Source organism: Pinus tabuliformis, chromosome 3_2 (assembly GCF_031772625.1).
Source record: "Pinus tabuliformis cultivar Carrire ecotype Pingquan chromosome 3_2, CPIR1, whole genome shotgun sequence".
Lineage (NCBI taxonomy): Eukaryota > Viridiplantae > Streptophyta > Pinopsida > Pinales > Pinaceae > Pinus > Pinus tabuliformis.
This window is the reverse complement of record NC_142302.1, coordinates 674882681-674954769: the sequence shown is the minus strand read 5'-3', so window position 1 is coordinate 674954769 and position 72089 is coordinate 674882681.

Below are 72089 nucleotides of genomic sequence, written 5' to 3'. Positions count from 1 at the left end.
TGATCCATAAAATGATTCAAGAATTCTGCAACATGGTCCTTAACATCAATTCTTCATCTAGTGAGCTAGACAAAAATGGTTCCAACAGCCTTTTATTCCAAAAGTTCAGAGTTACAACAAAGTTTGAGAATGCATCCCAATCAACCAACCCCAAATACTTCGTCTGGAGGGGTATTTATACAAAATGTCAAGATATTATGCAAAATACCTGATAGAAAATAATATCTGCTGACAATTAATGTTTCTTTTACATACATAGAGACAGACAGTCTCGAAAACAGGGAGACAATAAATGGATGCAATAAATTCATGTTGTGCTGGTTGATCTGTCTTTATGAGAAGTACTGGAGGTAGGTGTTGCAAGTCGGTTTCCCAGCTGTTTTCCGTTGATCCTCTGTGTTGATTTTTCTACTTTGGCTGGACTTTCTTTAACTTTGATGTGATGCGTTTTGACCTGCAGGACCGTAATTCACTTCTTTTCTGCGCATTATAACAGATGGTGCACAATTTTGTATTGACCAATGACAAGTTTACACGATCTCTAGCATGCTCTACCACCACTCTGGTCCTATTATTTTATGTCTCTGTAGCTTCCTTAATGTCTCGTCAGTCTCTGTGTACCTGAAGAAATTAGGTGGGATGGTGAACAGATGCTTCACCTCATGCTCTATGTAGAATATATTTTCCAGGCTGTCATAAAGGGATTGGCCAGATGGAAGTGTTGTTTCTCCTGAAGTACTTGAAGATGCATTAGCTTGATTGACAGCATATGTATTGAATTTATGTACATAGTCCTTGTGCTTCATCAGATGATCATTATCTCCCAAAGGACTTGGGAAACCTTTTTGCTACAGGACTGTAAATTTGTCTGTGAAAGAATCAATTTCTACCTACATGTCCTGGCATCTTCTGTCCAAGTTTTGCATTAGAGTTCTCATGGTTAGAACTCTCTTGATGTCCAAAATTGTATCTGTTCTATCTCTAATATCCAGTGCTTCCAGTTCTTCACTGGTCGTGGTATTCAAGAAATGTATTACCCTGTTAGCTTGCTCGGGCATCTGTCCCAATAAGGCTCTTGTTTTATGAATTTCTACTTGGGCTACTCTTATCAAATCAATCTATTCATAAATGGTCTGAATAGACTTCCATACATCACTAAGGGATTGAATGATGTTGGTCCATAAAATTCCTCTGATTTCTGCCAGAGGCTTATGCAGAGAGAGATCATTTTATAAGGCTCTTACCTTGTTTTCCAATGCTTTGACCTCCCTTGATTTTTTTGCCACATTCATCTTAGATTTATCATAGCTTTGCTCAACCTTTGCCAATCTTTATTTGACTTGCTTCAACTCAGATACTTGGAGTTTCAACTCCTCCATGGCTTTTATTAATTGCTCTGTGGTCATAGTAGTGTTGTTGTTGCTGAGGTACCTGTAGTGATTTCTGTTGTAGGTGCCGGGACAGTGGAAGGCACTACTGTTATAACTGTGGAAGGGGCAGTTGTGACTGTTGGAGCTACTTGAGGTGGCTGGGAGGTCGACTCTCCCTACTTTTCTTGTAGTTCTTTCTCCAATGCCTGCTCTGTCTCACTCAATCTCTCATTCAACCTCATGAGCAGGTCCATCATGTCCTCTTCTGATTTTTGTTGCACAACATCTGTTGTTTGTGGATGCCTAGAAGGAGGCAATTTGAGCTGTTTTCTGACGGCGGCAATGTCCTCTTCCTTTTTCCTTATTAGTGCTTTTATGCCTTTGGCATCTTTGGGATCATGTCCCAATTCAATGATAATATCCTCCAAAGATTTGATCCTGTTGTCCTTTGCTAGGGAAGAAGCTTTCTCTGAATCTAGCTGAGCAGAGGTATTCTCTAATGAGTTTTGCAATTTATGAGCCAACATTGCTTTATCAGCCAATGTGGAATACACCATCTCTCCCGTCTATTTATACAGCTCGATTTGGTCTATTGGATGAATGTCTTTGGCCAAGACTTCCAAATTCGTTCTAATATAATCAGCTGCCGATTGTGGTTGCTGCACCTTGGGCTTGAAATATCTCATGATCATTTTGCCCTCCTTTATGTCATATGCTGACATTAATCTTTGCTTTTTTGTGGGGGCCATCTTTAGATATTGGTTATAAATTTGCAGCCTCAATGGATCATTTCTAGCCTTTATCTCTGTGAATGTTCTTTTGATATCAGAGGTCTACTTGCTTGGTGGCCTTGTGGATGAAACTTCCACACTATGCTGCCTTTCTAGCTCCTGCCTGTGTGAGCTGATTGATGTGTCTATCATTGGGGAGGTCTGTGGGCTGGTTGCCCTCTCACCTCTTAGGCTTTCTATTGTCTCTTCAATGATTTCCTCTTCAGATAGAGGATTTAGTCTTTTCCTTTTTGCACCTGGCTGTTCAGCAGGTCCACTGATGGGTGTGGCCTCTTCTCTGTCCCTTTTCTTGCCTTTTTCCTCATTTAGAGGAGTTTGTAGTGCAGGAATCTCTGCTGCTTTGGTCTGTACTAGAGGAATTTTCCCCTGCTGATCAGTCATTGCTTGCTGCTCTGTGCCTACTATTTCCTTGCCCTTTGAAGAACCTGAAACTGGTGTGTTGGTCTCTTGTATAGGTTGCTGTGAAGTTCCAGCAGAAGATGTACCCACTCCAGTTTGCTGAGGCAGCTTGAAAGATACATGTCCAAAAGAGTCCAGGTCAAGGGTCTTTTCTAAATCTTTCATAGCTTGTTCCATCTTTTCTTGCCGAGTAAGTTCTTCTATTAATGTACCTTCTACCCACTCATCCTGATTGGCATATTGTTCTACTTCAGGGATCCTATGATGTGTGTAAGATGACAGCCGGTTTTTTACTTTTCTGTCACTTATAAAACTATTTGGGTCATATGGTACCCACCAGAAGCTTTTCCTCAATTTAAGGTCTTCCCCTAATATCTTATCAGCATCTTCCCATGCTTCCCTCTTGTTAATGATAAAAGGGCCTAATTGGTTTCTTATCCTCAGCTGAGATTTTTTCTTTACATTGAAAAAGTGAGTTAAATATTCATTGATAAGTTGCCTGAAATACCCCAGTGCAATACTCTCATGGGCACATATTTTGGAAACTTATAAGGGCACAACTCGCAGCCATATATCCTGATTTCATTGTGATCCTGGTAGAAGTACTAGTCACCTATCCTGTAGTTTTTGGAGAGCTGCAAAATCTTCTTTATGTCACCAGAGAGCCTAGGAGGAGGAGCTCCTATCAATAGAGTGGAGGCTGGATGTATAAACAAGTCAATGAATTCACAGTAGGTATAAGGGGATTCAACACTTATGTGGAAGACAGAGGTCCAAAAGATCACAGACCTCCTCTCTCCTTTGGAATCTAATTTCCTGATGGGAAATATAAAACTGTCTAGGTGATAATACAATAGCAGATGGTATATAAAAGTTGTGTATTTAAACACTCCTTCTCTTTCCCGATTCATAAATTGAGCATGGATTTTGTCAGCAATGAAAGTGGCATAGTCATACTTAATAGCAGGGGGCTGTCTTGGAGTAAGGTGGATAACAGAACTAGGACCATCTCATCCACATATTCACTAGACCTAAATCCCAAGATCATTGATATCATGCCAAGAATAATTCTTCCAATCTCATTGAACGAGACATACAAATAAGGAGGTGGGCCTTGGGGCTGGCAATCTAGTCTCATGAATATCTTAGCAATCCGGGCTATTTCTGCATTAGACAGTTGAGAGCCTTGCTCAAGCAAAAATCCCATGGAAAGAGGAGCAAGAGGCTGAGCTGGAAGGAAGTGCAACATTTCATTGATAGACTCACCAGTTATGTAGAAAAGAACATTTTGGGATGGAGTCATAACTGCTTTACTGACAAGGTCATAATTGGCACAGCAGTGGCGAATAATATCTGGGAACACATTGACTAAGGGAAGGTAATACCTGGGGAGATTGGATTCCCATATTCCATAGATATCAGAGCTGTTCAGATGACTATTTCTGATTAGGAAGAAAGTATGAAGATGATTTTGGCAACCAAGCAGGTCTTTTATTTGGAAATCTCTGTCGGCCAAGGGTAAATGATGCTAGTCTGTATGAGGTGCATTGAGGGGTTCTACATTGAGGGCCACAAGGGCTTCCATCTTCAATTCTCTATGTTTTTAACTGGAGGTTGAATTTCTGTGAAAAAACGAGCAAAAGAGCAATTCTGGATGGGTTGGTATGGCAATTATGGACTATTTCGGCTTGAATTTGGCTCCTATAGGTATAATTTGCAGAGAAAAATTTAAAATACAGGTTCGGGAGGTAGGACGGGGTAAATACCTATGTTTTGGAAGCGAACCAATGACGAGTTGAGGAGCAGTATGCTGGTCTTTTCTTGGTCGGGTGGCGGACTGGAGCTTATGCAGTTGCTTGGACATAATTTGCATGCAATAGTCTCGCGAAAGCAAGTAAAATTGGTGAAAATGACAGTTTTTACGAGGTTTTTAACAAAAAATTGGCTTCGCGGGGCTTTTTGGCGGTTTTGGGTCGGCTAACGTCATTGGGACGTGACGTTTTGTCGTGATGTAGGAGTACGGATGCTAATGTGGAGGTGACGTGGTGATGACATCAGTGGGCGGGGTCAGCGGGAGGGTGGTAAGCGGTATCGACCCGCACCGCTTATGAGCCAGGGTGGTTCTGGGAGGAGGGGCCGTGAGCATGGCGGGAGGGCGTCGCGTGTCCCAGGTACAGTAGCAATACCGCCGGCTCCCTGGGCGGTAAACTATGGATGAAGGGGAGTGCGCGATATGATTTGGAGCTGTACGATGGGAGGGTGTCGATCGAACAGTTGGCACTCTTTAGAGACGACGAAGGGTTACGGCATGGGGCCCATACAACATATTTAAAGTTTTATATTGCATCAGGGTTATTTATCATAGGTTTGCAAGGTTGCGGGATTGTGATTAGGTTTGTTAATTAACATGAGGTTAATTAACTCCTTATGAGCGCAAGGGAGGGTTCTTAATTTATTTCAGATAAATCATTAATTGCCGATGAGCAGCGTTATGATTTATAATAAAATCGGGGCAGGATATTTTGGGGGTTATTATTTATTTATATAATATGGGGGAAGGGGAAGGGATATAGGGATTTATATATTAATGTTAATGGTCAAAATGGATCTATGAAAGGTAGGCACCAAGTTATAAAGTTCAACAACTTAGGCCTAGGAGAAAACGAAGGTTTTACACAAGGAATGTGGCTTCTTTGCCTAAAGCAAGAATGTTATTTTACTCAGGCTTTTTCATGAAATGGAGTAATTTAAGAGTATTGAGCAAATCTCAGTATCCTTGGGGGGAATTAGTGAATGTTTTTTGGGAGAAGTGTGAAGGGAAGTTAGACATGCATCACTTGATTTGTAGCCAAACAATTTCCATTGTACTTATGATAACAATAAGATGAACCTCTTGAGAAACAAAGATTAATCATAAGCATGCTTCTGCAACACCAAAACTTCCTACCCAGCCTATTATACCTAACTTTTTTATTTTTCTTCCATGGATGCACTTGGACTAGCAAACCCCTTACAAATCTTCTTTTCCTTTCATGGAAATCCTATCTAAGTCTGCCCTTATTTCTTCCAAGGGCTTAGATTTAACTGTTGAGCTCCTTTGCTTCTCTACCTATCTATTTATCTGCCAAGATTGAACAGTTTGGACAGATTTTATTCTCTATCTCTAAAACAAGAAATTCAAATAGGAACTGGCCAAGATTAAGTTGTTTGGCCATCCATCAACTGTGGCCAGAGTCAGCCAACTGCACACAATGAGATTCTTTGCAAAAATAGTATAGTAGTGGCCTTTTGGACTGGCACACTTTCCTGATCTTCTTTATTTGGGGTTCATTTCTTTTCTTTTTTGACCATTTCATTCTTTTTTCCCTTTGATCTTTCTTTTAGGGCATACCCTCTTTACATTTTTTAATATTTGATCTTTACAAAATATGGAAACCTTTGCAGCATGGAAAGGATGAACATATTTGGGATTTTTGCCAATCAATCATGAAATATGACACCTATTGGTATAGGAGCATAACACATACAATTCTTTATCATATGTGGGATAGTTAACTACTGCAGAATTAAATGTCTCAGAATGATAACATATGGGTTTACCGTGCTACATCAACGCTGCTCCTATGGCATAGTCGCTGGCATCCATTTGAATCTCAAATGGTCTTTGAAGATCAGGCAGTGCTAGTATTGGTGTTGTACTAATCTTTTCTTTCAAGGTGTCGATGGCTTTATGTTGTTTGCCTCCCCATTGAAACAGCTTGTTTAACCCTGTCAAAGCATGTAAAGGTGCTAAAATTAAGGAAAAGTTAACAATAAAATTTCACCAATATTGTGCTGCCCCTAAAAAGCTTCTAAATTCAGTATCAGATTTGGTTTAGGCCAGTTTACAATGATTGCAACCTCAGATGGATCTATCTTCAATTCACCACCCCCTACTATATGACCTAAATAATTTAAAGATGTTTTACAAAATTCACATTTTGAGAGTTTAACATAAAGTTTTTCTCTTTTTAAAACATCTAGAGTTTGCTTGACATGCTTTAAATGTTCTTCCCACATTTTTCTGAATATAAGAATGTCATCCAGGTATACAATAACAAAATCATCAAGAAAAGGTCTGAGTACGTCATTCATTACTCTCATGAAAGTAGGAGGAGCATTAGTTAAGCCAAAAGGTATAACCAGCCACTCATACAATCCCTGCTTTGTTTTGAAAGAAGTCTTCCATGCATCTTGCTCTACAACTCTGACCTGATGATATCCACTATGCAAGTCTAACTTGGAAAAATAAACAGCTTCTTTCAATTGGTCTAATAGATCATCTATGCGAGGAAGGGGATAACGATTTTTGATCGTTATCTTATTCAGTGCTCAGTAATCAATGCACATTCTCCACGAGCCATCTGTCTTTCTCACCAAGACAATTGGAGACCCACATGGTGATGTGCTAGGTCTAATGAACCCCTTCTCAAGTAGCTACTGTACCTACTTCTAGATTTTTGCATTCTCTAAATTGGACAACCTTTTATACCGGTGGCTACAATGGTTGTTTCATCTCCTGAGTCTGACCCCAAATCTCTTTGAATCGCTGCAGCAATCTTCTTCTTCTTGCCCTCAATCTTCTTAGGTTTCAGCTTGGGATGCAAAATCCAGCAGTGTTCATCATCATGCCCATCCTTTTTACAGTGAGTTCTTGAAGACTTTGTCTTTTGTACAACATTAGCCTTCCTCTATTTCCATTTCTGTTTTCTTTTTTCCTTATTATTGCTTGCAATGGGTTGGGGTGATCCCCCAACTTCTGGGTTCCCATTCTTACCTCTAGCTTCTAGATGTGTAGCCTGAACGGATACCTCATCTATGCTAGTGGGATTAAACATGAGGATAGTGTGCCTCATGTAGCTGTGCAGACCACCTATATACTTCAGCAGAGTCTTAGGTGAGTCTAAAGAAATGCCTAGAATCAATGCTTTTTTCCTAAATTCTTAAGTATACTCTTGTACACTTTCCCCTTTCAATTGTCAAAGAGTTTGCCAGCTCATCATGGCTTGTTGCATATAAGCCAGTGGATAGAATTGTTTTTTAATTGTGGAAACAAATTCACTCCAAACAGATAGAATTTTACCATGTTTCTTCATGTCAGCTTGTGTTCAACCTTACCACCATACCAAGGCAGTTCCTCCAAGGAGCAGGCTGGCCAGCTGAATCTTACTTTTGTCTGAGTCAATATTTTGCACCCTACAATACATATCAATCTATCTAATCCAATTGTCCAGCTTCCCTACATTTAATTCTCCATCATATATAGGCAAATCAAATTTAACATCTAATTTAATAAAACATGTCCTCTTCTTGTTTTCAGGGCTATTAGGAAGTGTGTGGAAGTTTTCTTCTTTCCCTTTTCCTTTAGAGCGGTCATGGAGGAGAGATTCTTCCTCTCCTTTATCTTTGGAGTGTGATGAATCTGCATCTCTACCTTTCTTAAACTCCCTATACATTTCCTCTACCATGGACCTCATGGCCAGGAAACTATCTATGAACTGGGGGTCTAATCCCAAGGGACTTTCTTCTGACATTTTCTTCTTAGGATAGACTCTTCCAATTTCTGGGTTAGCTTCAACCAACTCTTCTTCTCCTAATTGAAGCTTTGATCCAGTTAGCATTCAACAACAAAATCTAGCACAAGCTTGTCTAACCTTAGTAACCCTAAGCTTTGATACCACTTGATCTGGAATTTATCCAGGGTAAAGGATTAAAGGTATTACAGACTCATGTGCATGGATGTGCCTATGTTACTTATGCAACAGATCGATAAGATTGCTAGAATATATAGACACTGAGGCAATTAGAGAAAACAGAATAGTCAAACATGTAAACAGAACAAGATTAATAAGGAGTTCACCCAATGCTCTTGGGCTACGTCTCCTGGTCCAACCTTCAGTGGTGGCCTCTCTATTATGTTTTCAAGCAGAGTTTTTACAATAGTGAGCTCGACTCGAGTCTCACTAAACAGATAGTAACCAATAGGAATGGAGTGCACAGACTCTCCTTACTGAAACTAAACCTCTGAAGGTCACAGTAGTATGACAGGCCTATGTTGAAGAGTTTGCTTGAACCTCTCAAGCCTTCAATGGAGTACACAGACTCTTTGACTCTCTCTGGCTCTGTCTAGCTCGATGCTGCCTTCAGGTTAGCTCGGCTTCTACTCTCTGTTCTTTGCTATTAGCGTTCGCCTCTCTTCACTGTCCTCTGCTCCTGTCAGTTCATGGCTTTAAAGCCAGCTTTTTCCTTGATTGTTCGTTTTCTCTTCCCGTTTTCCCTATCCTCTATCCCTTCGACTTCCTCTGCGCTGCGTCATCATCACAGGGTAACACCTAGCATGGAGGTGGCCACCTATTTCCTAATGAACCAGGTGTCAGAATCCCTGAATCATATTCGAATGGCTGTTAATTTTGTTTGTTTCAAGATCGCCCACGAACATGAATCATTTGCCAACTCGTCGTCCATGTCGAACTCCAAATCCCCTTTAATCTTGCTTCTTAACTTGTCAAATCCGGTCAATCATTGGGACACATCTCAGTCGTTGATCTAGGCCCCCCAGATCCTACGGTCATCGCTCATATCAGGCGGGAAAGTTTCCTGACATTTACCCATCTGATGCAGGCGGTCTTCTCTCTCATTCACCAGACGCGTGTCGCTTGATGTGTGGCATTGGGTGGGACTCAGTCAAAACTGCTTACCACCTCAAAGCCTTCGGATATCCTTCCGGTTTGTGAAATCTCACGCTATGGAACTGAAAGCATTCCTCTTTCGTACTTTATAGCATTTTCGGGTCCAAGCACTTCGGGGCTTTCCTTCACTGAGGGGGATGCCCTGCGATACACAATTATCACTTAGCGCTAATCGTGTATTAGAAACCACCCCCGTTTCTTGATTTGACCTCCGGGTTTGCCAGTTTGTGCCATCACGCATTACCATGGGCCAATAGTCTACGCCCTTGACCGAGGGTCCTCGTTGCTCCGCTCTAGCCACAACTGCAATTGTCACGAGGATTCCTTCTGATTTCTTGATTTTTTCTAGGACTTGAATCTTTTTGGCACAATTTAAAACAGTCATGAAAACTTAGAGAGTTTTTAGGATCCAATTCGGATCACTGCCAAGAGTTGAGTGCTTCTAGATCCTTAAGAAAAAATCAACTATCTAATTTGTAGCCTAGCTCAAGTGCTAAAATTCCATTTGAATGAGGTATGAGGGTACATTTATAGAAGTGATTGGGTGACCTTTAACCTCCCAGCATAACCTTTCAGTTCCCAAATGAATTTTCAGTTCCCTCACGACCTATTTGATGAGGCTCATAAAAGGGTAATTATATGGGCTCATTTTACCTCCTAACCTAGTCAAATCAACCATTCCCTTAGCTTATTGTATGATTTTCTGATTATATTTATGCTTATAGAGTGAGTTGAGTTAGTTATTGTGCCATGTGGTGTAACATGTATTTAATGCAGATTATTGATGATTTTCAAGGTCAAAGTCAAGGATCCAATGGACAAATGGAAAAAATAACTCGAAGTGGACAAAGGAGAGGACTTATAGGAGGGAATCCTCTTCATTTATTACTCCTCACTTTCAATTCCCCTTCATTCAGCTCAGAGTACAAGCGGCCGAATCATGCACTAGAAGGCAGCTGAGCAAGTGGAGGACGACTGATGATTATCTTGAGTTTTGGGAGCCAAGCCTCCCGGAAGATGTTGGTAGCTTCATTTGTATAAGCAGAGAGGCCTAGGGCCTCACTAGGGTCAGATTTTTCTTGGATTTTTGCTTATGTAAACTCTGCTCAAACTTCAAGCTTATTTTTGTGACAGTTTCATGTAATCTTGCTATTGTTTTGATAATAAAGATGGAATCCTTTTTGAGCTAGCACTGAGTTACTCAGAGGGCTAAAGCTCTTGGGTTAGGGCCCAATCCAAGCATCCAAGCTTCTCTTTACTTGTATTTGTATGTTTTATTTCAGTTTGTAGATTAGTTTGCCGTTAGAAGTATTTCTTTTATGGTTAAAAATAGGTTGCTTTTGATGATTCAGTAGTTTGCTTCCATTTGTGATTTCTATAGCAAGTTAAATAGTGATCAAAAAAGATTCGAAAGGATAGAAATAGTTCCTTGGCCTCTCTTCCTCCCTTTGGGACCATGATTTGAGGCAAAGACCCTCTTGCTGCCCCAAAAACACAGATTTTCCTCCTTCATAGGACTTCTAGTGTTTGCAGCTTTTCAGTTGGTTAATAGTCCAGCATTGCTTTGCTTTAGATCTTCTTCATCATGCTCATTTCCTGATTTTCAATAGTCTTATTTCATGATTTCCTTTCCTACAACATTTCTCAGCATTTCCTTTCATAGATCATAGTTTAGACCATTTTTATGTAAAACTCTGTTTTTTCCTAAATGCATTAATCTCTCTTGTCGCTTGATTTCCTTAGTTGACTGTCAGTTTCTATGCAGCAGATCTCCTCCAGTAGTAGGCCAGCTTATCATCAATCACACCCTCCATCTGATCCATGCCCTATAGTTCTCCCAAACCTCACCTCAATTCTGCCTTAGTTTCCTGCATTTTCCATAGAACTTCTTCCTCTCTCCTTGAGAAAACCCAATCATCTTCCTCTCTCTTGTTGATTCATGGTAGACCATAGGCACCCTAACACCTCATTCCAACCTTCATCCACCTTTTTCACCCACTCTCACACCCTCAAAATAGTGAAAACTGCTCTCGGCCTCCTCCTGTAGGCCTCCTGTAGTTGACCTGTTTTCCTCCTATAGATTGTCCTGTAGGCTTTCTTTTGAAGGCTGAGTGTGGGAAAAGCCTCCAGAAGGCCACCTGAGACCTCCTAGGACCCATCCACACCATCCTACATCCTCCCAAGCTCCGAAACCACATCTAATGCCACCTGTTCACTACACAATAAATTCAATGCATGTCAAATTCACATAAAAATACATAAAAATAAAAAAATTATGTTTTTTGCTTATTTGCTTCCAGAAATAGCATGGTTAGATGTTGTTTACTTCCTTGAGTAGGTAATGGCATTCCTTTCATGGTTTTCATAGTGTTTTCTGCAAAAGTAGAATTAGTTGGTTAAATTAGGGTTTACTAGGTTTGCTTTACATTTCAGTCTTTCTCCTTTCTACAATTAGAATAGCCTCGGTAGAGTAATATTTCCTTCCTTTCATCACATATAGAGCTTCTTCTAGAATCCATAGAAGTTGGCTTGAGCTCCTAGTAATCTTGCGTCGGCTGACCAAGTGACAACTTGCAGTGAGAACTAGTACTTGTGCATACAACACCGACGCTTCCAAGTTTGTTACGTACTACCGAGTTGATAAGAGTAAAGTAGGCAGCCCAGGAGTTGCAGTATTATTGCTACAATACTAGTGCTCACCACTATTCATTCTTTATGACTTTATATGAATTTTCATTTATAATAAAGTAACATTTACAACATTCGAAAATAAATACAATTGATTATAATGTTGCAACTCATATGGAAGGTGTTGCATTTGGAAATAGATCCTTCAGTATCTTTTCTCCCTTAAGTAGGATACCAAGCATATAACCAATCCAGGCTGAATTGTACATGTACAACTTCAATTCTACATTTTGGGACAACAAAAATCTTGGCATACTTTTGTTACCATGCAATACTCTGGACATATAAGCTCTCCAACATATTTTAGGCAATTTTTTTTTTTAAGTCATATTTGGTCCATCACCACTTTTGCTAGTGCCTATATGGATGTCATGGTGTCTCCCAAGGGTTTTTACAACTTATCCATACATGAATCTAATGCTATAAAGGTTTCATAGAAGCAATCTAACTTTATTTTCTCCAAGTCCACTGTATCCATAAGATGACTATTTGTATCTCGTCAAATAAGTTCAAGGTTGTTAGGGAAACCCACATCTCCCTAATTCCCTTTAGATATGACACCATGGATGGAGGTTGGCATGAAAATATGGCTGAACTATATATATGTAGGATGGGGACTACCTTCTCCTCCCACATAAACTCCTATCCCAAAATCAGCTCATATTGATCCAGTGACACAATGGTGCTTGGAATATAGTTTCGACCTGCAAATTACTATCTACTGTTGAGTAATGGGATGTATCTTTAACCTGAGCAAAGATTTCACTGTTCCAGCCAATATCAAATGATTGTCAACACATTATCTTAATGGTGAATTATAATGTCCGAACTTAGAACAATATCCTTTTGAATGCCACATGCCATTACATTAGTCACAGATCCATATTATAATGTAATCATAGGTCTAGGTGCTAGCGTAGGTTGCAGATTGGGATTACAGTCTCACTGAGAGTTAAAATTGCAATCTGCGACTTAAGGGAGAGAGAATCCTCATGCTACAGTGCAAGTCATAGTTCAAAGCTCCAATGTAAGTCACACTTTCAAGTGGCAGTCACATTGCAAACTAAAAGGGTGATTTGCGATTTGATAAAGAAGGTGCAAGATTGGTCGAAAATTGAGTTCCTAGAGACACTGGAGGTTGCAAATGCGACCTGCGACTTAAGTAGAACAACTCCCCTTTGTAGTCGCAAATTTGATCTGCATTGTCACTATACATTGCATGTGTGATTTTCCACTTGAAAGGGAGAGTGCCTAATTGATTTGCTAATCGCATTCGTCAATCAAAGTGACTCTAATTAACACTCAGAATCCAAATTTGCTATGGGGAAGAGGGATTCTTTATTAGAAAATCGTAAGTTCAAAAGGAAAGCTTAGGGCTTGGAGAGCGTTATCATAATGGAGTTGGAATTTCAACAATGTTTTTGACCAAGGACTTCAACTGACAAACAAATACGACTTTATCCAAAGGGAGTTATGTGAATTTACCCAACAAATTTGTGTAAATTCCAGTAAAGGATGCATGCAATTGTATTAATATGATTTATACAAATTGGAAATCGAAATGAAACACTGTGGGTTAAATTCAAGGAAGGAGTTGTTGCAAAAGGAGATAAAGGACGAATGATTGAAGAAAAAGAGGTTGGGCCTGACAATTGAGAAAATATTTAGGCACTTCTACAAGGGCACATTTCAGATAGGGCATATGTCAATGTTGTGCACAAAGAGGGATAGGATAAATGCGTCCTTAATGGTATAAGTACTCAAGCAAAAGGGTAGATGGAATGGTTATATGCCTGGTGGATAATACAAGAGGTAATGATGGTGTGTGGGGATTGCAATGAAAATGTAACTTGGTGAAGTCGTGTACGATGGAGGCAATATTAGTCCTAGGTTAGGAGTATAATATGGGTCAAAATATGAGATTATAATCTCATTGAAAACTGCAAATGCGATTTGCGAGAGGTTTCCTATGTTTGTCACATATTTAGTCCCTAGCTCCATTGGGGCCTAATGATGTGATTGCAACCTGTAGGATGGAGTTCTCAAGACTAGTTGCTAACCGCATTTGTAGACTGTAGAGGTTCTATGAGTTTTCCATATGTAATTCCATCATTTATCTACTAATTTTGGGATTGGAAATCACGTGGTAGCTCATTTCTTTCCCACATTTCAATACTATCATTCCAAAACCAGCGAATCCTTTTCCTATTTACATCTGCCCTTGAATCCTTCTTGTCGTTTTGGTTCTTGAAGGGGTCATAATATGTGGTGCCATATTCCCATTCACAATACCTTTTATATGACCCAAGCAGGGACATTTCAAATTCTTTCTGCATTACCAAAGCAAAGTTTTGACATGTGCCAATTATTCAAATAAAAGATCAAAACCACACAAATATACTTCTCTTCAAATCTTGAGATCTTGACCCATCAATAGAACTTATCCTTCATCAAGCGCTCAGGTTCATCTAGCTATGCACCACAACCCAATAATCTGTATATCAGATCTTGCTCTTCATTAGATATGCATTACTTGAGTGACCTTGCCTAATGATCTTCTCCTCCTTTTATAGTCTTAGGCCTTACTCAATACCATGGTCCAAAACCACTTAGAATCAATACCTTGGACCAAATACCTGGGGTCAACACTTCGGACAAGATATCTTGGACCAATACCATGGGTTGAAATACCATGGACCAAATGCCATAGACCAAAATCAAGTTTTCCAAAATGTACGCACCTTTCCTTTCGTGAAAATGCATGTATACACATACGCACCTTTTGTTCTGCGAAACCACATGTATACATGGCTTGAGCAATGGGGAACCTGCATATACCTCCTTTTCTTCAATCTAAGAGCCTGAAATATGATCTGTCATCTGAGTGAGTTTCCATGAAGGACAACACCTGTGACATAGTTCCAAATCTGTGTCATAATGCCAAGAATCTCCCCCTTTGGACTTGATGGCAACCCCAAGTTACTCTCCCCCTTTGTCATCAAGGGCAAAGGATGATCCTCCCCCTGAGTACATGCTAAATTCTCTGATATGCTGAAGTGTGTTGTCCATGCTCCCGCTCAGTGTAGGAAAGGTCTGCAAAAATATGTTCTATAAGAAGAACATGAATCTATACTTCATAAATGACCTTCCTATCACCAAAGGCTCATACATACATCCATTTCCCAACAAAGTGGGGATATACCAAAAATTTAAACAAGAACATTACATCATCCATCCCATGCATAGTGGGGAAACAAAGTAGGTCATTACATGACCTTGATAACAAAAGATATACATGACATAGAGACAACATATTTAAAACAAGACTATGATAGTTGTCAGCAACTATCATCAGCAGCATTTTTCAATCACCATCTAGACCAGCAACCATGATCTCCCTCTTCACCTTTTCCACATGAATCAAAAACAATTGTGAAATTGTACCAAGCTTTTCTAAGATAATGCCAACAATGCACTATTAGAAGTACATGCTCCCCCTGAGCCTGTGCCAAATGATCACTATCAGACCCATATCAGACCCTTTTCATCCTGAGTCTGGCCCATAGTTTTTCTTCAAACCAACATATATGTGATTGTATCCACAACAACCAGCGTATGTACATGGATATGCTTCATGAAACTCGTGTACAACCATTACTCTCTGAAACAGATAAGTTTCAACAGTAAGATGATGCATCAACTACTCCTAGCTTCTGTCTGAGATATTCAAATGTCTCTGTAGGCAATGGTTTGGTGAATATATCAGCAACTTGTTCTTTGGAGGGAACATACTCCAATTTGACCTTTTGTTCAAGCACTTGTTCATAAGAAAATGATATTTGATGGGTATGTGCTTGGTCTTGGAATGCATGACTGGATTCTTTGAAATACTGATTACACTTGTATTATCACATAGAATGGAGATGGGTGGAGTACATGTGATCTAAATGTCTTGCAATGTTTGCATCATCCAAAGGATTTGTGTGCAGCAAGATGCAACAGCCACATATTCTGCTTCAGCTGTAGATAATGCAATTGAACTTTGTTTCTTGCTGAACCAAGATACTAATCTGGAACCCATATAGAATGCACCACCGCTAGTGCTTTTTCTGTCATCCACGCTTCTTGCCCAATCTGCATCTGTATATGCATGAAGTGTAAGATCTGTATCCCTAGGATACCATAAACCAAATTTCTGTGTTCCTTGAAGATATTTGAAAATCCTCTTGATTGCCTGAAGGTGTGATTCCTTTGGATTTTCTTGAAATCTTCCAACTATTCCCACTGCATGCATGATGTCTGGTCGGGTACCTGTTAGATAAAGTAGACTGCCAATCATAGATTTGTAGGTTGGTTGATGTACTACTGCTGATTCATCATTTGAACTGAGACTGCATCCTGTTACCATAGGTGTACATACTGGTTTAGAATCTCCCATGCCATATTTTTTCAAAATTTGCTTGAGATACTTGGTTTTTGATAGAAAAATACCATCTTTATTTTGTTGAACTTGTAAACCAAGAAAATATGTGAGTTCTCCATGCAGGGACATTTCAAATTCTTTCTGAATTACCAAAGCAAAGTTTGACTCATGGCTTCTTCATTGCTACCAAAAATGATATCATCAACATACACAACAAGTATTAGCAATTTATCATTGTCAATTTTTATATATAGATTGCTATCAGCTGATCCTTTAAAAAAACCTTGTTGATGAAGGTATTTGTCAAGACAATAATATCGGGCCCTTGGAGCTTGTTTTAGACCATAAAGAACTTTTCTGAGTCTGCAAACAAGTTTTGGATCATTTCCAACAATGAATCCATCTGGTCACTCAATATATACTTCTTCTTCTAAATCTCCATTAAGAAAGGAAGATTTTACATCCATTTGGTATACTTTGAAGCTCTGAAAGCTAGAAAGAGCAAGAAACATTCTTATGGCTTAAAGTCTAGCAACAAGTGCAAAAGTTTCTTCAAAATCTATACATTCTTGTTGAGCATATCCTTTACAAACAAGTCTAGCCTTGTTTCTAATAACTTCTCCATTTTCATTCAGCTTGTTTTTGAATATCCATTTGGTTCCAATGATATTCTTATCATGAGGTCTAGGAACTAATTCCCAAGTATTATTCTTTTCAATTTTCTCAAGCTCTTCATTCATGGGCTTGACCCAACATTCATCTTTGCATGCTTCATGAACATTTTGCGGTTCGATGGATTTAAGGAAAGCTAGATAGTTTGAAGCTTCTGTAATAGTTCTTCTTGTCTGCACACCTGCCTCTTTCTTCCCCAAAATTTGAGTCTTTGGATGATTCTTCTGAACATACCTGGATGGAGTCTTTTCTTCTACCGTTATCTGTTCTTCTGGTGCTTCGTTGGTTTCTTCTTCAGAATTAGACTAATTTGATGTTGAAGCATAGTCCTCATCTTCTTCATAATCTTCGGCTTTTACCTGCTTTGGATTTTTGTCTGCTTCATCAACCACAACATCAATACTTTCAACAATTTTTCCAAGTCTTTTATTATAACACTTATATCCTTTACTTCGGGAAGAGTAACCAAGGAGATGTCCTTCATTTGCTCTAGGTTCAAACTTGCCAAGTCTTTCATCAGTCCTTTTGATGTAACATTTGCTTCCAAAAACTTTGAAGTATTTTACTGTAGGGGTCTTACCATACCAAAGTTCATGTGGAGTTTGAGTGCTGTTTACCCAAACGTTTTTTTGTTGAGAATAGTGACGGCAACAGATGCAGCTTCACCCCAGAAGGTTGAAGGAGTTCCATTCATCTAGTATGGCACGAGCCATTTGTTGAATGGTTATGTTCATCCTTTCTACCACTCCATTTTGCTGAGGAGTCATTGCAGTAGAGAATTCCCTTTTTATTCCATGTTCTTCACAAAAGTAGAAGAATTCATCCGAGGTAAATTCCCCTCCTTGATCAGACCCGAGGCATTTGATTTTGCGATCTGATTCATTTTCAACTAAAGCTTTGAAGGCTTTGAACTTTTCAAATGCTTCATCTTTGTGCTTTAGAAGTCCTATCCAACACATTCTGGAAAAATCGTCAATGAACAATATAAAGTATTCTTCTCCATAAGGTGACTTTTTCCTTGAGGGACCACATAAATCAGTATGAACAAGTTCAAAGGCTTACTAGCTAATCCTTCCTTTTCTGGGAAATGTGCTCTAGTTTTCTTACCAAAATGGCATGATTTTCATATTGTATTTTCTAGAATTCTGATGTCAAGAAGATCGTGAACAACCTAGTATTTGCATGCTTTCCTTATTTGAGGGAAGCTTAAATGCCCCAATCTTTGGTGCCATAGCCAATGTTCATCATTTTTTCTTAGATAGGACTGCTGTTGTCCTCCCTTGAGTATGTACAAGTTGTTTGGAGTTCTTATGCCTTTGATCACGGTTTCTCTTGTATCAAGCTCATGAAAAACACACCCATTTGATAGAAATACTACTTCATTTCCTTGATCACACATTTGACTGACACTCAATAGATTATGCTTTAGACCACAACATACATAACATTCCCAGCTTTAACCTTTTCTTTTAAGAGAACAGAGCCTTTACCTTTTATGACTGCAGGAGTGTCATTTCGAAATGAGACCTTCTTTTCCTTTTCTAAGGCATTATATGATTGAAGTTTTTCTTTATCACCTGTCATGTGTTTCGAGCATCCATTGTCGATGTACCATTGATTTTCTTGTACTTCTGCATACATGGCTATACCACATATTTCTGTTTGTGGTTCTTTCTTTCTCCATGTTTTGGGACCCAATGAAGTTTGCTCCTTTTGAGATGTTTGCCGAAATTTACTCATGCATTCAGAATCTTCATGATCGAAGTTGTTACAGATAGAGCATTCTATTTCATTTTCAAGAGCATAAAATTTAATGTAGGTCCTTTTCATGATCCCAGTCGCATTCCTTTGATTTCATGCTTCTCTAGTCATGATGGTCTTGTAAGAAACACATTGAGCAGCTTTGTGTCCAAAGCTATGACATGAGAAACATTGGCAATTAAAGAAATTCCTGTGATTATCTAACCTACTGACCTGGTGATTGTAGTTTCCATTGACATTCGTTCTTGAAGAAAATTGAGTATGATTTACCCGAGGTTGGTTGTAGCTTCTGTTCATCCTTGAAGTAGGTTGAACCCGATTTACTTGGTGATCTGCTTTATGCCTTTGCTGACGATTGTCAAACTGTTCACTTTTCCTTACTGCATCACGGTAGATTTTGGAGGTTGATGACATCTGTGCTTGGGATGCTTCTTCAATATATCCAAGACCTGTATTTATCTGAGGAGAACGTTGCACTTTGATAATTTCATATAAAGTTTCTGATCCTTTAACAAATCTGAGATTGAGAGCTTTTGTTTTCTCAATGTCTTTTCTTAGACCCACAATTTCACATTCTAATTTTTCATTGTGTTTTTCCCTTTCAACAAGTTGGAATGTTAGAGTATCTATAATCATATTCTTTTCTTCTAAACAAACCTTAAGTTTAAAAATTTCTTCATAAAGACCATCTTCATCTAAAGCATCCAATAAATCATCATCTTCAAAAGCCATCAGAAGTCTATAGTCATTACGATGTTCATCTTCAACACTATTTGATAAACCATCACTATCTTCATGCTTATGATAGCTTTTCTTATTTACATTCTATTTTCTATTCCATTTTGTTGATTCCTTACCTTTATCAATTTTATATTTATGAGGACATTTGGCCGCATAATGACCGACTCTTCCACAAGCAAAACATTTGAAAGGTAGCTTACCTCTGAATCTTCTAAAACCCCGTTGAAGGTTCTTGACAAAGTTTGCTTCATCCTCTCCTTCTGAATTATGTCCTGATTCATTGAGTTCTTCTCTTCCCGAAGCTTTGAATTCAACTTCTCTCATATCTGATGGACCCCCTTTTCTCATTTCGAAAGCAGTTAGGATTCCGTGTAGCTGTGTCATAGTAATACTTTGAAGATTCTGATTTTCTTCTATGGCAGAAACTTTTGATTCAAACTTAGAAGACAGGGATCTTAAAACCTTTTCAACTATAGTAACTTATTTTATCTCTTCACCCAAGTTTTTCATGCGATTAACAATCTCATCTATACATAAGAAGTAATTAGCTATACTTTCATCATTGTGCATTTTGAGAGTTTCATATTGAATTCTGAGAGATTGTAGTTTTGCACGTCTTACTTGATCGTCTCCTTCGTAGCTTAGAACGATCTTGTCCCATATTTCTTTGGTGGTTTTGAGCTGCATAACCTTGGAAAATTCTAATTGTGATAGACTCCCCAATAATGTATTGACAGCCTTGGCATTTGTTTCACATTGATTTTTACCTGCCGTATCTATAGGAATTGTTGATGCAAATGTGTATCCTCCTTCCACGATTTCCCAAAAATTTGTTCCAAGAGATTGAAGATAGGTTGTGGTTCTTACCTTCCAATAGACGAAGCTACTTCCATCAAAGATTGGTGGTCTAATGGATCCCTCTCTTTTGTAGGTACTCATGATGATAGATCTTCCTTCAAGCGATCAAGCTTCTTCTGAAGGACTTGCTTTGATACCAATTTTTGGAAATAATACTGAGAGGGGGGCTGAATTGGTATTAGCAAGTCAATAATTTTTCATTTCTCAATCAGATTTGTATACACTACTTTAGTTAGTGAAACCTGATTATATACGCAATTGTAGTTAAGTAAACTACCGTATACCCTGCAGACTTATAATTTAGTTAATTCATCAGATGTTCATCTTTAATACCTGCATAAAAACCATCTAAACAGTAACCAGGTATAGTAAAACAGAGCAGACAATCACACACAAGAACACAAGATATAAGGTGGAAACCCAATGTGGGTGAAAACCACCTGCTGCAATTCGTCTCTATATTTCTTTAATAAGACACTTCTTTTTACAATATTTCTGTATTGGTGCAGTCTTATACCAGTACGCAGACTTCTACTTGCAGAAAGCTACAGCCTTCTCTCATTTTCCAGTTTCTCCTGGAACTTCAACCGCCTTAGCTCTTGTACTAGTTGATGTGTTTACTAGTACATAGGTGCTAACCTACAGAAAGATACAACCTTCTCTTTTCTTCCAAGGACCACGTTTCATAAATTTTTGGACTGGATCCATCAATAACATCAATCAAACATCTGCATCAACCAATCTCCTTTGCACCAACCAAAACTGAATCAAACAATCACTTCTCTAAAAACTGTAACCAGAATACTCTAACTGTAACCAGAACCCAAGCTAGAACCCAAAACATTATAGTAGCAATCAGAAGTAGCTAAACCATATTTTGTGAGATGTACGCTACTTCAAAGTGACGACACTGCATGCATACGCATTCTTCCCAAGGAAAACTTGCTTATACGCTATTTTGAAATGTCGAACTAGCGTGTATATGCGCCTTTGCTATAATGAACCTGCGTACAAATCCGTAAAAGATGATTTAACCTTAACAAATATTCAGACATCAGTTATACCTAGATCATCAAATTTACAGATTACGACATGTGGCAATTATTCAGATAAAAGATCAAAACCACACAAAGATACTTCTCTTCAAATCTTGAGATCTTGACCCATCAATAGAACTTATCCTTCATCAAGTGCTCAGGTTCATCCAGCTATGAACCACAACCCAATAATCTGTATATCAAATCTTTCTCTTCATTAGATATGCATTACTTGAGTGACCTTGCCTAATGATCTTCTCCTCCTTTTATAGTCTTAGGCCTTACTCGACACCATGGTCCAAAACCACTTAGAATCAATAACTTGGACCAAATACCTGGGGTCAACACTTCATACAAGATATCTTGGACCAATACCATGGGTTGAAATACCATGGAGAAAATACCACAGACCAAAATCAAGTTTTCCAAAATGTACGCGCCTTTCCTTTCATGAAAATGCATGTATATGCATATGCGTCTTTTGTTCTACAAACCCGCGTGTATACACAGCTTGAGCAATGGGGAACCTGCATATACCTCCTTTTCTTCAATCTGAGAGCCTGAACTGTGAACTGTCATCTGAGTGAGTCACCATCAAGGACAACACCTATGACATAGTGTTAAATTTGTTTCATAATGCCAACATGGATGCCTACCTTGATTTATTTGGAGGAATAGTAAATAAAAGGAAAATTCAAATATATGGTTGAAATTGCATTGAATCTACTCTAAATGAATTTTTAATAATCTTAGAGTTTCCTATTGCAAAGTAATGGAGATCATTCAGATATTTAGGAATTTCAATTTCACTAGGGGTATCCAATGTAGATGAGTGGGAGGCAGTATTGCAAAAAATTAGGAAAATAATCTAATCTTGGGGCACACAATGGTTAAATGTGGTAGGAAAGGTAATATTAATTAAATCAACATTGTCATATCCTCCAGTTTATATAGGCATAGGTATGCTCCTAAAGGAACAATCCATCAAATTGGTGGGTTCTTGAGAAATTTTCTATGGCAAGGTGGGAAAAACAATGAAAATAGATTTCATCTAGTGAATTGGAGCACTGTGTGTTTGCCCAAAATATTTAGTGGATTAGCGATAAAAGATCATAAGCTCATGAATCTGGCCCTAGGAAAAACAATATTATGGTGCCTTCTCTCAGATTCTCAAGAATGGTGGAACCATGCCTTCTTTCGCAAATATTTCCACAAGAGTAGGCTCATTAGACCTGAAAGAGAAACTTGGCCAGAATAGGGATAAAAAATTTGGAAATTATGTAAATTAGTGGCCCCTATCATCATTTACCACTTTGGAAGGAAAATAGGAAATGGAGCACGCATCAGTCTCTGGAGCAATCAAATTCTACTAGAATCTCTAATGATTGAGAATGAAGGCACTAAGGAATTGGAAACTTGGATGAAATCAAAGGGATGCACAAAGGTCTTTGATATATCATAGTGGGATTCAAATGGTTATTCGGATGGTTGGAACTACACTGACGTCCCCTCTCACCTTTTGACCCACTGGTTGACATTGATCAAACCATTAAAGGTCTTTGCTCTAATAGTCACCTCAAGGTTGGATCAATGAATATGGCTAGGAAGAAAGAAGAATGTTAATTCAGTTAGAGAAAGATACAAAATGTTAATTAAAAAAATCCCACATCCTCCTCTAAAAAATATTTGGGGTTGAATTTGGAATAAGGATGGTCTTCCAAATTATTCTTTTATGTTAGGAATTGGTACATGGGAAATTATTGACTGTAGAAAATTAGAAAACAAAAGGAATATACAAGGTCCATCATGGTGCATTCTTTGTGAGAAGGTGGAAGAATACATCCCTCACGTTTTTCAACAATGCTCCTTTACTTTGGAGTTCTAGAAAATTGCCTTGCACAATGTTAGTGATATATCAAGCATCCCAGAGAGTTGGCAAGAAATGTTTGATCAATGGAAACTAAAAATTCCTTGGCTGAGAAATTCAACTTTTGTACCCATGAGATGTTGGATGGATTTACCAAAGTATTTGTGTTGGGTGGCTTGGATAACTTGCAACCAAGCCATCTTTAACAACGTTCAACCAAATCTGACTATCTCAACCTCCAAAAAAATTTGGTTGATATTTAAGCCAATCACAACTAGGGGCTATGACTCGAAAGAACTGGATGAACTATTTCCAAGTGAGAAAGAATGACTGAACTTTGGTTATAATCCAAATAAGACTACAAACTTCAATATTAAGAAATCTGGTAAGAAATATTATATTCTTTGAATCTATCTTGACTTTCAAGCAATGGATGATAACCAAGGGAAGATTTTCCTCTCTCCTTTTATGGAGCATCAAAAGGTAGCCTCGAGGAGGCAGGAGCGAGAGGGGTTATTTTTTCCCCGATGAAGAAATAGTGACACAATATGTTTGGGGATTGGGGAGTGCAACTAATAACTAGGTAGAATTCTTAGCTCTTTTTTTTTTGTAAAGGTTAAGTGGGAATTTATATTAATAGAATACAATAAAATACAAAATGTAGAGTGGGAGTCGAGGGGACCTCCCTGTGTCTGCCTTTACAAAACTACTTGGGCCTGGTCTAAGAATCCAGTGAATACTCTGTGTATGTTTTCTAACAGTTCACTTACATCTGGTATAACAGTGACAGTCATGCACTGCATGTTTACATGGCTCGAAGGTTTGAGTTGTTAATGGTATTGCATGTAGCTTTGATTTCCCCATCCTCCAAATCTTTCCAAAGGATGTGATAGTCTTCAAGATTGGACTAAATGCTAGCATTGGCCAAGGCGTCAGCCAACTTGTTGGCTGTTTTTCGAACCATTTGAAAGGTGAAACCTTGAATATTTTTTGAATCAATGTCCGGAGAATCCACAGTTTTAACATTTTTGTACCAACGTTTCAAATCCCAAATGGGATCCATCATCAGGATATGAGAATGATGATGACAGAAGAGCAACAAAGAAATAATAAATAGTGATGAGGATAAAAGTTTTATCCTCATCACTATTTATTATTTCTTTGCTGCTCTTCTGTCATCATCATTCTCATATCCTGATGATGGATCCCATTTGGGATTTGAAACGTTGGTACAAAAATGTTAAAACTGTGGATTCTCCGGACATTGATTCAAAAGATTCAAGCCACAGATCTCAGAAATCCATAACCTTGAATATTGCTGAGGTGGCCTTGTAGGTCCCTCAGAATTGCCGAGAGTCTCCAACTTGGGGTTAACTTGTCCACCTGGGTGCCAGTCTGGAGTTTTCACAACAATCTGATGACAATCTCTGAATCTCCTTCCACCACCAGAGGTAGAAGTCTGTAGCGATCAGCCAGGGTGATGCCTTGGATGAGATCGATTAGCTCTGTAGCGTTATTGGTGTTCACGCCAAGATTGCCATGATAGATGAGATGGATGGTGGTGAACTCTAGTATTGCAGCAATAATGTTGCAACTCCTGGGGCTCCCTACTTTACTTTTATCAACCCGGTAGTTCGTAACAAACTTGGAAGTGACGGAGCTATATGCACAAGTACTAGCTCTTATTGCAGGCTGTCACTTGATCAACTAGCACATGTTTGCTAGGAGATTAAGCCAACTTCTATGAATTCTCAGAAGAAGATTTTAACTATGATGGAAGAAATCTAACTCGAAAGAGGCTATTCTACTTGCAGAAAGAGAATGAAAACTGAAATGAAATGCAAACCCTAGCAAACCCTAGTCTACCTACTAACCCTACTATTGCAGGAAAAGAGATCAAAACTGATGAAATGAGTGCCATTGACTACTGAAAAGGTAAATTTCATTTATTCAAGCTACTTCTGAAGAGAAATGAGAAGAAATCATCTTTTTGTACTTTTGAGCATTTTTATGTGGAATTATTATGCTTGTGTTTTAACTAGTTGTGACTGTGCAGAGGTTTGGTGGCGAAGGGAGATGGAGTTGGCTTTTGTAGGAGGTGGGGAAGGTGTGGAGAGGTCCTAAGAAGTCCCTAGCACCCTTCTGGAGACTTCCATTGCAATTATACTTTGAAAAATCACTCGCATGAACTTCTACAGGAGGCTGCAGGGGATCTACAGGATGTTCTACAGGAGGATCTACAAGAGGAGGCCGAAAGTGGTTTTTGGAGGTTTGAAGGTGGAAAAATGGTGGGAGAAGGGAAATGAAGGCTGGATGGAGATGTTAAGGGGTCTAGGACTTTGTAAATGAAGATCAGGAATGAAAGAGATGGTTGGATTTGTTCAAAGGTCAAGAAAGAAATTTTGCACAAAAACGCAAAAATTAGGGCAGTTTGGGAAAGTATGGCGAATGAGTGGGGGAAAGCTTGAGAGATGGACTGGAGCAGGTTGTGTGATGGGAGAATGATAAGCTGGAGTGTTCTACAAGTGAGCTTCACACTTACTTTTCAAAACTATCCCGAGAAAGAACTAAAAAACAAAGTTTTACCTATTTTAACCTAATTCTAACCTAAAAACTAGAAAAGTGTTGAACAGAACTTTATGGGCAGAAAAATATGCAAGAAAGCCATGGAAAATGAACAAGAAAGGATCTAAGCATGTGAGTCCAACTCATATCAACTTCTCCAACTCGAAATCTCACACTAGCAATTGCATTGGAAAGCAGAAACAATGTTTTTGGTGGTAGCAATAGTGCCTTGATCTCAAATCTTGGTCCCAAGGAGGGAGAAAGGAGATCAGGGCCTGCTTGGTAGCCCTTTTGGATCTCTTTCTGTTATTTCAGCAAACCATCTAATCAACCTGAAGCAAGAACAATTATTCTAACCATCAAAAGCAACCTAAGTAACAAAGCAAGATTTAACCTAAACCACAAAAAATATTTCATGAATGCAAGAAAAAGCATAAAAGTACACAAAGGAGGTTTTGGGTACTTGGGTTGGGCCCAAACCCAAGAGCTAAAGCCCCCTAGGAAAGATCAGTGCTGGATCAAAGCTGGATTCATCTTCATTGTTAAAAAAAATAATAGTTACATCACAAAATTGTCTGCAAAAAAAGCTCGAAAATGCTCTGAGTACAAGGATGCACTAAAGTGCGAAAATAGATTATCAAATGGCTAACCTACTGAGGCTTGAAGCCTTCTTATTTAGACAAGTGAGAACTCCCAACAGTCCTCCTAAAATTTAGGAACTCGGCTGCCTAAAACTGCAGATAACAGCAACTTCACTAGACCTGCTCGGCTACCCCTTGGAATCATCATTTGTGGGATTTTGTACTCCGAGCTGTTGATGGAGAACTCGAGGAAGGGGTCATTAATGAAGGAGACACCCCTCCTATAAGTCCTCAGCCCTATTTCCTTGAGTTTGGCTGCCAATCTACTCATAAATGCCTGGTCTTTGTCCAAAAATGTCCAAAAATCTGCAATAAACACTCATTAGACTATGTGGCAAAGTGACTATCCCCATTCACTCTATTGACATAAATATATTCAAAAACATGCACAAAACTATGGAGAATGGTGGATTAAATGAAAATAATAGGCAGAATGAGCCCATATAGTTACCCATTTCTGGGGCTCATCATCACCCCCCTGCTGAATGTGTTGCTCATCCTTTGAGCAACTAATCCAGTTCTTCATATTTGATAGCTTTAACATCTTCCCTAACATCCCAAGCTTTTGAGGTGATGTCCTCTTCTTTGTTATGAAAACCTGATTTTCTATCCACTTCCTACCATTGTTTTTGTTCTTCCTCCTCCTTAATTCCTTCCAATAGTCATAGCAACAGTGGAGGACTGTACTTTAGACCAATCCAGTTGGCTTTCAAGTTTTGCATTGATTGTTTATATAAGGGGGAAATATGGAAGACTGAGTTTTCTAGCTGGAGGTAGGCCCATCCCATATCTCAATTCATGCAACAACCTGAAGTGATAACAATAAATTATGCTGAACCTCCCTTCACAGGTGATATATTTCATTATCTGGTAGCTGACTTCACTCCATGGAGGAGGTAAGCTTGTCCTTCTGACCCCATTTTTATCCTCTACAGGATGCTCCTTAGGCTTAAAAAATGTCTTCTTAGCAACCTGTTCCAATTTTTTTCCTCCTTGCTCCAAGGGAGCCCAAGTGGAAGAACTGTGATTCCGCTGATAAAATCAGGTGTAAGTTCTAGGGTCAGAACCTTAAAACTGACTATAGCATGTGTTTTCGAATGGGGTCTTAAGGACATAAAAAATTCTTCAGTCACCTCCTCATCATGTCCATGAATTCTCTCAAAGAAGGGCATCCAATTTGCCCTGGTGAAGAGGGCCACCACCTCAGGGTGCTCATGCAATTTTTTGGAGTTCAAAGCTTCTTTTCTCATGAAACCTCCTAGCATGGTGTTTAGTGACCTCTGAAAATGCTCAGGTGAGAAAGAAGGCAAAACCAAAAATAGAGGGATAGCTGAATTTTGTCTTTTTCTGAAACTAGAGAGGGAATTTCCTATTTGTTTTCTCCTTACAACATCAAATGGCAATATTTCCCTTGTTTGAAACTACTTTTATCCTGAATTTGATTCTCAGCTTTTGGAAAGAAAAAAAATAAATAAAAAATTACAGGACAGAGAATAGATAACACTGGGTTTTTTCAGAGAGTACACAAACTTGCAAATTTGGTCTTTTTCTTCACATGCTGGTTTCTATGGTTGCATGTGTTTTCTTTAGAGTAGAATGGGAGAAAGAAGAAGACATACTTTGAATGTAGAGAAGAAAACAGAGAACTATGTAGAACTCAAAGAAAATATGCAGGAAGACTTTTAAGCTTCAGTTTCCTTTCTTTCAACCCAATGGTGTGTTTTTAATCCACCACCTTATACAAATAGGTCATATGCAGAGAGGTTTCCTGAGCCTACCTCATTTCAAGCTTGAATTTTGACAAAAATCTCAGGTTTTCCTTCTGCAGAGCTGCTCTCTGCCCTTCTTGTAGAAATCTTCCGGCTCCTGTAGAATGCAGCAGTGCTCCTGTAGAGCCCAATAGGTGGAGGGTTTTTTAAAACTGGCAGAAAACTGGCGAAAAACGACTGGTTCGCTACTCTGAAGGTGGTAGGTGAGTACTGCAGTCGAGAACGTCGTGAATGAAGAATGAAACAAAGGGTGGCGGAGGCTTAGACCGCACTGTCCTTTAACTGTTGGCGTAATCTGTGGTGAGGAGGTGAGGTGGCCGGATGGGTATGTTATCCCCATCCGGATCGTTGGTCCTACATCATGGTCATAATGGTTCTGCATGCCACCTGACCGCCTTCACCTCCCTTACTCCCGTTACACGCCACCACCACTATCAGTTCCGAATGTTTTCTCCCCGAATTGACATGCCACACGTGGTGACTGCGTATCTGATCAGCAGTTTAAACTTGATGAGGCTCATTTGAATTCCACGAAGGGGTGTGAACTAAATGAGGGTGGCCAATTAGCTAGCCATCGATTCCATTTGATCATGACCATCCCATAGTTCATGCAGTTTTGAAATAATGTTCATGCAATCGAGGAATAGGTTTAGGCATTTACTTGTGTAGTCACTAATGTGTTATGCGTGCTTCGGACTTTGGCACTTCATTTCCTTGTTGCTATTGTTGCTGGTGCTCTACATGCTCGGCCTTTGGATTATGCTGATGATAGTTCACTCAGGCTCTGCTCCTTGTATGTTGCATGCATCCTCGCTGCTGACCCTGTCTCTGGAGTATGTTTTTCAAAGGGATCAGCTACTACAGGAATCCTATAGGTTTTCCTGTAGCTGCTTCTCCTTTTGAAATTTAGGCTAATACTTGAGTAGGACAGAAAAACTACTGAATAAGGTCTTGAATGAAAAGAAATAGTAGCTGGAAGGTATCAGGTAGGAATGAGTAAGAGAGCTGCTACTTTTATTTGTCATTATTTTTTTGGGTTTACAAAATGAAAGAAACAAAATTTCTGTATGTGGTTGTGGAGGGACAAAAAAACAAATGGAAATGTGGGTGTATAGGGATGGAATGGTGAAATAGGAAGATGGATGGTGACAGGGAGGTTCAAAGGCCTCATAGACAAATTTCCAACGCTCGGGTCTTTCTCTTAGATTTATTTTGGCCTTTCTGTAGTTTCTACAAGATCCTCCTGTAGAATACATAGAGTTTCCTGTAGGATGCGAAATTTTCAGAACAAATGAGACCAAGACTTGGGAAAGGATAACGATGATGGAGGGTTGGACTATGAAGGGTGCATGCAGCCTGGCCATGTCTTTTTCCTCTTGTGCGACCCTCCTGCAACCTGCAATTTATTCAAAAGAAGTTAGGTTTTTCTTTTTTCTCTTTTTTTTTTTGAGACAACTAGGGTGCCTCTACGAGGTTTTCACCCTAACTGCCTGCCTTGGGAACCTCCAAGAGATTTTCACCCAGAGATCTTTTATTCCAATTTTTTTTTTTTTTGCTCAGGGTGTGGGTGGAGTGGAGACAGGGACCTGCTCCACTACCAACACTGATTTACCCAGATTCTCAATGAAATCCTGCTTAGAAAGGGGCTTCCTGTAGATCTTCAATCTATGCCCATTAACGACCATGGGTATGGCTTCTTCATCAATGGTCTGGATAAGGACTGAACCATTGTCATTTCATTTTTCTACTGCATATGGTCCCAACCATCTTGTCCTCAGTCTTCCCTTGAAATCTTTGTATCCCAAATCATACAACAACGCCCAATCTCCTTGCTGGAATTGTTTTTCTTTGAGGCGTCTGTCATGTCATATTTTTCTTTGAAGTTGGACTACCTCTGAGTGGAGAAGGGCCTGCATTCTTTGTTCATCCAATCCATTGAGCTGAAGCCATTTTTCCTTTTGTGCATGGCTGAGATCTAGGTCCAGCTGAGCTGCCATCCTTAATGTGTTATATTCAAATTCTATGGATAGCAAAGTCTTCTTCCCATAGACCAGCTCATAGGGTGCGAAACCTGTGGTGGTTTTCCAAGTAGTGTTATAGGCCTAGGTGGCCCCAACCAATCAATCTGCCCAATCTTTTCTACTGCTGCTCACCACCTTAGTCAAAACCCCTTCCAAAGCTCTGTTAGTGACTTCTACCTATGCATTTTCTTATGGATGATAAGGGGTGGAAGTTTTGTGCTTAATCTTGTGATGGGTGAGCAGGTCTTCAAATCAGATTGGAGGTAAAATGACTTCCTTAATCTGTGACTAATTCTCTTGGATAGCCAAACTTGTAGAAGATATTTTCCCTCAAAAACTCAACTACTTTTTCTTCTGTTGCTGCTTTGATTGCCTTTGTTTCTGCCCACTTTGTCAGGTAATTCATGCACACAATAATGTAAGACCTCTGTTTTGAAAGAGAGTTGATAGGACCCACCAAGTCCATGCCCCACTTCTCAAATGGCTCGAAAGTCACTTGAGGCTGTAGGGGCATCTCATCCTTTGGAGTAGGTTTCCCCATCCTTTAACATTGGTCACATTGGCTGATGTATCTTCTGAAATCTTGATGAAGAGTGGGCCAATAGTAACCTACCTCTAGAATTTTGAAGGCAGTTCTCTTTACTGCAAAGTGGCCCCCACAAGGCCCATCATGATAGGTTAGGAGGATGTCAAAAACTTCCTCCTCCCCGACACATCACCTCAAAATCTGATCTGGGCCAAGTTTAAAAAGATTGCTCCCAATCCAAGTGAATGGGGCACTTTTCCTCGTGATCTTGCTCTTTTCTTTTGAGGACAGGTGTGGTGGAAACTGTGCTGAAACTAAATAATTTACTATATCAGCAAACCATGGAGAGAGTATTGAAATAGAAAATACGTTTTCATCTGGCATTTGATCATCCACCATTCCTTCTTCACCTATAGGCAGATCTAGTCTAGATAGAAAATCAGCAACAACATTTTCCTTACCTGGCTTATCAACAATGGTCAAATCAAATTGCTGCAATAAAAGTAACCATCTAATGATACAAGCATTTACATTCAGTTTATTCATCAAATACCTAATTGCAGCATGATCAGTGTGTATGAATTTTTGATAGCCAGTGACGTAGTGTCTGAACTTGTTTAGGGAATCGACTATAGCCAGGAGCTCTTTTTCGGTTACAGTGTAGTTTAATTTTGCCTTGGACAGGTTTTTACTGACAAAATATATGGCATACGGTAGCTTCTCTTCAACTTGTCCTCAGGTTGCTCCTATAGCTTTGTTCGAGGCATCTGTGTGAATGTGGAAAGGTAGGGCCCAGTTTCGACCTCTCAAGATTGGGGCAGTTATTAGCTTACCTTTCAAGGCATCTAGAGCCTCTTGATAATTGTCAGTCCATATGAACTCAACATCTTTTCCCAAAAGACCAAACAATGGAGAGGCTAGCCTACTAAAATCCTTAATGAATATTATATAATACCCTGCTAAGCCTAGAAAACTCCGAACATCTCTTACCTTTTAGGGAGGTGGAACCCTTTGGATGATAGCAATCTTGTTGGGATCCACCTGCAATCCTTGCCGAGAAATTGTATGACCTAGCACGGTCCCTTCATTCATCAGGAATTCACATTTATCAGGACTGAGGGATAGGTTAATTTCAATACACTTGGCTAAAACTTTCCTCAGGTTAGTCAAAGCTTCCTGGAAGTTAGAACCATAAGGGGTAAAGTTGTCCATATAGATTTCCACTGAATCATGAACCAGTTCAACAAATATGCTCGATACTACTCTTTGGAAAGTGGCAGGATCATTGCACAACCCAAAGCGAAGGACCTGGTAGGAAAAGGTACCCCATGGACAAGTGAAAGTGGTCTTATCTTGGTCTTCCGGGCTAATTTGGATCTCATTGTACCCGCTAAACCCATTTAGGAAGGAAAAGAACTTCTTTTTTGCCAGGCAATCTAACACTTGATCTATGAAAGGCAAAGGGAAATGGTCCTTCTTGGTGGCCTTATTGAGTTCTCGATAATCTACATAGATTCTCCACTTCCCATTTTTCTTTTGCACTAGCACCAAAGGAGAAACCCATTCACTATCAGAGATGGGGTAGATGAATCCTGCATCCAACAACTTTTGCAGTTCTTCTTTGACAATGTCCTTAAGGGCTGGATTCATCCTCCTTTGAGGTTGCCTGACTGGTTTACAATCTTCTTTAATGTAAATGTGATGAGTACAGACTGAAGGGTGGACTCCCTTCATCTCCTTATAGCTCCAAGCAAAAGCATCCAAATGGTTGTTCAATAAGCTACACAGTTCTTTCTCCTGAGAGGTGGATAGGGATGAGTTGATCTTCAAGGTTCTTTCTGGGTCAAATTCCACATTCTTAACTTGGAGAGAGGTCGAATCATCCACACAGAGATCAACTAAATCATTGGCTTGGGTTTCTTCCACCAACTCTTCTAATGGCAACACACTGGGGGTGGATTTTGAATCAAATTCTCAATAAGATCATCCTCAGTTTGAGGACCCCCCTTGGTAGCTTCCACTGTGCACAATGGTGCGGAGTAGACTTCATCCTCATCTTCCTCCTCCAACCAGAGAGGTAAGTCATGTTCTAGCAGAGGTTGGGTAGGAGGATATAGGACTAGCTGTTTGGACATATGCCCATTCTTGATGGTCATGCTCCCAACTCGACAAATGATGTAAGCATCTGCAGTAGCGAACCAAGGTCTTCCCAGGATGATAGGATACCTAGTGAGCTTTTCCTTTGGTTGAAGAACCAATAAGTCACCAGGGTACTCCCAGGACTCAATGGAGACCATGACATCTTCCACAATCCCCTCAGGGGTCACGGTGGAGCGGTCTGCCAACTGCAGTACTGTTGAGGTCTTTCTTAGGGAACCCTGAAGGTTGAGTTTGAGCATAGTGTCCCTGGTCATTACATTAATGGCAACCCCTAGATCAACCAATGTGTGGGGGATTATGGTGCCATTGATGTGGACATCGACTACAAGACTCCTAGGGTCCAGATATTTCAGACAGATTACCTACCCCAACATCAGGTCAGACAATTTTCCTATGACATTAATAGTTGGGGCATCCCTCTTGCGCCTACCTAGGTGCCTGAAGCACTTCTCCTTGATCAACTTGTTGTAGATTGGTACATCTTTTATGGCTTGGAGAAGTGGTATTTTTACACATAACTGTTTTAGTTCTCCTAGAAGTTTAGTTTCTTCTGGGGTCGGTTGTGTGGTTCTAGTTAGTCTCTCAGGAAAGGGTGGAATGGTTTTTGGTTCACTTTCCTATTTCTCTTCCTCATCCTCCTTAGGAGGAGGTTGGCTATCTGGGAGCACCTTCCCAGATCGTAGGTTGATCTCCTGAATCTCCACAACATAGGTAGGACATGTTGTTTCTCCAGTATATACCTGCTGGGCCTATCTATTATTGGGGTTCGGGTTCGGTTGAGCAGGTATTTGGGGTTGTCTTGGAGGAGCAGGAGGTAATGGTTGTGGTTGAGTAGGTGGTGGAGGCAAAAGAGCAAGAGGAGAGTTGTATTAGGGCCTCCACCCCTGATGAGGTGCATTCCACTGAGGTTGTGGCTGAGTGTGAGAATGAAAAGAATGAGAAGCTGGTTGAGTATGGTATTGAGATGGATAAAACCAAGGAGGGGGTGTGGATCAGGAAGGATGAGAAGGGGGACCCCAAGAAGGCATGGGAGTGGCTTGATTGGGGTTGTAATAAGTCTGGGATGTCCCTTCCGTTCCCTGCTGGTAAGGTCTGGGTCCATGTGGCCTCCTTTGGTTCATGAAGTAGAGTGGTTCAGTGGATCCTTCAGCCCCTTGGTACATAGCTTTAAATCTGGGTAAGGAAGCGCACTGATTTGTAGGATGGTCTTCTTCACAGACAAAACACACTTCTATGGAGTGCAATGGACATTCGTTCCTAGGATGCTTTCTAGTGCACCTGGGACAAAATATGGCCAAAGCCCTCTCAGCTTTCTCTTGCTTCTTTTGGATTCGCAAGGTATCCATTTGCATGGCAATAGTCTGTCTCATCTCAATTTTGAAATCTTCCATCTGATTTGCAAATTCATTTTTAAGGAATGAATTGGATAAGGGTTACTGGCTAAAGGTTGACTTCCCCTACCTCTCTTTTTGGCTGCATTAGAATGGTTTCTGAACACAGTCTTTATGTCATCATAAGGTAGCTGGTAGATGTCTCCCCCAACCAAAAAATGGAGGGTATCTAGAAGGTATTCAGGGACTCCTCGGAGCATAATCAACTTCAGAGATTCGGGGTCAAGTGTGCACCTGGCCCTTTTATAACTGAGTTGAAACCTCTTTTCATAGTCTTCTAAAGATTCATCACTTCCAATGGTCATTCAGAAGATTTCTTCCTTGGTGTCCTTTGACCTACAGTAGTCCCGGTACTTGTTGTTAAAGGTTTGTTGCATCTAAGCCCAAGTTGTGATACTGTTTCCAGGTAACCCCATGAACCAGCGTAATGCTGCATCCTTGAGGGTAGATGGAAAGAGTTTCAACTTCTGCTCGTCTTCTGCATAGTCATAGGTTCGACAGAGAACAACAAACTCAAACAAGCAGGTATCAGGGTCTTCGGTAGTCAATCCATGAAAGTGAGGTAAGGTTGAGGGACTTATGTTTTTCATCTTTATGTCTCCATTGGTCTCTCGGATAGGAAAGTCACCTTCTATTCTTTCCCTATTTCCTCTAACGTTTCTGTTTTCAGCCATGGTCTTAGGAGGAATGGTTTCTTGCTCTTATTCTATTATAGGATCTTCGTATATCTCTGGAGGTTCACCTATAGGTTCTTCTGGATCACTACCACCAAAGAAGAGAGAAGTGTGACTTAGTGATATGGTGGGGGTGTTGGGTAGGAATTTTCCTGAATTGTCTCTATTCCTATGAGGCATGAAAGGAAATCTCTCCTTTTTTTTTTGGGTGATTTTTTGTTTCTTTTTTTGCTTGTACAGGCAAAAACTGAAATGGATTAAACAACAAATTGCAACTAACTAAAATAAACCTTGCTGAAATGAAAATTGCAGAATTGAAATGAAAGAAGGAAATGACTAAGCTATTTTGCTGAAATGAAATTGCAGAATTAAAATGAAAGAAGGAAATATCTAATTTGCGTTTGCTGAAATGAAATTGCAGAATGGAAATGAAAGCAGGAAATGTCTAATTTACGCTTGCTGAAATGAAGTTGCAGAATTTGAAATGAAAGCAGGAAATGTCTAACCTACTTTTGTTGAAATGAAAATTGCAAAATTTGAAATGAAAATAGGAAATGTCTAATGTACTTTTGCAGAAATGAAATTGCGGAATTGAAATTGCAGAATTGAAATGGAACAACTACTCTACTCTTGTTGAAATAAACTACTTAGCAGAAGGTTGCAGTAGAAAATAGAATAAAAGCAGTAATCACAAAGTACTCTGATGCTTCCTCGATAGCGGCACCAGAATTATGGTGAACTCCAATATTGCAACAATAATGCTACAACTCCTAGGGCTTCCTACTTTACTTTTATCAACCCGGTAGTTTGTAATAAACTTGGAAGCGACGGTGCTGTATGCACAAGTACTAGCTCTTACTGTAGGTTGTCACTTGATCAGCTGGTGCAAGTTCGCTAGGAGCTTAAGCCAACTTCTATGAATTCTCAGAAGAAGCTTCTAACTATGATAGAAGAAAGCTAACTTGAAAGAGGATATTATACTTGCATAAAGAGAATGAAAACTGAAATGAAACGCAAACCCTAACAAAGCCTAGCAAACCTTAGTTTACCTACTAACCCTACTGTTACAAGAAAAGAGATCAAAACTGATGAAATGAGTGCCATTGACTACTGAAAAGGTAAATTGAATTTATTCAAACTACTTCTGAAGAGAAATGAGAAGAAATCATCTTTTTGTACTTTTGAGCATTTTTATGTGGAATTATTATGCTTGTGTTTTAATTAGTTGTGACTGTGCAGAGGTTTGGTGGCGAAGGGAGATGGAGTTGGCTTTTGTAGGAGGTGGGGAAGGTGTGGAGAGTTTCTAAGAAGTCCCTAGTACCATTCTGGATATTTCTATTGCGATTAGACTTCAAAAAATCACTCGCAGGAATTTCTAAAAGAGGTTGCAGGGGATCTACAGGATGTTCTACAGGGGGATCTACAGGAGGAGGCAGAAAGTGATTTTTGGATGTTTGAAGGTGGAAAAATGTTGGGATAAGGGAAATGAAGGTTGGATGGAGATGTTAAGGGGTCTAGGACTTTGTAAATGAAGATCAGGAATGAAGGAGATGGTTGGAATTGTTCAAAGGTCAAGAAAGAAATTTTGCACAAAAACGCATAAATTAGGGCAGTTTGGGAAAGTATGGCAAATGAGTGGGGGAAAGCTTGAGAGATGGACTAGAGAAGGTTATGTGATGGGAGAATGATAAGCTGGAGTGTTCTACAAGTGAGCTGCACACTTACTTTTCAAAACTGTCCCAAGCAAGAACTAAAAAACAAAGTTTTACCTATTTAAACCTAATTCTGACCTAAAAACCAGAAAAGTGCTGAAAAAAACTTTATGGATAGAAAACTATGAGAGAAAGCCATGGAAAATGAGGAAGAAAAGATCTAAGCATGTGAGTCCAATTGATATCAACTTCTCCAACATGAAATCTCACACTATCAATTGCATTGGAAAGCAAAAACAGTGTTTTTGGTGGCAGCAATAGTGCCTGGATCTCAAATCCTGGTCCCAAGGAGGGAGAAAGGAGATCAGGGCCTTCTTGGTAACCTTTTTGGATCTTTTTCTATTATTGCAACAAACTATGTAATCAACCTGAAGCAAGAAAAATTATTATAACCATCAAAAGCAACCTAAGTAACAAAGCAAGATTTAACCAAAACCACAGAAATTATTTCATGAATGCAAGAAAAAGCATATAAATATAGAAAGGAGGTGTTGGGCACTTGGGTTGGGCCCAAACGGAAGAGCTACAACCCCCTAGGAAAGATCAATGTTGGTTCAAAGCTGGATTCATCTTCATTGATCAAAAAAATAATAGTTACATCACAAAACTGTCTGCAAAAAGAGCTCGAAAATATGCAAAGTACAGGGCTGCACTGAAGTGCGAAAATAGGTTATCAAATGGCTAACCTACTGAGTCTTGAAGCCTTCTTATTTATACAAGTGAGGACTCCCAACAGTCCTCCTAAAATTTAGGAACTCGGCTGCCTAAAACTGCAGATAACAGCAACTTCACTAGACCTGCTCGGCTGCCCCTTGGAATCATCATTTGTGGGCTTTTGTACTCCAAGCTATTGATGGAGAACTCGAGGAAGGGGTCATTAATGAAGGAGACACCCCTCATATAATTCCTCAACCCTGTTTCCTCGAGTTTGGCTGCCAATATTCTCATAAATGCCTAGTCTTTGTCCAAAAATGTCCAAAAATCTGCAATAAACACTCATTAGACTATGTGGCAAAGTGACTATCCCCATTCACTCTATTGACACAAATATATTCAAAAACATGCACAAAACTATGGAGAATGGTGGATTAAATGAAAATATTAGGCAAAATGAGCCCATATAGTTACACATTTCTGAGGCTCATCAGATGGTACCGACATGATCCCTGACTGCTCCACCGTAACCAACATTTCCCGGGTTTTTCTTTGATGCCCCATCAAAATTCAGCTTGAATGTTTGAAATGGAGGCAGACACAACTTATCCTGCAACATAGCAACTGAAGCTTGGTTCCTTCTAGTAGGAATGGTCATGGCTTTGAAATTTAGGATCTGGATTATTCTTTGGTCACTTGGAGATGTGCTTCCCTCTGGTTGCAATATACCCATGACATTGATCAACTCCGTGATGAGCTGTCATGTCTTTTCTTGTAACATGTCCACTACCATCGCCAAATTCTTGAAGATTCTTGCATTTCGCTCTTTCCAAAGGATCCATGCTATGGCTCCCAGAATGAGATTCCAAGCTCTATTGACCAGAGGGTTGGAGGATATGGAGGATCTCCAGTTGCTTAGTGAATGACAGATAGAGTTCCTACTTCTGTCGGATTGTCTAAAGACGATGGCCATGTCATCCCAAAGAGAGCGAGCAGTGGGGTAAGTGTTGAGAATATGATTGAGAGTTTCCTGATCATTCTCACTGAGGACGTAGTAGGAAGGCCCTATGAAACCCCGTTTTTGAAGATTGTCCCATGTGAGTGCTCTGTTATGCAAGACCAGCTAGGAGAAAAGGGTGATCTTGGGCCATGTTACTTTGTTCCAAAGAGCGTGCCATTTGGGGTCCGGTTGCGAGTCAGGAGAGGTAGCCATGATTTTGTAGGCTTCTTTGAGGTTGAAGGTTCCTTTAGGATTACTTCCCCATCGAAGGATATCCTCTTTATTTGATGTGAGGATTCTTCGCTGATCTAGGTCTTGTAAAAGAGGGTTTATATTCACATGGCGGTCTTGGGTGAGCCATTTCTCTCTTGATAGCCATTTTTTCCATGTAGTAGCTACATTCATAGGTTGCCAGTAGTCTGCTACAGTTACCAACCTTGCTTCTTGCATGGCCCTTTTAAGAGTTGTCCAATCTGGGTGGTCCACGGGGGGGAGTCGCTGCCAAGCATCCTCCCAGAAGAGGGTGGTGTTGCCGTGGTGCACTTCCCAAAAGCTGTGCCTTTGAAAAATATGTCGATTTTCCCATGCTTTGTTCCAGAGGGGGGATCCTTGAGTGTTCCCAGTGAGCCTGATGATGTCTTTGTCCTTGACTTGATTCGTGTACTTCGCTTTCCACAAGGTGCCCCTGAGGGAATTAGGATTTTCCACCCATCTCCACTAGATTTTTGCTGCTACATCCTTGCTTAGGATTTCAGGATCTCTTAGGCCCAGTCCTCCCACCAATTTTGGTTTACAAATGTCTGTCCACTCGAGGAGAGCTCGCTTTGATTTCTTATAAGCTCCATTCCAGAGGAAGGACCGCTATATGTTTCGAATGGATTTATAAAAAGCTTTAGGAGCCGCTAGGGTCGAGAACAGATAGGCTGGCATATTTTGAAGAACTTAATTGACCAAAACCAGTTTGCTAGCCATGTTTAGGGCTCTATGAGTCCAACTAATTAACCTGGCCTTCATTTTGTTAAGGAGGGCTTCCTAATTTTCAGATTTGGGGGCATATTCTGAGAGTGGAATGCCAAGGTATTTGGTTGGAAGGGAGTTCTTCTGAATATTAAGAATTCTGCTAAGATTTCTCTGCACACGAACGGAAGTATTGAAGAAAAATAGTTTGGATTTTGTGAGATTGATTTCCATACTCGAGGCCTCCGAGAAGGTCTTTATCACCTTGTTGATGGTTTGAGCTTCCTGCACTGTGGGGGAGCCCATGAGCATTGTGTCATCTACAAATTCCTGATGTGTTACTGTGGGGTCGTGACGTGCAATTTTGATGCCTTTGAGCTGATTCTTTTGGTTTGCTTTGGATAGAAATCTTCCCAGACCCTCTGCCATGATAACAAAGAGAAAAGGAGACAGGGTATCTCCTTGTCTTATACCTCTAGATGGAAGGAAGGGTTGTACGGGCCCTCCATTCAGCATAATTGAAAAGAATGCTCCCGAGACCAATTCCATTATCCAATTTATCCAAATCTGACTGAAGCCGAAAGCTTGGAGGATTGCTCTTATGTAGATCCAACTAATTTTATCAAAGGCCTTTGAAAGGTCAAGCTGGATGAGCATACCTGGAATCCTCTATGTTTTGATAGAATGCAGAACCTCCTGAGTGAGGATTATGTTGTCGGTGATCTGCCTGCCTTCAACATATCCTGATTGCTCTAGTGGAGGATGGGTTTAAGTCTGTTAGCCATCAGTTTGTATAGGATTTTATATATGACATTGCAAAGGGCTATGGGCCGGAACTTGTCGAGTGAGTCAGCTTGATTAGATTTTGGAATTAGGGTGAGGAAGGTGGCATTGATTGTAGGCAACACTCTCTTGGTTCTGTGAAAGTTCTTTATAAGGTTGAAAAGGTCGGTCTTGATAATGGGTCAGCAAGCTTTAAAGAATTCAATTGTAAATCCGTCTGGTCTGGGAGCTTTGTCAGTAGCCATGGTGAAGACGACTGCTTCAATCCCCTGCTCAATGAGCTCTCTTAAAAGAAGGTAGTTTTTCTCCTCTATAACTAAGGGGGGGATAGCACCGATGACTTCATTGATGGCTTGGGTTCTATCATGAATGGGTTCTTTGAGAAGTGAATTGAAGTATGAGTTAAGTTTAGTTCCTATTTGCTCCCTGGTATAAACTTTAGCATCATCAGCCTTTTTGAGGGATAAAATACAATTGTTGGCTCTGTGCTAAATGGTTGAGTTATGAAAGAAACTTGTGTTGTGTTCTCCATGTTTTAACAATTGCACCCTTGATTTTTGTTTCCAAAGAAGCTCTTCTTGTCTTAGCCTTTCTTCCCATTGCCTTTGTAGGTTTGATTCGTGACCCAACCTTTCATCAGTGGGTCCTTCCTTGATCATTGTTTGCTGGAGGCCCGCCATTTTTTCCTTGATCTCTTTTTTGGCTTGAAAAATGATGCCAAAGGTGTTCTTGTTCCAGCATTTGAGATTGGCTTTGATGATCTTGAGCAATTTTTCTATTTCCCCCTTGCTTATTGTTCCATGTATGTAGAACATTGACTGTGGGGACATCAATGAGTTTAGATGCAGCTATGAAGGTGTTGAATGCTTCTGTGTCTTCATCCAATCTTCTTAAGCCTGCCTTCTTTTCCTCTAGGGTGATGATCATGTTGAAGTCACCACCTAAGATCTAGTGATTTGCCCCATGGTGTTGTTAGACCTCGTCTAGGTCTTCCAGCATCTTGAACTTTTCCTAGATCCGCTGAGGTCCATACACATTGGTGATGAAAATCGTATGCCTTGATTCTGGCATGTTGAAGATGACTAATAACGAGTGCTTAGTGGACAAAGAATTCTGCATAAAGAACTTGCTTTTATTCTAAAACTTGAGTAGCCCTCCTGCTTGCCCAATGGCTTCTGTGCTTATGCAGTGATAACCTTTTGAGAAGAGTTTTTTAAGCATCTCTATGCCATGGGATGAGGATTTGGATTCTTGAAGAAGAATAAGGTCTGGGGATTGCAAGAAAAGACAGTTTTTTAGGATTCGTCTTTTGGAGGTACCATTTAGCCCCCTGATGTTCCAGGTTGTGATCTTCATTGAGTAATCTTTGGAGTGGATAGGACCAAGGCCCTGATTTTCCCTTCATTAATTAGGCACTTGCCAAGTTCTTGTATTTGTTGTTTTGTGGATTTTCTCCCCCTCTTTCTTCTCGCACCTTTTGGCTTGTATTGGTCTAGATCTAGCTTGGCTTGAATGCTTGATTGGCTATTATTTCCCCATTGCTTTTTGGCTGCATTCTGGTTGAGATATTCCAACTGCGGGTATGCCATTTCTATTTTCTCCAAATGGTCTTGGGGAATGGCATCCACCCCCAATTTGGACCATTTCTCATTGACCTTTTGGAGATCTAGGTCGCCTATTATCTCCTTCAGAGGATTAGTGGGAGTGGTTGAGGATGGCTAGTCTGAATGGGTTTCTGTGCATGGAGGCATTTGCAATAAGGTAGTGCTTGTATTATTCTGGATAGGAAAGGGCTGTGGGTTTTGTTGATGTGGCTAGGCTTGGTGTGAATCAGGGTTCGGGATGGAAGTGTTTGATGGGTTTGATAACTGAACATTCATGGATAGATCTTGAACAATGTGGGCAGGGTATTCCAGACGGTTTTGATTTGGATCAAGGTTGCCAAGTGCTTCAATGTTGTTCTGCTGGGTGGGGGTCAGGTTAGTGGGGGGTTTCCGAGGATTTTTTCCCTTCTGCCCTTTGTTCTTCCTCGATACTGGGATGAATCTTGGGGGTGTATTATCCACCCTTTCCGCTTGGGGTTGTGGTGGGGGTTGATTAAGGGGGCAACCATGACTAAGAGGTCCATGCTATCGACATGTCTGACATTTGAATGGGATGTTTTCATAGTCAATGGATTGCTTCCAATGAACTCCCCTGTGGACCAGATTAATATGGCCTGGGAGGGGTCCTGATACATCCGTGTAAACATAGATTCTAGCGTAAGCACTGTACTTACCTTGAGATGTGAGATCTGAGGTTTTGACGAAGACTCCCAGTTGATTTCCGATGGCTTCCAGGATGCGCTTATTCCAGTAGTCAATAGGAAGAGAGTGGAGTTTGGTCCATACTGGAACTTTTTTGAAATCTTCCTATTCTGGAGCAAAGTTGGGTCTCTAGTACATCATGTAGAGTCCTACAGAGTTGTAAAAGTATAGGCCTCCTTCGAAAATGCGATCTTTATCATCCCTGTGAGCGAAGATGACAGTGAAAAAGCTCCTTGACCCCAGCTGAAGTTCATAGTCCCCTGTTTACTCATGTGATCTCTATATTCATTGATCCAAGGATCTTCGATGATCAATGTTGGTATTTTATTTGAGAGTGGTTTGCTGGGGGATGAGCCTGTCGCACTGTTCTGACTGGGAATGTTTCCCACAGACAGAGAGCCATTGGCTCTAGGGTTATGGTTTGCAGCCAAGGCTTTGTTGTTGACTCTGGATCGGGAGCTGGGTGGGGTGTTGGCTGGATTAGAAGGAAGGCTATCAAAGATAAAAGGGTCGAAGGATGCGGGGCCAAATCCCCCCCTGAGGTGGTCATAAAGCAATCCAGATGGGGTTTGCTCAAGGTTTGGGAGTGCTTCAGGTCCAATATTATGGATAGAAATTTCGGTGAAAATAAAAATCAGGTCACTATAAAACCTTATTTTATGAATTATTATAGCAAAAAAAAGCGTAGAATTCTTAGCTCTTTGGAAAGGTCTCTAATTGGTAATATTAAAAAAAATGACATTTATTGATGTTTGGAGATTCATTGCTAGTTATTCAGTAGGTGTGTAAGATTAAAAAGAACTCATTGCAATCTCAATCCTCCATTTTGCATAGAATAAGTTTGAAACTAGAAAAGTTTGAGGTTGTTGAATTCTTTCATGTCAATAGACATCACAATTCATTAGCAGATTCATTAGCTAATAAAGGTGTCTCTCTAGAACAAGGAATGATGGTTCAAGATGATGGAAGTCCAATTTTCAAAACTTTACCATGAAGTTGCCAAAATCAAATCAGTTTTTCAGGGTAATGAAAGTCCTAATTTGCATTAAAGGAAGAATAAATAGGTTGGTTTCTTGGTTTCCTGTTGTCAAACTCCAACATGGTTTGCTGACTATGATTTTTCTCTCCCTTCTGGTTCAACATATCCTCATACTTGTTGATATTTGGGATCATGTGTATGCCTAGATCACCCACGAGAATTTAGTCACAACAAAATATAGGTGGATGCTGGTTTATCTTGTTAATAAATTCAAAGGGACATTGTAAGTCATTATTTCTATAATCAAGTTGCTACAAACATGCTTGAGGATCTTGGCCTTAATGGGGTGGGATGAAAGTTGTAGAGGAATTATTCCTATGATTGATTGCATGAGTTAGAGAATGCGTGAGGAGGACTGTCATAATAAAGATGGTGAACAAAGCAATGATTTGGCAAAGGCAGGCTTGCATGATTATAAAGAGAGCTTGTGTATCTCTGTTTCCCTAGGAATCGTAGTCTGGTTTTTCCATAGTTTTTCTAAGAGGATGGACTACGATATGGATATCCAAATGGAACATTTATCAAGAGCCGAAAATGACTAAGTCAGGCGACAATTGGATTACTTGATGGCATCCATAGAGTACATAATGACTTTTCTAACCAAGCAAGGGGAAATGGGGAATGCTGAAACTCATGCTCAAATTGTGCTCTTAAATAACCAAATTGGTTTGCTGTAGACTAAGCTAGACAAATTGCAAGTAGCATATGATACTCTAAACTTCAAGCTCGAGAGGTTGGTTCCTTCTTTGGATGTAGTGAAAAGCGAGACAAATAGGGAAATGTTTGCAGATCTTCTTGTGCAATTGGATGTGGCATATGAACGATAGGAAACAACATCTGTGGAGGCGTTGGTGGAGTTCGTTTATACTTCTAGTCAGTCCAGGATGGAAAATGAGGCCACTGAAGACAATTCGGTTCTAGGGGAGAATAATGAAGGGTAGCTTCCTTTTTAAGTTTTAACAAATGTTATGCAAATATGTACTTAACTTAGGAATTTTTTGGAGACTTTATAAGAAAAACCATACTAGAATAGCAATTGGTAGACAAATTGCTATAAGCTCGAATTTTCTTTGGTCCTTTTCGAACAATGTGGAAGAAGATTTTGTAACAGATGTAAAAGGTTTTTGCCTTCAAACCAGATTGAATCAATAGAAAAATCCTTACTCGTTTTGTTAAAAAAACACTGTGATTATTGGTAGTAATAATAATTTTATATTTTAATTATTAATTTTAAAATAAAAATAAAATAATACTAATAACCTAAATTAATTATAATATATCTTTGTCATTATCATTAGTGAAAAGCTAATTTTGTTATAAATATCTTATTTATTTTGGATTTAAATAAGTTTCACATTGCATAATACTACAAAGAAAAACCATAGTTTTGAAGAACATGTTTATCACACTTTTGTTATGTGTTAGTTTGTTGAGTTATAATGATATATGTTAGTAAAACCATAATATGTATGTAATATTTTAATATGGGTTGTAAATGTTTTTAATGGGAAATTTCTCGAGAAAATGTTTGAGTTTAGGTAGTGGGTTAGGATTATGGTATGGATATTTTGATCTTATGATTTTAGGATTTGAGGAATTATGATTTTAGGATTTTAGGAATTATTATGTAGAAAATATTATGGTTGGTTTATGATAAGAGAAAAAATATATAAAAAAGGAATATATTAATGTTTTTTAGAAATGCAATATACAAAGAAATAAATGGCATAGCTATTTTGGAAATAAATCTTCTCTTTTATCTCAATTAGTACTAACACTAGCACAACCATATAAATTAAATGACTGAGAAATGATTATAAGCATCAATTTATAATAAACATCAAAATACTTATTTCATTATACATCTCAAGTTGCTAAAATTAGAAAAACCATAAGAACTAACTAAATTATAACTTTATTTAAAAATATTATTATTAATAAAAAGAGAATATATAAGTTAAACATATATATACATTTAAAAAAAAACATGTAACAAGATTCTTAACCTTGGAGATTTACCCCCTATTTATGGTGGGGATTCTTAATATGAAAATAGGCTTTGCTACAAGATCATGGATCAACACCATGGCTTATCAATACCATATGTCCAAAAAATCATAACTCATTTCATATGACATTTTTTTAATTAATGAATTTAATTAAAAGGGCAAAAAAATGCATAACTACTTTAGAAATAAATCTCAGTCTTTGATTTGTTTATACAATTCATAATATTCTAGAATACCTTATGGAGGTTAAATCCTACCATCCAACTAATAGTTATTGCTCCGGCCTAGTATGGAAGAGATATTATAATGTCATGTTTTGTAAACATTTTGACTTGGTAAAATTACATAAAAATAGAAATAGAAATAAAATAAAATAAAAAATAACAAGCACACATCTCTACATAATTAAAATTAAAATTATATATATATATATATATATATATATATATATATATATATATATATATATAATTTTAACTATAAAATTATAAAGTTAAATTAAATTATTGAAGTCGAGTTTTGACAACCCATGATTTTTTCCACTATATTGTTAACCCATGATTTTTCCTATGATATAGGCTTCTCTAATGTAGCTCATATTTAAAGGCATAAAATCCCAAATATTTTTCCAATAAGAATAATTAGAGCCTTGGAGATTCCTCCAACCTCAATGATTTTCTTTAAAAAACTATATACAATTTGGTATACATCATGAAATTATTATAATAATGAGAATAATTGGACTCTTTGAGATTTTGTCCTTAGGTGAGATGTAATGTAAGAAAGCTTTTCAACATCTTTAAATATGGGGAAAACAATTTATATAAAAAATAGAATTATTATGTTTGAATTAATAGTCAAATTAAAACATCTATAAATATGATATGTAAAATGTAAAGGAAAGTGAAATAATTTCACGTGAGAATGATGTATCTAGATCATCTTAATTAAAAAAAAAAAAATTAAACGAAATTTTTTTTTAATAAATTGGATAAATATAAATTACAAAATCATGGGCTCACAAAACCATGGACAAAGTCTAATAGATTAAATAAATATAAAGCACAAAACCATCCACTATAAAAAAAACCATTGGGGATAACACTTTTCTAAAAAGATACTTTAACACAATCAAATACAACCACTAAAAATTAATGGTTTAGTAAAGGATAGACTCAAGCGATATTTATATAAAGTATTTAATTTAATAGAAATTAAAAATTATAATTTAATAATATTTTTAAAATCAATTATGACTAATATAAAATAACTAATATTAATGTAGGTAGTTAAATTTGACCATTAAAATTTAGTTTAGTAATAAATTTATTATACAAATTATGTGTATGGTTCATTAAAATAAAATATAATTTTAAATATTAATGATTTAATAAACGTAGATTAAATAAAAATTAAACTTCTTAACAATAATTAGAGTAAATAATATATATATATATATATATATATATATATATATATATATATATATATATATATATATATATATATATATATAGATATATATGAAAATTGCCATCTTAATTTATAAGTGAAATTCAAAATTTATAAATAAATAAATCAAGTCCTCTTGGATCTTCTAGGGTGCAGAATCCATTTATGCGTTCAAAAATATATTTTAAACAACAAGAAATCACAATTTTTCTAGAAATTGTATTGCCATATTCCATCCAGAAAAAACATTTCATCTATTAGTTGGACTATGCCAAATTAAGTTTAAGATAATAACTATTTTTATTAATTAACAAGTTTAAATTTCAACAATTAAAAATTAATAATTTAAAGAAATAATAAATGAATATTTATTTAATTTTTTTCAAAATTTTCAACATAAATTACTATTGATAGATTATAATTTATATTAATTTAAAAAAATAATATTTAACAAATAAAACACTACTAATTAATACTTAAATATATTTGAGACATGAAATAAAAATTATAAATTATATTATTTTTAAAACCATCCTAGATCTCTCTTAAATGTGAATCTACCAAGTGCCAAGAAGGATCAAATCCATTGAGATATAAACCCTTTTTTAATTGAAAAGGTATTTGATCCTTGTGGGCTATTGATAGATATGAAGTCTATATTATCCATATCATATTAAAAGTTTAAATTAAATATAATAATAACCAGCCTAGATCCATCTTAACTCTAGATCCACTAAGGGATCAAATATCTTGAGGTTCAAACTTCTTTTAGAGTGACGAGATTCCATCTATGCTTGGTGGATCTGAAGTTAAATGGATCTAGGCTGGATGCAAATTTTTAGTGTGGTATGCATAACATAACTATATTATAATAGACCTAGATCCATCTTAACTCTGGATCTACCAAGTCCTAAGAGGGATCAAATATATTTTCATTCTAAAATATGTTTTCATATCAAGAGATTTGATCCCTCTCAACACTTGGTAGATCAAGAGTTAATATGGATCTAGGTTGGTTTAATTCCCCCTTTAAATAGGCTGCATTCCACATGAATACCATGAGTCAATATCATGCGCCATTTTTATTTTTATTTTTATTATTATTTTTATAGGGTTATTTTTTGTTTTTATTTTTTATTTTATTTTAACTAGTTAAAATATTTACATCACATTACATTAATCATTCTGTTTAATTTTATATTTTATTTTTATATAATTTGACTTTGTCAAAATGTTAAATATTACATTACAACATGTCTACCATATTGGGTTGGAGAGCGTCTCTCCAATAATAATAACCAACCTAGATCCATCTTAATTCCAGATCTACCAAGCGCCAAGAGGGATCAAATATCTTGAGGTGAAAACCTGTTTTAGAGTGAAGAAATCTCCACAAAGCAATTTGTTTTCCTGTGTTGAACTTTGAATGTATTTTATTTGTATTTTACACTTCTAAATACTATAATACTCAATATCAATCTAATTGTTTCCTCTTATTTCATTTACATTATATTTTAACAAACAAAATCTTCATAATTATCATATCTTTGATTTTTTAATACAAATGATTAAAATCACATCGATTATACATATATATTCCATAAATTATAAAATTAAATTAATTATTAGGTCGCTGATCTATCTTGGACTAGGATTTCGAGTAAGAGATGGATGGTAAGTACTTAATGGTATTTGACATTTACATAATATCCAAAAAAATATGTATATGGATAGGCATATCTGTTTTGGAATAAGGCTTCTAGATTTTTAATTTAACTAGCTTAGATCCATCTTAACTCTAGATCTATCAAGGGTTGAGAGGGATCAAATATATTGAGATGTAAACCTCTTTTAGAGTGAAAAGAGATTTGATCTCTCTCGGCTTTTCGTAGATCTAGAGTTGAGATAAATTTAGGCTCGTTTAATTTCTTCCTTTAAAAAGTCTATATTCCACATGAATACCATGGGTTCCCATAAACCTAAGCATAAACCACTTGCAACTTGACCAAGTCAATTTTATCCAAACAAAAATTAATAAAAATAATTGTAACAATGTTTGAATATTTACTTTTATTATTTTAGTTTAAAGTTATTTTTGTTATTTTAGTTTAAAGTTATTATTATTATTTTTGTTTAAAGATATTTTTATTTTAACATAGTATTATTTTCATTTTTGTTTGTATTTTTACTTTTATTTTTGACAAAGTCAAAATATTCAGGATATTACATTACATTACAACATCTCTACCATATTGGGCTAGAGAGCATCTCTTGGCACAATTATCACCCAACCTAAATCCATCTTAACTTCGAATCCACCAAGCTTTCAGAGGGATGAAATATCTTCACTCTAAAAGAGTTTTTCACCTCAAGATATTTGATCCCTCTTGACCCTTGATAATATAGAGTTAAGATAAATCTAAGCTAGTTAAATTAAAACTCTAGAAGTCATATTCCAAAATAGACATACCTATCCATGTACATATTTTTTTGGATATTATGTAAATGTCAAATACCATTAAATACATACCATCCATCTCTTACTCGAAATGCTACTAAAAGCTAAACATGCGACCTAATAATTGATTTAATTTTATAATTTATGGCATATATATGTATATATCGATTTGATTTTAATCATTTGTATTAGGAAATCTAAGATATGATAATTATGAAGATTTTGTTTGTTAAAATATAATGTAAGTGAAACAAGAGGAAACAATTAGATTGATATTGAGTATTATAAGTATTTGTAAGTGTAAAATACAAATAATAGACATTCAAAGTTCAACACGGGAAAACAAATTGCTTTGGAATACATTTGGCAGGTAAACAAGTTTGCAATACATTTGATGTATTATACTGCATATAGTTTACCTTTCCAAACATACATTGTTATTGGTTTGGATAATTATTTAAATTATAAATATCAATGCTTTAAGAAAAACAATGAAGTTTGATTTAGAGTTATATCTACTGTGGATATTTGCTCAAATCCATATTTCATATTTGATAGCATGACTACATTTTGTCACACAACAAACATTGGATTTATTAGTCCCTGCAAATGCAGGACTATAACAATTTATTTTCCCAATGAACACTATTAGTTTAACATTGACCAATTCAATTTATAACATTTAACTTTGAAAATTAACTATTGTTTTCATTATTATTAAAAAAAATATTTTTGCGCACAACTTGTAGAATAGTCAATGATGGGGTGTATTATTAAGGAACCCCGTAATGTGAAGGTCACTGGTTTGAAACTCTATGGGAAAAAATCCATCCATGTTAAGAGTTGGTGTGACCCAAACCAAGTGCAATTATTGGGTGATTTTGATGGCTTAGATGCCCCTAGGTCGCAGTTTCTCAAGCCAAAGGTTAACCAAGATTGTTGGAAAAATATTAAGCATTGGGGTGGCGGGGTGAATCAGTGTTTTAAACACACTTCAACTTTTCAATTTCATATTTTGATTTATGTACACTACTATCATTCAGGAAACCAACGTATGTACGCGACTGTGATTAATGCAAACTGTGTATATCTAGATAAATAACTTTTCATATATTTAATTAATTTTTCATCTTTAACTGGTGCATACTTACTTCATTATTCATTCATTAAGCAACAATAAAGAGAAGATAGATCATTAACACATAGTCAACACATATGAACACCAAGATTTTAGGTGGAAACCCTATGTGGGAGAAAATTACCATTGTCGTTGTCTTTGTCATCTTCTTTTATTATAAAGGAAGAATTATTACAATCTTGTATTGATGTAGAATCTTACTAGTATGCAGGCAACCACCTACAGAAGGACACAACCTTCTCTCGTTATCCAACACCCACTGGAAGAGAGCTCCAACCCCCTGATCTCATTTACCAACTACTATTAGAAGGGAGATCCTACCCCTTGCACAAATCTACTAGCTACCACTAGAAGGAAGCTCTGACTCCCTCACTGAAGGCTCCAATCCTCAACACGTCTTGTGGACCATGTTTCATAATATTTCATACTAGATCCACCTGACTCAAAACATCAAAACCTGTAGGCCACCTTTCATCATATTTTTAGACTGGACCCACTTCCAACATTAAGCCCAATATCAAGTAATAATTCTGAAACCAAACATTGAACCAACTGAATCACTATAACATCAACAAACCAATCACTGAATCTTATCCAACCATTGCAACAAGATCAAACTATTCCATATCAGATATAAACCATTAGATCATACCAATGCACAACCATTCATCAATATACCAATCCATACACTGTTCATCATCACAAAAACACAATGTTGTTCCTGCAAACCTTGATCAGACATACATCAAAATGTATATGCTACTGTTCTGAAGAACATCCGAATATGTACTCATTTCCTTTGTACAAAACCTATGTACAGATCTCAGAATACTGAACACTGAATCATCAATCACTATACCATACTTAGATCACTTCATCAGTCATATATTACTTGAACCAAACACAAATTACTGAACCAAACATAGATCACCACACTGTAGCATCATTACCAATCAATATACCATTCCAAATTTAACCCAATCAACACTATCAAATATAGATCATCATAATAGAGACATCATCAACAAACAGGAAAAATCAGAACATGAATGATCAAATGTCATCAAAAATCCATATTGCAAAACCCTAACATATTTACATGACTTCCACAAAACATATTAGTGCATGTATGCACTTACCATTCACAACACCAGTGTACAAATCTACAAAAACTAAAAACACTTCACAAAATATATATGCGACTATCCAGAAGTATATCCATGTATGTACGCAACCAACCAGAGACAAACCTATATAAAAATCTAAAAACTTTCGTTGTAAACATACTTCACATTCCACAACCCTTATTGTCAGAATTACATCCTTTAGAATACTTCGTTCAGATCACAACATTACAAACACATATCTATCATTGTCAGACATTTTCAATAAGTAAATCAAACAAGCACATAAACAATTTGAGTCTTCTCCTTGCTCCTTTGTGTACACCTATTTTAGATCAAATCATTCATAAACAATCCATCACTTGCACAATTAACATCTTGATCTCCATCTCCTTATATAACATTTTCCTTAGCTAATACCTTAGGTTGATCCTTTGGTAATGCCCTTAGTATTCTTTGACGGGATCAAATAACCTTTATTGCACTCATTACTATGGGCCAATACCATTGTAAATACCCATGGTATTCAAATTACCATGGTGCAGATTATAAATGTGACTTTTCTTCATAACACTTGCGAATGTATGTGATCCTTCTGAATAGGCTTTGCGTATACTTTCCTAAACTTCACCTTTATCATTCATCTATCTCTGAATTGACATTCCTTTGTACATCACCTTTGTAGCATTTGTTCCATCCTGCATAGTCATCCTGTTACCATAATGTTGACATCTTTATCAAGTAGGTTTCCATCAAGGAAAACACATTAGTCATAATTCCAACAATCTCCCCCTTTGGACTTGATGGCAACCACTTTGGTGTTTGGTCACCATTTGTAGACACTTGCAAACACATCTGCAAATAACAAGTATTCTCACCAAGCATTCCTCTCCAAACACCAAGCTTCTCTACCCCTTTGACATCAAGGGAAAATGGCTAATCAATGTTGAACGAAGGCTTATTTCCCCCTTTGTAGAAAGAATCATTGTAGGGTTGATTTGTTGAATATGAGAACTAAATGCTAACCTCACCCCCCTGAGCATATCCTAAACCTTTTGAAGATAAAAGCACAATACTTTATGACTCAACCAAATAATACCTTTCCTATCACCAATGAATCATGATTACATCAATCACCCAACACAATGGGGTTACATATTTGACCCAACATTACATCAATTTCCCAAAATAATGGGATTACATACAAAGCATGACTTGATCCCAATATCCCATACATGAATTTTATAATGATTTACAACATGGGTATTTACATGACCTTTACATCAAGAGACATATATGACATTTATAACCAGACAAGGACCTCAACAATGAGGTAGCAAGATCATGATAGTCATCAACAACCATCATACACCATATAAGAACCTACAACATGAACATCTGATCACAACAATATAGACAATAACATGATCATCCTCATCATTAATATGTAAGATATGACAATGTAGCTCCAATATCATCAACCTTTGACCAAATATGCAATGCTTCCAAGCATCACCAAGCAACTATAATAGAAGCATAAGATAGTGCAATAAATCTTTGTCAACAACTCATCCCCTTGACCTCATATCATCAAGGTCAACATGCTCTTTCCATTTGTAGGAAGAGCCACAATCCACGAATATCAAAGACATATTAATCTATTTTCCATGCATCAACAACATATGTGAGAACCAAGAATATCACATAGAACTGAGCATCATAACAACTTTTCACATGTAGACTAAGAAAAATATAGGCATTATCCATAACTTCGCCATAAGCAACCTATGCATCATTGAATACATAATGACAACATCATATAAATGTCAACAAATAGTGAGTGAATCATAAAGTCATCATCATCAACCATTGTCAATAACAACCATATCATGCACATCCGTTTCATCAAGTGTATCACATAGGATCAAATTCACTAAGTGAAACTTAAGAAATATATAGTCATCATCCAAGACTTCATCATTGCTAATGACAGAATGAAAAAAACATATGTGTCTTCAACAACAATAACTATTCTGTCACCAATGATATGTACATATTGTTGGTGTTCATATACGAATCATGCATTTCACCCAATTCCACATTAATTGTCAATCCAAGTCTCTATGAGTTATTTCAAGGTTATCATGCAAACTATATGTAGGCCACAGTTTCCCTACCCAACATTGAACATTCAATTATAAACTTAACAATGTGTAACGACAAGCAATAATTGTAAAAAAAATAACAGTAATAACAAGTAATCAATGTAACAGTAAGTAAGACTCACATCAACACACTGATAATCATTCACAACAATTAATAACTCAATCGAAATTATTACAACACCTCCTTTATGGAGTCCCAAGGGAGTAGTATGGGTAACCGGGCACCCGCAACCTCACCGAACAAGGAGCATGGTTAGGGTTAGGGTTTCTCTGTCTGCAGCTACGAGCACCTTATCACATGTTGAACCTTTGATGTCATCCTCATCGTTATAGTTGTTTGCTTTCCGGTTTCACTGTCACCTGCTACCCCTTACTGTCACCAGATTTGCTGCTGGATGCCATACATGGAGCTTGAGGAGGTGGACTAATTCACCAACCCTGACCCCTATGCTACCATCTAGTCGAAACCTAAACCTATGCCAAAATATACATCTGTTGGGTCACAAGGTCTGTCCTATTCGTGCATACCCGTTGATCCACCCTCTGTTTCTTTACCCTGTCCATCTACATCTGGCCTCCCTTTCACTGCTCTCTCCATCGACTCCCCAGATCTCGACTGCCCGCCTCTCTCGTAGGCAACCCTCCACCTGCTCACCTCCTGCACTCCAAAATCTCCCCCTTTTGACCCTTCACCTTCTGGAAATTTTGATCTTCCACCTTCCTTTGAGTTTCCCTCCTCTACAAGATTTGACTCAGAGACCAGAATAAATCCCCCACCAGCCACTCCACTTGCCCCTTCAGTTACAGCTCCGGGTTCCACATCTTCCCCCTCAGGCTGCTTTGAAACGTTGGTTATCAAAATCTGGCACTCCACTCCAATTTCACATCAGGAGCACCAAGGCTCTCAGGATCCTTTGTAGGACCATCCCACAACACCTCACACTAGGAAACAAAAGCTCAAGTGTGTGAAGGCCACGAGAAAGGACCTGCTTCTGAAATTTAGGGAAGGGGTAACCATGGGAAAAGTGGTATACCTAGCGGGCAAGGTTCTTCTTGGAAGAGTTTGAGGCTGTGCCTATTTGGCCAAGAGACTCAGGCTTTGGGTCAAAGAGATTTTGGGGAACATATTCAAGGAACTCCCTAAAGTGCAAACGCTGGCTCGAGGTTGGTTCGCACTCTAATTTCAGTAGGAGGAATATAAAAACTGGGCACTTACTAGATATTGGCATATTGAGATGGCTCCGGTCATGCTTAAGTGCTGGAGTCCACTGTTTGATCCAGAACAGGAACAAATTGGAGCCAGACCACTTTGGGTTAGGTTGCTTGGTCTCCCCTGCATTTTTGGGATGAAGATATTTTCATTCGCATTGGAAATTCTCTCGACACCTATTTGGACTATAACAAGACATACATCCATTGGGAAATCGGCCATTGGCCCGTATATTGGTTTACTTGGATACTAGAGAAGGGTTAGAGTAAAAAATCACCCTGCAGTGGAATAATTTCACCACGATTCAAATCTTGGACTATGAAGGAGTTCCATTTAGATGTCATAGGTGCCATAAGGTTAGGCACCTCTACAAGGAATGTTCGTTGGTTTACAAGACTGCTTCACCATCCAAAGAATAAGCACAAGGAATGGCAAGGGATGCCACATCAGCTCCTGGTTTGAATCCTCAGGCAAATACTTCCCAGATAAAGAAAGGTGCTGTGACTCAGGTGCCTTCCTTGAGTGCGCCTTGCCCTCCTTCCTCACTAATGACCAAATCAAGGGCTGCAGCGATGGCAACTCGATCATTGGGTACTCCTCCTATCCCTTGCTCTGCAACTATATTTTTCTCAATTAAGTTTTGCACTGCATTTGCACATTGCATCTACATCTCTTCTCAATTATATCCCTACCATACCCTGCTCCCCGGATCCCCATCTTCTGGTTATCTCCGCTACGCCTCCCACCGTCCCGAACTTGGATTGTTCTCCCTCTCATTCTGTCCCATAAACCATCTTTGATCACTCTCATCCTTATAATCTTCTCCCCTGCACTTCTCAACCATTTGAGACCTTTGGGAACTCCAATTTGGGCCTGATATCCCCTTCTTGCTCCTCCATGGTCCCCAGAGGGAGAAAATCCCTCATATCAAAGGCCATTAAGCAAGTTGGGGTGGACGTAGCTTTTAGTAGACAATCTACTCTCGACTGGGTACTTAGATCATAGCCTACCCACCGTTAGTCTCTCCCATGAAGTGGCTCTCCTTCAACTACAGAGGTCTGGCTAGCCCTCCTAAAAAGCTAGCCCTCAGATGCTTATTTGAATCTGAGTCGGTGGATATTATCTTTCTGCAAGAAATACATAGGTTAGTTGATCATATTATACTTGTGCTACATTCTATTAAACTGGGATGGAACTTCTAGTATCTTGATGTCATGGGGCGATCGGGCGGGGTGGCCCTGGGTATAAATCCCTACATAATACATCTTAAGGCCTCCTGGGGTGGGGCTATCTTTGTTGGTATGGACATATTTTCATCAGAACTAGGCATGGACCTCAAGATTTTCAATGTCTATAGCCCTTATCACAACATAAAAGAATTTTGGAATCATCTCCTAAGTCTTTCCATCATCAACTCTGATCAGACCATTTTGGGAGGTGACTTGAATTTCTCCATTGGATATGGGGAATCACGGGGAAGAAATGCACAGGTGGATCCATTATCTGACAATATGGAACAACTCCTTGAACAACATCACTGGATTGACATCCCTATGGTTAAACCTCAGCCCACTTGGCGCAACTGAAGAATCGGGGATGCTTCCCTGGCTAGGTGTTTGGATCACTTCCACATTAAGGATCCCTTAGTGACAAGACTGTCCCTCTACAAACAATGGGTCGGTTATGGAGGTATATCAGAAAACTCCCTGATCTTCATGGAACTCTCCAATCCTGTCTCGAAGCCAAAGGCACCCTTTAAATTCAACTCCACCTGGCTAAAGGATCCCTCATACATTCACCTGGTTAACAGTTACTAGCTATCTCATCCACCATCCTCGGGGAGAACCTTGGTGAAGGGCTTCTGTGACAACCTACTTGAAATCAAGCGATTATCTATTGATTGCACCAAAGAAAAACAAGACCGGGATGAACATACCCTCAGGTCTATTAAGCTTAATGTGGCCAACCAGTTAGATGAACATGGTTGGGGATTCGCATCTAAAGTTGCAAAGACCCACCTCATCAAACTAGAGGCTCAGCGATCCACAATTCTAAAAGAGAGGGAAGAAACCTGGCGCCTCTAGAGTCGAGCTATTTGGTTACAAGCCGGTGATGAGAATACAAAATTCTTCCACAACTATGAAAAGGGAAGGAAAGTCTGCAACACTGTCTAGCACACGCCCATGGAGGATGGTAGTATTGCAACTTATTTTAATCAACTCGCTCATCTGGGAAACACACACTTCCAAAAGTTGTTTAAGGCCCCCCTTGGTGTCACCCTTGCCGATATCATTCGAATAGTGGGACATTTTCCCTGATTTGCTGACCCAAATGATGTTGAGGATCTCACCTCCCCAGTCACAATGGGTGAATTGGAAAGTACCTTAAAATGGTTCAAAAAAGACATGAGCCCAGAGCGTAATGGTTGTTCTATTGAGTTTTATCTTGCTTTTCATGAAACTATTGGTCAGGATCTGCTAAAGGTGGTGGAAGAATTCAAGACATATGAGCGTATGTAAGAGGCTGTTAACTCCACTTTCATTTCCCTTATTCCCAAATCAGACTCCCCTTCGTCTTTCAATGACTTTAGGCCTATATCTCTTTGTAATTGTCTCTACAAGATCATTGCCAAGATCATAGCCAACCGCCTCAAACCTATTCTCTCCTGTCACATATCCCCTGAACAATTCACTTTCCTTCATAACAGATAGATCCATGAGGCTATAGGCTCTGTGTAGGAAGCCCTTCATTCCATGAAATCTAAAAAACTCAAGGGGGAAATTCTCAAAATCAATCTAGCAAAATATTTTGACCAGGTAACCTGGCTCTATCTCAAAATGATTCTAACCCACCTAGTTTTCCCCCTTCCCTTCATTGATTGGGTTATGTGTTGCATCACCACGGCCTCCTTCAATGTCCTAATCAATGGCTCTGCATCTTACTTTTTCCATGCTGAACGAGGGTTGTACCAAGCATGTCCACTCTCCCCTCTCCTCTTTGTGATTTTTATGGAAGGCCTCAGTAGGATCATTGCTTCTGCAAATAATGATGGGTGTTTTCGGGGTCTCAAAATAACCGATCAATGCATACTCACCCATCCACTCTTCGAAGATGATGTACTCATCTTCCTTGACAGAGGCATTCGGGATATTACTACCTTTTCAAATATCCTTCTACCCTTCGAAAAGGCTAGAGGTATGGAAGCAAATCATTTGAAATCCACTATTACTCTATCTGAATGTTCTCCCCATGGGGCTAGGGTGGCAATGAAAAAATTTCCTTTTCAGAGCCATCACCTTGAGGATGGACTCAAATACCTGGGCTTCTGGATAAAGCGTCATAGCTAAAAAAATTCTGACTGGATTTGGCTCATGGTCAAGATCGAAAAATGATTACTCAACTGGAACCACAGATTCCTCTCTAGGGAAAGATGATTATTGCTCATAAAATATGTCCTGGAAGCTATACCTATTTACTGAATGTCACTCACTTGGATACCTAAAGGAATCCTTTCCCAGATTCAAAGGGTTTGCTACAGACTCCTTTGGAATGGCTATAAGGAGAGTCGACCCTTTGTATGGGTGGGATGGAATCATATTTCTATACCGAAGAAATGGGGTGGTTGGGGTCTGAAGGATTTATCATCCTTTGCACATGCACTAGCTACTAAGTTGGGTTGGAATATTGATCCAGGAGCGTCCAACACCCTTAGAGGAATCCAAAGAAGAAAAAGAAAGGAAGACGTGGACCAGGGGAGAAAAATAGGGAAAATCTGCTTTAAAATAGATTTAAAGGATGGATGGATAAAGTCTTGAAAACTTTTTAATGTAATCTTCCATGTCTTATGAGCATGCATGTACCAAGAGCTTTAGTGCTTTTGTAAGAGGAAAGCATGGAGAATCTGATCAGATCCTTGAAGTGATCCGATCCAACACTTATTTTATATATGTATACGAACCTACGTGTTCAAGGGGGAATATAGATAGAGAATTAGATAGAATTGTGAAATCAGAGATAGGACCAATGTAGTCGAGAGGACACTGTTCTAAGGCTAAAATGCCTTAGCTGTAATCGTCCTGTATATATATAATAGATCTTGTGTTCTGGTTCTATGTATTAAGTCTCTTCTCAGTTCTGTTATGCGTATATGTGTGCCACAGGTTCAAATCCCAATTGTGAATGCATGCTGATTGACCATCGATCATTGTCAGATCGATGGCGATCCAACAATTATGTGAATGTGTGTTTAGAATAATCTGTGGAAAAAAACCATGTTAATTACAAGAATCATTGAAGGTGAGACGAATTCCTATTTACATTAAGAAACAACATAATTGTTCTTAGCGGAGCCAGAATCCGAACTTGAAAACTTATTGAATTTGGCCTATACCCAGGTTGGGTTTGGAAGGCAAATCGGATTGGCGTTTTAACCGGAAGAGGTCCAACCATTGAGTAGAACGATCAGCGATAAGAGATAGAACTGATAGATCTATCGACGATCAAAGGTTGTGGTAACCAGCGATTGGAAAATGGAGGGTGTGATAGCGCTATGTGTCAGAGTGCCAATAAGCCGATTGGTGATCGGAGCTCTGCGCGATCGGAGGTTGGTCAATCGGGCAGATCGGAGTTCTAAAGAGTAACACCTAAAGCAGCAGACCCGGCGATAGTATGAGCACAATTTTATTATTATGTGAAGTTCGTCATGTATGCTTAGAGCGGGGTTTCTTTGTAAATCCCGTGTTCCCGTGCTTTCCGATGGTAGTGTGGCCGCGGGGTTTTTAAGGCTTAATGCGTATATTACAGCTTCTGATAGCTATATTGACTTTGATAAAGAGGTGGCTCTGATTCTTGTGTAAGTCCATGGTTTAAAGGCTTAATGCCTAAGAATGCTTCCAATAGGCTTTGTGGGCCATAACCCACAGGCCTCAAGATCGATATTTTTTGGGAAAGATATTTGGATCAACCCCCAAAATATCACCCCTATCATTTGGTATCAGAGTAGATGAAGATTCTGCATGCAAAGGAAGATTAAAGAAATTCCTAAGAGAAGAGGAAGGATTCCAGAGAAGAAGGAGAAGAAGGTACAATTGGTAAAGTATGGAGAGTTTATGGTCTTACTATCATGCAGATAGCGACAGCCGAAGGTGAGATTACATGTAGCAAACCTAGAGCAAGAAGTGCTCATATGGTTCCAGAGGAGAGAACCTAAAGGATGCAAAAAGACTGAGTGAGGAGGGCTTGGTGAGGTATCATGTAGTAGAAGGAGACTGTTACTGCAGAGGTTTGGTTGCAACTCACAGAAGACCATGAAGGCAGTTCCACTGAAGAATGCAGTGGGTAGAATTGCTAAGGACAAGGAGAAGCATATGACCAGGAGGTCATAAATTTTTGTGCCTTGGGAGTCTGATGCAGGAGCATCCAGCACCCTTAGACAAAAGGAGGAATCCAAAGTGGAAAAAGAAAGGAAGACATGGAACAGGGAGCAAAATAGGGAAAATCTGCTTTAAAACATATTTAAAGGATGGATGGATAAAGTCTCGAAGACTTTTTAATGTAATCTGCCATGTGTTATGAGCATGCATGTACCGAGAGCTTTAGTGCTTTTGTAAGAGGAAAGCATGGAGAATCTGATCGGATCCTTGAAGTGATATGATCCAACACTTCTTTTATATATGTATATGAACCTGTGTGTTCAAGGGGGGATATAGACAGAGAATTAGATAGAACTATGAAATCAGAGATAGGACTGATGTAGTCGAGAGGAGACCGTTCTAAGGCTAAAATGCCTTAGTTGTAATCATCCTGTATATATATAATAGATCTTGTGTTATGGTTCTATGTATTAAGTCTCTTCTCAGTTCTGTTATGTGTATATGTGTGCCACAGGTTCAAATCCCAATTGTGAATGCATGTTGATCGACCATCAGTCACTGTCAGATTGAAGGTGATCCAATGATTATGCGAATGTGTGTTTAGAATAATCTGTGGCAGAAAACCATGTTAATTACATGAACCATTAAAGGCGAGCCGAATTCCAGTTTACATTGTTCTTAGCGGAGCCAGAATCCAGACTTGAAAACTTATTGAATTTGGCCTATACCCAAGTCAGGTCTGGAAGGAAAATCAGATCGATGTTTTAACCGAAAGAGGTCCAACCATTGAGCAGAGCGATTAGCGATAAATGATATCGCCTATAGGTATACTGGCAATCGGAGGTTGTGGTAATCGACAATTGGCAAATGGAGGGCGCGATAGCACTATGTGGCGGAGTGCTGATAAGCTGATTGGCAATCGGAGCTCTGTGCGATTGGAGATGTCAGCGATCAGAGGTTGGCCGATTGGGTGGATCGAAGTTCTGAAGAGTAGCGCCTAAAGTGGTGGACCCGCCGATAGTATCGACGCAGTTTTATTATTATGTTAAGTCTGGCATGTATGCTTGGAGCGGGGTTTCTTTGTAAATCCCGTGTTCCTGTGTTTTCCAATGGTAGTGTGGCCATGGGGTTTTTAAGGCTTAACACCTATATTACAGCTTCTGATAGTTATATTGACTCCGATAAAGAGGTGGCTCTGATTGTTGGGCAGCGGAGGCCCCAGGTAACAGTTTTGTGGCTTAAAGCTCGTAGTTTAGGGTAATGATGGGGTAAAAGTCTGCAAAGAGCGCGAAACACAAAATGTAATGGGTTGAGTCAAAGGGTTGTCCGCCCAAGAATAAGGTAAAGTAATAGAAAGTGTGTCGACTTTCCCATGGTCCGCAGACCATGGGAACGTATAAATAGAGCGAGGCTCTAAGGTAGAAGGTAGCTTTTTGATAGATCTGATGTGTTATGGGTTTGAAGAGGAAATTATAGCTTTGAGTCTGTAAGTCCGAGTCTAGGGTGGTAATAGGAGATAGAGGCTCCACAGCTATGTGCGTGGAGGCCTAGTAGAGTCTGCAGCTGTGTGCGTAGACCCCTGCAGCTGTGTGCGCAGGGCAGGAAGTGGAATGTACTGAATTGGACATATTAATAAAGATAAGTGATTCTGGAAAATTGCAGATCTGTTATTATTCTGGTTTATGCATCGCTCATGATCTATTTGTTATGTTTATGTCTGGGTTTCTGCAAATCTATATGTTGTATGAATGTGCGCACTAGTTTTATCGGTTAAATGTTTGCTTAAGGACCATAAGAAATAGATCTGAACTATAATAACCCCATAAATAATAAATCCAAGGGAAGCAGAAGGGCGCGAGGCCACAGTATGATTCGCGGATAGTTTGAATCCTCATCAAGACATCCCCACAGTGGGGAAACCTGGTTCCAGCAGCCCCCCCTGCTACCTCAGGTGAGACCTCAGTCCATGCATTGTGGACTGTTGCCGAAAGGGCCAGTAGCACGGGTTTTGTTTGGCTAATAACTCTTCCAAACCTGGGTCAAGCCCCAATAAGCCAACAAATGGTTCCGTTTCCGGGACCGGGATCTGCCTAAGGGGTGTCTGGTGGTGGAATAAAAGGACACTGCAAGGAAAAGGATTGAAGATCAATTGGATCGAAAGATTGTACGAGTTTTGAGGTTGACCTGAGCAAGCATCTACCAGATAACATGGCAAGCGCGATCAAGTTGTTGGTGTTCAGAGGAGTAGGAAGTGAAAATCTAGAATAGTTTTGGTTCGTAGTGAAGGCAGTGTGGGAAGCACACAGAGTTACAGATGATAATGTCAAAAAGGCCACTCTGGTAAGCGTGTTGTAGGATCAGGCGCTGACATGGTATATAAAGCACTCTAGCGATCATCCGAATATGGGGATAGCAGAGATCCAGAATGCATTGAACAAGGAATTTAGCCGACCGAAATCAGAAACACAGTCGATCATCAGATTCAAGGAGATCGCGATGCTACCTGGTGAAACCCCATGGGATCTGGATCAGAGATTGAAGAGTACGATCCGGGAAGCTAACATGACACTGACGGATGCGCAGCACTACACGTGGTTTGTGGTGTCTTTGACACCACACCTCAGGACGGCGCTGTCGCAAGTAGAAGATCTCGACCCAGGCTAAAGCACTAGAAACAACGATGAGGTTGCATGAGACGCCAATACAGGATCCTGGGTTGGGAGTTCAGCAAATCCACGCACAGATCCAAAACCTATGTCTAGAGATGCAGAGTTTGAAATAGGAAAAGGCGCCCAGGCCAGAAGCGCGCGAAGAGGTATGGTGTATTAAGTGTAAAGGCCAGGGCCACGACAAGGATCATTGTCTGATGTTCGTGAACTATTTGATAGCGGGGGGACCAATGCCATTGCAATAAGAGGCACCGGAGGGTCAAGCGTGGCACCCTCGCTCTAGTGCGCGATCTGTCAGGTAGGAGGAAAGCACACCACGGACAATTGTCATCTACTGCCAAAATTTACCTAGACCCCCCCCCCCCCCCAGAAACTATTTTGTAAGTTTTATATATCGATGGGGCATGATGAGAGAGACTGCCATAGTTATGAATTATTGATGGATCAAACACCCACCTATAGGATGCAGAATGAGGTGTGAGGATAGGATCCAGCTGCGGCGATAGCACGCGGTGGATTTTGGGGATGCGGATGCGGACGAGGAGGCATGGGCCCAGGAAGGGGATGCGACCAGCTAATTTGTTATAACTGTGGAGGACCAGGGCACTACGCGTGAGATTGTACCAATCCGACAAGAATTTCGTGCCCATATTGTGAAGAGTTCGATCATGAAATGATAGATTTCCCCACGCTGATAGCACAGATACGTGAGAAAAGGGCAGCCCAACCAACACCAACACAGAATGTCCAAATGATGAGGTCCAAGGCACGTGAGGAAGACGCCCGCGTGAATCTGATGCTTAGAAGTGGCACGACCACAGGAGAGGATAAGGGGAGCTTGACCAAGGAAGACATTGGGGTTCACAAGGAGATAGGGCTGGAAGCTAGGAAGAGCTTCGCGGAGGTCTCTACCCTAGGTAGTAGGGATCAACCTAAACCATAAATAGGTCCCTCGATGCTAACTACCTTTTTAGAGACATGCATGAAGTTGCTACGTGACAATACGACAGTTAAAGGATTGCAAGAGCTGATGAATAGATGCGCAGGGTCAGGTGAACCTCGCGTAATCAGGAAACTGGGGAAGCAGGCGTTGCGTACTGGTAGAGAAATGTGATTAACGGTGTGGATTGGCGATTATGAGATGGATCAGATCATTCTGGATTTAGGGTCGGATGCAAACATCCTACCTAGGTAGACATGGGAACGCATGGGCAGACCCACATTACAGTGGTCTCCGATTCAGTTGCAGATGGCGAACCAACAAACGATTTTGCCCATGGGGAGATTGAAAGGAATCATTGTAGATATAGCAGGCACTAGCACACAAACAAACTTTGAGGTAATAGAAGTTGTGGATGGCAGTAGCTCTTATCCTGCTTTATTAGGGGTAGACTGGGCCACGGATATGAATGCAGTCATCAATTTAAAGGATAGGGAGATGATATTTGAAAAGAAGTCCCTATGCATAGTCATTTCGCTAGACCCGGAGGAAGGAGCGCGCTGCATGGAACCCGTCCGCGACAGTGAAAGGGATACATACTTGGATCATATCTACAAGATAATTGCGCGAGAGCAAGATTGGGGAAATCCAACCATAGAAGGAAGGATGTTGTGCAGACACGCAGAGCTCTGCAACCTAGACTCAGATGAAGAAGATGAATGGTGTTATAACCAGTTGAGTAGCGTAACTGCGCTGAACTACAACATGGTGACGCAGTCATTGTATTATGTAAAAGCCCAGGATCGAGAGATGCCGAGGTATGATGGGATGTCAGAGGTAGATGTATTCCTCACCAAGTTTGAGAATGCGGTACCTGAGCACTAGTGGTTCGATGCATTAAAATGGGTGTTGCGCGCGACGCCTGTGCAATGGTGGGGAACGCATGAAGAAACCTTTGAAGATTGGCACGACTGCAGGAGAATGTTGCAGATAACGTTTGGGAAACTAGATGTAAGAATGACCGTGAAGTACGATGGATGTGATGACCCGCGCATGAACCTTACAAGATGGACCAAAGCCTATGGGGAAGAGCCCGAGTTGGAATGGGTACATCTATTCTATCATACCTTGGATGTCATCCCAAGGAACTGGTTAATTGAAATAGAGCTTCGACATGGTATCGATGAGTGGGATATCTTGCGCGAAGGGTTTTTAAAAACATTCTTGTTCGAAGATGAATGGATGGATACTGTTGACGATGCACCGAAAGCAGTGAAAGCCGCCATTTCCAGAATCCCACCAAAACCAGAAGAAGTAGTGTAGTAGTTAAGCCAGTCCCTAGAATGTTACAATGTGCAGGTAGAAGATGATGAGGATGACCCCAGGAATATTCTTGTAGATTTAAACTATAGATCTTAATATGCTTAAACAATTGACTTGAATCTAATTTACTCATTAGTGGAAACAAAAATTGATCGATGAAATGACGAAGAGGAAAAAGGAATAATTTCAATCACACATAACACAATAATCTTATGGGGAAATCTGTAGCTAAAAACCCATGCTATTTGTATATTGCGTTAATCAGAAGATCTGAGAAGAAAATACAATGCTTGTTCAACTCAAACAATCTCTGCACAAGTACAATCTATCTCACTGCTTCACAAACCAACTCAAGCCAATACTTAGCCAAATTTGTTTCCAGCCAAGCTCCTATTTCCTTGCGCATTTTCCTACTGAATTAGCCCATATTTAATCGAGAAATTCCTCATCCATAACTATGCAATCCATCCATAGGCCTTCCTATGATTGCATGCACCATCGGTTTAATTTAGATGATTTTACAACTGATAGTACATTGTCCCTGAACTCCAATCTTAAACAAGTCTTTCTCAGAATTGACATGTATGAGTTATTTATGAGTAAACTATCAATCATCTAATTAATCATTGCTTGTGAATTAAATCCAAATTAATGCACTTGACCTCTCACTGGTTCCTCCATCAGTTAGAACTAGTTTAACTGAATTTAACTCATTTAAACTTAATTAAATAATTACAACTCAATAATAACTCAATTCAGGCCCTTAAAATTTAGGGATCACTCTACATGACTCTAGATAGACTCCCATTTCGAATTTACTGAGCCAAATAAGTAAACTTAACTTAGTTAACTGTTACACGTTGCTATGAGAATTAGAATTAGAATTTAATTCCTAATTTATTTCACGGACAAATTAAATTAGGATTTTTCTTGATCCTATTTTTAACATTTCTTGTTGTTATTTTCAACAACCTTGGCTATTCCAATTTTGGTTTACTTCATTCTCATTTGATATCCAATGTGGGAATGCATGCCTACATAACCATGAATATTTTGACAAAGAAAAATATGGGAAGATTGAAAATGTAGTTATTAGAAAATTTTGCTATATTTATTTATTGTTTGTTAAATAAATGATGATGAATATTAAAAATCATATTAATGAGATCATTTTCTATGTTTGAATATAGGTATATTCAGTATATAAACCACTTTCTTACATGATTGACAAATGTAAAACTTCCTTGTAGATTCAAACTGCAGATTGTAATATGCTAAAACAATTGAATTGAATATACTCTACTCATCAACGGAAACAACACACGGACGATGAAATCACAAAGAATAAAATAGAAAGAATTCAATCATACATAACACAATAATTTTATGGGGAAAGACACAACTGAAAACCCCAACTATATGTATATTGCATTAATCAGAAAACATGAGAAGATTACAATTCTTTGCGCAATCATGTGCAACCTCTGCACTATCTCAATCTATCTCATTGCTTCCCAAATAAGATCAAGCCAATACTTAACCAAATTATTTCTTTCCCAAGTCACTATTTCCTTGAGAATTAGCCCATATTTAATTGGGAAATTCCACAAATATGAATTGTGTTATTTTCATATGCCTTCCTTTAATTGCATGCACCACTTGTACAACTCAAATGATTATAAAAATAATAGTACATTGTCCCTGAAATCCAATCTCAAGTGGGTCTTTCTATGATTTGACATGCATGAGTTAATTATGAGTGAATCTTCAATTTACTAGTTTATCAGTGTTGGTTACACCCCATTACTATAGGTTACACCCCACTATTGGATCTCCCACTAATTCCTCCATCAATTGGAACTAGTTTAACTGAATTTAACTCAGCTAAACTGAATTAAATAATTACAAATCAAAATAAACTCAATCAGGGCTCCTAAAAAGTAGGAGACACTCTACATGACTCTAGTTAGACTCCCAAATTGAATTAGCTAGGCCAACTAATTCAAATTAACTTAATTAACTGTTACAAGTTGCTATGAGAATTGGAGTTACAATTTAATTCCTAGTTTAATTCAAGGACAAAATTAAATTAGGATTTCCTTGTTGCATTTTCAACACTCCCTCTCAACAACAAGGGATTATCTATTACCATGATCCTTCCTCTATGAAACTCGATTTTTCATATTGAAAATGCCTTTGTCAAAATATCTACATACTGCTCCTCTGTAGGAATGTACTCCAGCAACATGATTCTCCTCTGCACATAATCTCGTAGATGGTGATGCCAAATGTCGATATGTTTAGACTGATCATGAAAAATTGGATTTTCAAAGAGTTTGATACAAATCTGATTGTCACAGTAAATCATTGTAAGATCCATACGCTGACCAAATAACCCAATAAGGTTCTTCCTCATCGAGATAGCCTCACAAGTTGCTTGACTAGCAACCATGTATTCTGCCTCTGCTAAACTTAGTGCAACTGATCTTTGCTTCCTGTTGTACCAAAAAACTCTTATTGACCCAATACTAAGGATTCCCCCTAATTTTTTCTTTCCGTTGGATGGACTCCTTACCCAATTTGCATCTGTGAAGCCTTGAAGCTTCACTTCCTTTGTACATTTGTACCAAAGACCAAAATGAGTGGTGCCTTTGAGGTATCTCAACACATATTTAGCAACCTTCCAATAAAGTTTGGTTAACTTAACCATGGCTTGGCTAAGCTGGTTAACTGCAAAACACATGTCTGGTCATGTGTTCACCAAATAACAAGTGAACCCACAAGATTTATATAAATAGTAGCCTCCACTACTTCACCTGAAGTAGTATCGCACTTCCTCCAGTTACCTACTAGAGGAGTCTCCATGGGTTTGATTATCTCCATGTGGAAATTCTTCACTATCTCTTTGGTATACTTTCCCTAAGAGACAAATATTTCCCCATCTCCTTGCCATACCTCCATACCAAGAAAGTTATACATGAGCACTAGGTCCTTCATCTTGAATTCTCTTGCAAGATCCTCTTTGCAAGATTTTATCATCTTCTCATCACCTATTAGAATCAAATCATCGACATATAATAATATAATCAATAATTTTCCTTCAACCAAAATATGGTAAAGGTTTGCATCTGCTTCAGCTCTGGTGAATCACAACCCGGTAAAATAATTGTCAATTATGGTGTACCAAGCACGGGGTGCTTTTTTTAGTCCATAGAACACTCACTTAAGTCTACACACATGTGACTCTCTGTTGAAGGTCTCAAATCCTTCTGGATGCTCAATATACAACTCTTCCTCAATCATACTATTGAGGAAGGTTGTCTTCACATCCATCTTATGTATCTTGCATCCCATCTATGCTGACAGTGCTAGAATAGATTTGATTGAAGAGTGCCTTGGAGCAAAAGTCTCATCATAATCAATTCCCTCCACCTGACAGAACCCTCTCACCACAAATTTGGGCTTGTGTTTCTCCACACTCCCATATTCTTCTTGCTTTACCTTGTAAATCCATTTGGAAACTCACCAATGAATTTTTAGCTGATCTTAGGACCACTTCCAAAACGTTGTTTCTGATAATGGAGTCATACCTATACTGGTTGTTTCACTGCTTCCTCGAATGAGGATGGCTCAACCTCTACACTCTCTCTCATTAGAGACATGTTGCTAGTGTATTGATATGGTCGCCTCCTATGCCATCGTTATGATGTGGGTGCTACCACATTCTCTCTAGCATCATGCATCAATCTGTCAGCCTCTCTAGTGCTTCCTTCCATCTCTAGAAACATTTTCATGAGTGGGTGCTTCCAATCTCTACTCCTATGCTTGTGGCCACTCCACATCATCTTGAGGTTCCTCCTTTGGAGCTAAAATCTCCTCATCTACATGTAACTAAAGATCCCTCTCAAGGGAACATCTCATGGACTTCTCTTCATTGAACTTCACATCTCTATGAACCACTTTCATCAGGTTGGATGGAAGTTACATACGATGTGTATCGTTGTACCCGACAAATATACCCAACTCAGCTATTGGCTCTAGCTTTTTCCATGCATCCTTGGTAACATGATAGTAGACTGGTGAACAAAAGATCCTAAAGTGTGCCACGTCTCCCTTCTTACCTGAAAAATCTTCTTCTGGTGTACTCATCCCGAGAACTCGATGAGGGCTTCTGTTCTGAAAATAAACAATTTTGTTGCATGATTTAGCCCACAAGTGGAATTATAGGCCTTGATCATGTAACATCATCTTTGTCGTTCCCATAATACTTATGTTCTTCCTTTCATCCACCCCATTCTGTTGTGGGTTATGAGGTGTGATTAACTCTCGTTGAATGCCTTTTGATGCATAGAAGTTATTCAATTCATTCTACACATATTCTCCATTGTTATCACTTCTGAGAGATTTAACTTTCCTTCCAGTATCTTTCTCGACAAGTGCTTTAGATTGACAAAATTTAGAGAACGTCTGATCTTTCTTCTGCATGAAGAAAATCTAGCACTTGCGAGAAAAATCATCAACAAATATTACATAATACATGTGCTTGGCTATGGATGCTCTCAAGAATGGTCCACACAAATATGACTGAAACCTATCAAGGATCACTTACGCTCGACTGTCTTTACCATGAGAGGAAGCTTTGGTGTACTTCCCTAATGTACACCTTTTGCATGTGTCTCTCTGCTCTAGTGTACCCTTGCGAATTCATGTAGAAATTTGTTGCATGATCTTCAAATCTTCGTGGTGAAAGTGACCCAATATTTTATGACACAACTCACCAATGTCTCGGCTCTACACCTTCTCTAATTTAGTTCTCAAAGGAGTGCAGTCTTCTACATCCAATTTGTAGGGGTTCTTCACCCAAACCCCAATCCGCTTCACATGTCCTTAGGCTATGTGATGAAGCAAAGCCTTTCTCTTGCTAAATATCACAACATAGCCATGGTCCTCCGAAATGGTGATTGAAACCAAATTGTTCTTCAAACCTGGAACATGCATGACATATTTTAATGTGAGAGGAGAAGAAAACTCCCTTTGAAATGTAACAATATTGATTTCGGTTGTGCTATACCTCCCATCATATCCCATCTCGATGTGCATTTGAAGGTCCTTCTCATCCAAGTCATTGAATAACTCTTTGTTTCCAGTCATATGGAATGAGGATCCATTATCTAGGTAGCACACACTACCCATTATTGATGTCACCATGCAAGCGACGACGGGGAAATCCAGCTCAAATTGTGAAGCAAGAGTTTCATGTGCCACTCCTCCTGAGGGCTTCTTATTGACCTTCTTATGAAAACACTTTGTGGCAGTGCCTAAGCTTGTGATAGTGAAAATATTTAATCCTCAACATGTCCTTCTTACAAGATTGACTGGAATTTAATTTGGAATGGGATGACATCCCCTTACCTTTCTTCACCTTTCCAGCTAAGCCAAAGTTATCCTCATCATCACGCTTAGATGAGGATCCATCCCTAGTGTTTTTTGAATCTCTTCTTGTACCAAGTTAGACCACAACTACTCCCACTCTGGTAGCTTCTCCCTCCCTTTAATTAAGTCTTGGTAGTTGTGCTAGCTCTTGGGAAGTCCTAAAACTGCTAAGCTCACCAGATCGTCTTCAGAAACTATAGCATCGACACTTCCAAGCTCATCCCAAAATTGGGTGAAAGTGGTCAAGTACTTCGGTATTGTGTCACCCTTCTCCACCTTTCTCTTTCTGAGCTTGTCCTTAAGTGTCAGCTTCCTGTGGTCACAGTTGTTTTGAAACATGTCTGTCAAGGCCTCCAACATTGCAAATGGATTTTCCTTGCCATGGACGTTCATGACAATACGATCTCGAATTCCTTCTAAGATAATCCTTCTCACCTTTGCCACACACTTCCCCACTCTACAAGATCCTAATCATTATTTGTCTTAGGAGTATCTTTGTTTATGAATTCCTTAAGCCCATTTTCTTCCAACACTGCCTCCATCCTATCCTTGCAAGAAATATAGTTTGAACTACCTTCAAGGGAATATTCTAGTCTCAATCCATAAAACAACATCCTGCTAGCTCTGAAGTATGATACTGCAAATTTGGTTTCTCTTGCAAAAGACAAACTCGTATTCTCCTCTTCTATAGTGATTTCAGCTTTGATACCATGTAGAAATTTCTACAAAGCTAGCTTTGATACCATGTAGCAATTCCTTATAGATTCAAATTGTAGATTGTAATATGCAAAAAAAATTGACTTGAATCTACTATACTCATCAATGGAAACAATAAAAAATCGATGAAATCACGAAACATAAAAGAGAAAAAATTCAATCACACATGACGCAATAATTTTGTGGGGAAGCCGCAACTAAAAACCCATGCTATCTGTATATTGCATTAATAAAAATATATGAGAAGATTACAATGCTTTGCTCAAGCCCGAGCAACCTCTTCACTATCTCAATCTATCTCACTGCTTCCCAGACAAGCTCAAGCCAATACTTAACCAAATTCTTGCTTTCCCGAGTCCCTATTTCCTTGTGTAGTTTCCTTGGGAATTAGCTAATATTTAATTGGAAAATTCCACAAATATGAATTGCACAATCATCATAGGCCTTCATCTGATTCCATACACCAACTGTAGAATTTAAATGATTATACAATTGATATTACACTTTCCCTAAACTCCAATCATTACTGGGTCTTTCTTCGATCTG